This window comes from Cylas formicarius, unplaced genomic scaffold (genome assembly GCF_029955315.1).
Source record: "Cylas formicarius isolate icCylForm1 unplaced genomic scaffold, icCylForm1.1 PGA_scaffold_5__7_contigs__length_24384050, whole genome shotgun sequence".
Classification (NCBI taxonomy): domain Eukaryota; kingdom Metazoa; phylum Arthropoda; class Insecta; order Coleoptera; family Brentidae; genus Cylas; species Cylas formicarius.
In genome coordinates this window covers 3,589,764-3,661,852 of record NW_026844341.1, presented here as the reverse complement: position 1 = coordinate 3,661,852, position 72,089 = coordinate 3,589,764, and the positions used below count along the sequence as shown (strand labels likewise).

At 36.4% G+C, this 72,089-nt stretch overlaps 2 protein-coding genes across 2 annotated transcripts; both read left to right on the top strand.

The window, feature by feature from the left end:
* The first annotated feature begins 32,087 nt into the window (after positions 1-32,087).
* Positions 32,088-34,430, top strand: LOC132702513 (uncharacterized). The gene is made up of 3 exons (XM_060671182.1): positions 32,088-32,229; positions 32,362-32,557; positions 33,725-34,430. The coding sequence occupies exons 1-3, from the start codon at positions 32,185-32,187 to the stop codon at positions 34,360-34,362; spliced, it is 879 nt and encodes a 292-aa protein (XP_060527165.1). The 5' UTR covers positions 32,088-32,184; the 3' UTR covers positions 34,363-34,430.
* A 9,070-nt stretch (positions 34,431-43,500) lies between these two features.
* LOC132702504 (uncharacterized) lies at positions 43,501-47,021 on the top strand. Its single transcript, XM_060671169.1, has 3 exons — positions 43,501-43,659; positions 44,993-45,176; positions 45,230-47,021. Exons 1-3 carry the CDS (start codon positions 43,615-43,617, stop codon positions 45,706-45,708), a joined length of 708 nt encoding a protein of 235 aa, XP_060527152.1. The 5' UTR covers positions 43,501-43,614; the 3' UTR covers positions 45,709-47,021.
* Positions 47,022-72,089: the final 25,068 nt, after the last annotated feature.

Genomic DNA, 72,089 nt, shown 5'->3' with positions numbered 1-72,089 from the left:
ACAATTTTTGTATTCACGTGCTTTAGCTGTTAATATTTCACTGTTCTCGCTGTTTATAACATTGACGATATTTTCAGCGTCATTCTCACTGATAACTTAAAAATATCGAACCATTATTAGCTTTATCTTGATAATATCTTGATAATATTGAATTGACTGTTATTTTTTTTAAGTGAATGGAGTATAAAACAAAACAATTACAAGTTTCTGATATATCAGCCTATTTGATAACTTTTTAACTAGGATTCAATAGAACACATCTCGATTCCAAACAAATATTTCCAATTCATTATTCCAAAAAAAAAAGAAATAGATAACTTGTTAAATATCATAAAGTATGTTGGAATAAACTTTTGAATACACAGAGCTGCAACTTAAATGAGATAATAATATTATCATCATCAATGCCAATCAATGGCATTATTAAGTCTTAATTAAATGACCATATAAGTACATGCACTTTTATTAAAATTTTAATGCTTCTTGCATATTAACTGGTCAAATAAAAGCATAGATCATTAAAAAAACATAAGCTTAATCATTTTTTTATACTTTCAATTTAGTTTCACAACTTGAACCCACAACAATTAAACAAATAAAAATAAAATAAAACGACAAATAACAGGTTAGAGATTTGCGGCAAAAAGCTTTTTTACGTTGTTACAGAATCCAGTATTTTTTAGGGATTTATCCCAGAGATGCTGCCCTGAGCCTGGGTACGTGAGATAAGATTCTTTGCAAGGTTTCTCAAAGTTTGCGAAATTCATGGGAACCGCGTAAAGATGTTTTCTAGCAGATTCCAAAAGACTTTGCCCATTATATTTCGTTTCATACCATAAGTCCTTTTTCGCTTTTGATCTAACTACTGTGATGCCGCTTTCGAGACTTACATGCAACATAAGTAATTGTTAACACGGTTATTAATAGAATTACCAAAATACTAGTTTTGGTAAATTCCTCTTTAGGATTGGTGTTGGGTAAGCTTTGATGCTATTTTTCTTCATAAATTTATCCAGCTAGGTTTCCGATTGGATTATTTTGCTTTCAAGGAATGCGTTGCTGTTAGCTTGGAGTGTTTTGGGTTTCTATTTCTTGCTTTAATTGTTGTAGGGATCGGACTAGTGGCTATTATTGGTAGCAATCAGTTTACTTATTCCTTGCTGTGTTAAAGCAATTCAGAACAAAATTATATTTACACAGCACGTGCTTGCCACTACAGACACAATTTACCTGCTTAACTACCCAGCAAAGGCAATTATCTAGTTATACACACTATTTATACACAGACGTTTTGAAAAAATTTATCTGTCCAATGTATCACATTAACACCGACTGGAATTCCCACTGTTTACCCATTTCGGAGATAAATTTTATGCAATATTAGATTAGGACTCCAACGGTCAAATCTTATCAAATACTTTGTACAAACAATCATTTGTTAACGGTTTTCACAACAACTAAAATAATCCTTTAGGACGTCAGACCATGGAATAGAAATTGACTAAGTAATATTTACAAGAACAATCAGCTGGATAACTTTCTGCAAAGCTGATCAATCTGGAGGGTTGTATTAGACCGAGCCAACAAAGTTATCCTGCTGCATTATAGGATCAACTATTAAGTTTTTTTCAAACCAAGTTGTTAGCAGAAAACCACGACAAAAGATATTACTCAGCACTAGAATTGCTTCCCAGTAAAGCACACTGCGGTAGAACATCAGACTATGGAATAGGCCAAAATATATCGTTCTCAGCGTGAAATGACTAGAACAATATGCTACGTAACTTTCTGCAAAGCTCGTCAGTGTGACATGGTGAGGAGAATACCAGAAGAAGATTATCTCCCTGCATAATAGGATCAATTTTTGAGATTTTCGCTGTTTTAAACCAGATTGTTAACAGCCAACAGATTGTTGTATAGCCATATTTCGAATGCTTCCAGTCTCTTGGTGGTTTCTTCAGTGAGTGTCCAAGTTTCTACGCCATACAGAAGGACCGAGAAGACGTAGCAACGCAATAGTCTGAGTTTCATGTTTAAGGACAGATTGCGACTCTTAAAAAGAGAGTTCATTTTAATAAATACTGAGCGGACCTTCTCGATGCGACATCGTATTTCTTGAGAGTTGTCCCAGTTCTCGTTTATGGTTGTCCCCAAATATATGTACTGCTTTACTCCTTGTATTCTACTTTGGTTAATGTATAAATTGTCTTCTGCGATGCCTCTTTTACTTAGCACCATTTATGGTTATTCTTTCTTAAATACTGTAAAGTGCCTCTCTAAAGATGTATTCTGAGTACACGTTAAATAAGATAGGGGATAGAATACATCCCTGCCTTACCCCTCGCAATATTTTTATTTGTTCTGTGTGCCCGGAGTCAACTCTTAAAACTGCCGTCTGGTTTCAATACAAATTTATAATTTTGTTTAAATCTTTTGGATTCATTCCTATCTTCTTTAGTATGTCGACCATTTTATCATGTTGGACTAGGTCAAATGCTTTCTGGTAGTCTATCAAGCAAGCAAACACATCACAGCTGATGTCCCTGTATCTCTGAAAAACCACTTGACTACTAAACGGCATTCACAAATCCAAACCGATTTGGTGCAATCTGTTCTTCACAAAGTCTATATATTCTTTTGTGTATTATCTTAAGAAATAACTTTAAGAGATGACTCATTAAGCTTATTATTCTAAAATCACCACAAGTTTTCGCACTTGCTTTTTTGGGCAGTGTGATGAATTCTGACTTCAACCAGTCTGCTGGAATTTCCCCTGTTGAATAGATGATATTAAATATTCTAGTCAACCATTTTGTTTTGCTCTCAATCAGTAGGTTTATGAATTAAGTCTGTATTTGTTTCAAAGCAGCTGCCCTTTTTGGCGGCTCTCACCTCCTCAGCCAGAGTTTCCGGCCCTTCACCTTCAGCTGTCTGTTGTTCCTTGCGTGCATCATCCAATAAATTATCCAGATATGTTTTCCAGATCTCCTTTTTCCTCTTGCTTTGTTCAACAGGGTTTTACACTTGTTTTTCTGGCATTTCCCTGTTATTTCTCGGCCTTTCTTGTGAACATTGAAGTCATCATGAATGTTTTGATGGTGTTCTATTTCACAATAATTTTCTTGAAATTCCTTTTATTTTTTCTTTCCTTATTTCTTGCCGAGTGATACATTGCATTCGATTCTACTCGGAGAGATTTCCTTTTTTCAGTCTTTCAAGTTTAATATTTCCGTCGTCATCCAAGATTTTTTCATTATGTTATCTGGTTTCAATATTTCTTTCTTTATTGTTTCTACTGCTCGTTGTAATCTAAACCTATTAAGCAGCATAAAGTCTATTTGTTTTCTGTATATTTTTGCAGGTTCATCCATAGGAGATTTCCACGTATATAATTTTCGGGGTGGTAGGTTAAACCACTTGGTTTAACCTACCACCCCGAAAATTATTGTTCATTACAACGAGTTCATTCGTTACTGCAAAAACTACCAATGTGTCTCCTCTTTTGTTTCTTTCACACAGCCCATATGGTCCCACAACATCCGATGTGCGACCCTCTCTCAATTTTGAGTTATAATCGCCCATAACGATCGTAGTTTCATGATTTATCAGCAGACTCACACCGTGCTAACGTCTCCCATTTGCAGTGCCGGAAAAGAGAACTCTACACTCTTCGGTGTATATATCCCCAATATTCGTCCATCTCATTTCACTTACTCCAAAGATATCTATCCTCAGTCTTCTCAGTTCCTTGATTGTATTGTGGATTTTGCCTTGTTGGCTAATTGTTTTTACATTGCAGGTTGCAATTTTTAGTTCCTATCTGGTATTTATTGTTTTAACGTCTCTACTTGTAACTGTCCGTCCCGGAGATCCGATTGAGGGACTTACTTCGGATATTGATTTAACTGCAAGCATAACCATTTTGATTTTATTAAGACATATCCCATTAGGATCTTTAATGAAGTGGGTATCCCCAGAATTCTTCCTCGTCCTTATGTCGTTGACAGTATTCTACTGTTCCTCCGCCTTTGCAGCCAATTTCCCAACTCTAGGACAAAAGAGTGACCTTCCTTATTTGACTCGTCCACCCGAAAGTGTTGGTCGACAAGGGTTTTGAGGTTATACTGCCTTGACTCGGTGCTAGCTTCGTCATATCTGACTATCCTCACTTGGTTTGGTCTGCAGGTCGATGCACTTGCCCGGGATAATGGCGCTAGGAGCCACAAGTGAGAATTTGGACTCCTGTGAGGACCAGTTAACGCCAACTAACTTCCGGCAAGGCCGTTAGTCACGACCTTTCTTGGTAAAAGGTACTAACTCTACAACACTACCCCCTATAGCCCCGTTGGCTTCTAGAGAGCTGAATTGAAACAAATGAAGTTATCGAAATGTCAGCAAGTTCGATTTATCAACAACCGATGCAGGAGGAGTCCAGAAGGATTGTGAATTGAAACCATTTATGTTATTTATGTGGACATACAAATCCCGGATAAAAGACCCTGTGGATTGCCGTGCAATATACTCTCACTTTATGTCGTTTTATTCGATATATTCAAAATGGAAAATCTTCAAGACTTTACGTGAAGTGGTCCTGAATCTATACCACATACCACCCAACTTCGTCAAACGCTTTCGTCACTCACAAATGGTACGACCCCAACCCCCCTCCACCGATAATATTTTCTACATCATTCAAGGGGGCATTTGATATCGTGAATGTTCTATTGGATTAAGGTTCAGGTTAAATGGGTATGTTATTTGATAATAGCGATAAATATTTGAGTAAAAACACGAGATGCTAAAAATATACCCAGACAGGAATTCTAACAGAATGGGACAAACATTCAGTATAAAAATAATTTTACTTTAAAGAAATAATGATGAAGATGTTAGTAAGTGCGGATGATCTGCAAGTTCTAATCTTTGAGCTTTTAAATTTGTTACGGACATACACAGAGGAGCATCATCAAATGGAACTAGAGAAAAGGCAAGACACCGCTTTCGCGCAGGATTGCCTAATAAATATGCTGCACATGTTTCCACTTCTAAAGCCAGGAGCTTCCGTAATCGGAATTACTTATTTCTAGGCGGTAAAAGTAATATAAAAGTAGTTCGAATACGGGAGAACAAAAGCGTCTTCAACCTTTAAGAACACAATTCCATACGTTACATCGAAAACCGTGTGGCCGAAGTGCGAAAACTTAATAATAGAGTCTACCGAAGTGCATCCCGTGGCATTTTTCATGCCGTAGTTTCCTCAGACAGTTATTAACAAACTTCGGAACAATGGCGGGCGCGAAAAGTTGACAATCTCCGTCAGTCGAGCGGCTCGTTCCTCGACAGCCAGTGGAACGATGGAAACACTAGAAACTTGCCAGCGCTCCGACGTCTAAACTATTTATTGGCGATGTGCAGTCCGTGTTGCGTCACTCAACTGTTTAAGGCAGATAACAACTCCGATTACATCGGATGGAATTCATGTTTCATTAAGTATTAATGCTACCGATGTAGTTCGCTGCATGCGTTATGTCCCCGGCATCTGCTTCGAGCACGGCCGAATTGGTAAATCTTTTACAACTATTATTGACGATCCTCTAGATTTAACTTTTGCAGTTGCAAGTTCTTAGTCAACTGCGAATTGAATCAGATGACGTTAATACGTTCTTCTTGACTTTGGTTGATTACTTGCTCTTTTCTATTAACCATAAGCATTTAATTATTTATCAGTATTACTGTTGTCCCCTTCAAAGTAAACCCCCAACCCTCCAGGTACAATGCACGATACACTTTCGAAGCACTTTCTGATATAGGCTTGAGTTCTTCAAGCATTTTTTTCTTTAATTTTTCAAAGAAACTTCCACAGGCCACTGTAATACTTTTTTCAAAACTTCTGGATTCCTCATCTGTCGATTTTTGTTGGCTTTTTCAGAGCTTGACTGAAACTGGACTCAAGCCAAGCTCTGAAGAAGCCAACAGGATAATTTTTGAAACGTAAGCAATTTCGACTTAAGATAAACCGACGCAGGAGGAATCTAGAAGTTTTGTAAAAAGTATTTTTTTCTTTATTCCTTCAATCGTTCCAAATCTCCCTCTTTTCATGGGTTTATTGAGTTGTGGTTTTGTTTTTGGCCAAAAAGTTAGACACAGGCAAGGATGAGTGAGCGGGTGCAACATCCATGAATTGTTTTCCCACAATTCCTGACGTTTTCTAGGTATTGCTTCTGGCAAACGGAGCATAACTTCAAGATGATACTCTTTATTGACCGTCCGATCTTGTGGTAAGAACTCTTGACGTACTACGCCACGATAATAAAAAGAAAATAGTAAGCAAAACCTTGACAACTGATCGAACTTGACGTGATTTTTTCGGTCCTGGCGATTCTGGGTTCTTCCATTGGGATGACTTTGCTTTGGTTTCAACGTCATAACCATGATTCGTCACCAGTTATGATCTTTTTGGGCATATCAGGATTTCATTTACGTTGTTTAACAGCCTGCGAAGAAATTTTGCTGCTATGCGTTTCATGCCCAAAACTTCAGAAAAAAATTGCATGGCACGAGTCAATAGAGATGCCGACGTCTTCAGTCACTTCTCTAATAGTAATTCGACGATTTTTCGACAGCATTTGTTTCACTTCTTCAACACTTTTATTAATTATTGACGTGCTGGGGCGTCCAGAGCGAAGTTCGTCTGAAACCCAAAATCAATAACTATTTAGATCACCAAATATACCAAGAACAGGCGGTTTTCTTGACTACCATGACAGAGTTCCACTGCGGTCGTTAGACGAAGCTTTGGATCATTCTAATAAGCATCGGCTGTCTCACCCGCAAACACAGTAACAGTTCATTTTTGCCATAGATCCTCTAGATTCTCAAGACAATATCAAACGGAACGAGAAATGCTGCAGGGCTGTATACTGCGGTGTGCTAACTTTTTTAACATTAGCGAGCATGAACGAGACGTAGAACCGTTATGAAATTTCTTAATTTGTAATTATTTTTGATAAATGAATTATTATTCCTATCTTGTGTCCAAAACCTAGGTCTAATTCAATATTTGAATTTGTATAGATTTAAAAGTTTGGCTATCGTTTCTGATGGTCTGATGCAATAGTTCTATGAAGACCAGTTAACAGGAGCATTCAAATTCTTCACAAGATCAACTAATTACTTTGTTCTAGCTTTTACTTCTCCCTTGGAGATACCGCAGCTGCAGTCCATTATAGCTTGTAGGCTTGTTGGAGGTCTTTTAACCTTCCCAGTAGATTAAAATGTAGACATACTAAATCAGGTAAAACATCGTAATCATTAATAAGTTTAGAATCAATCCTTTCAATATATTATGTAATACTAAATAATAAACTAACCAAAACTATGGTAATCCTTGCAGGCCTCTTCCTACCCATTTAGCATGGAACGACTAATCAAGAAATTGACGAACATTCACCGAAAACTGTGCAGGAGCATACATATACATATTGGGCTATATATATTAGTCATTAGCAATGAGAGAAGAATATGGTAGGGATGAAGCCTAAACTAAGAAATATTATTATTAGATTTCAGAATTGTTTTGTGAACAAATATTGGCATCATAAATTGCATTCATTCTATCAAATTTCAATGAACTGTAGTGCGAAGCCACACAGAAATCTCTTGCTCTCTTTTTTTCCGTTGGAAATCCTCTCTTAAGAATATCGTTCTGCATATACCCTTGAATATCAACCGCTTTTTTAATTAATAGAATCATCTTAAATAAGTAATCAAATCAAAATATTGAACCAATCATATTTTGAAGTTTAAATTCTTACTTACTTAATTTCTACCTACTTATTAATATAATAATATAATAATAATATACAGTATAAGGGATATCAAAGGAATTTAATCGTTTTTTTTTTCTGTATTTTAGCGGAACGATCATAACTTTTCACATATTTTTACCATAAATCTTGGGTTTGAAAAAATATATCAAAATACTGTTTTCGCTGACTTTGTAAGCTTGCCATTCCTCTTCACTAGCAGCTAAAATTACACTTACCTTTGCATTTAAAACGAGAAAAGTTTGCGGAGGTCCCGTAGCGCTTATGGGTATTATTATTATTTATACGGAAGAATATAAAGCACGTTCTTTTAAATGAGACCTAGCTCGTTTAATTTCCAAAGACGTCTAAATAAAAACAGATGTAACCTTCTCCCCCACTTTACTTTAGCTGATCGGGCAAAAATGGCTGAAACAAAAAAATCTGGAATTTACTGATGATTCTAGGAACTTGAAAATAATTTAGAGCAATTGATCATGACCTCTTTGGTAACAATTTTTTCCCCAAACCTTATACTCCCTGAGATGTAACAGAAAGTCATTGGACACCCTGTACAATAAAGTGTTGGAAATTAGAAGAAAAACCAACATCGTGGTTGTAATTTTTCCTTCCCTCCTATTTTGCACCTGTTTTTATTAAATAAGTAAATAAGGAAAAAGGCTCGGATCTCCAAGGACAGGCAGTAAAACAACAATATAGTAGATGCGTATACAGTGTGTCAAAGTTGAGGATCATATGGTTGATGAGTTTTGGTCACTGTAATATAAACCCTTTTTTGTGATTTAGACAGTGCGGAATCATATTGTGTAGTACATCACAGTATTTATAATAAAACACGAAACAAAAGATCGTACTTATTTAAATAACACCACAAATAAATAAAAACCATATCGGCAAATGTCGGCTTTTTTGACGTATCTTCGGAAGTGATGGGATTTTTCTAGTTTTCTCAAAAGTACGTTATTTACCTTTCAATTTTGGAACTCTTTTCAACCATCTTCGTATCTCTTATGGTTTCCAATATCCCCATACCTTGGACGCACTGTATAACCATTATTAAACAAAATCGATTCCAAGGCAAATTCTGCGGTAACATAGTGCTTGCGCCAAATAAAAGCCGTATTTGAAAATTTAACGCTAGCGTCGAAACGCTCGGCTTCAAATTCGCACCATATATCGTCTTTCGGGATGCGATAATAATAATAAATTTGTTTTCCGTTGCACGGGTTTCTTGTTGTGCCTTTTTGGTCTTATCTCAGGTTGTTCTTGTTTACGCGCGATCGTTGTTCGAGATTTATGCGCATTTTAAGTGGTATTCGGAGAACATTGTTCGAAATTTGTCAGTCGTTTAGGTGAGCCCCGAGATTTATGCCCCGGGTTTATTTATTCGTGAAAAGTTGCCGAAACATCAAGAGCCGCACAAAGTTATCAAGTTCAAAGTCAACGGTCGATTCGTGTAGCACTAAATGATTTTTTTTTACCCTTGCTCTATAACAAATAAATAATAAATAGCCATTTATTTCCAACAGGTCAAACCTAGTAAAGCTGAGGTTGCTCAAATCGCAGTGATCGGATTCTTTTATGACCTCGTCTAGGAAATAAGTTTTGTCACACGGTTTTTAAAACTCCAACAAGTACTTGCAATACCTCTTTTTTGCTGTTGATCGTTGGCACTACAGTGCTGTGATGACTAGCATTACCATAAATAAAAGACTGCTTCGGGGGTATATTTGCAAGAAGAGATTTTTTAGCCATTTTTCCAAAAGTTCATTTGTCATGTTCTAACGGTAATCTAATGAGTAGTAGTAGTAGTGTTTTTTTGCTGGAAGTAGCAAATCGTTTGGCACCCGGTAAACATGCTATTTAAATTATGAAATGATTATACACAACGTATTGAATTTGTTTAAATTTTTTTAATGCTGTCTCATTTTATAAGTATAGAAGAAAAGTTCCACGAAGCCAAAAAATTTTACTACAATTATTTATTGTTTTTAATTTTCAATGATAAAGGAAGTCGCGAAGAAAGTTGTTATTAAACAATGGTCTAGTTTATTGGAAAATTCATTTTAATAAAAAAATTGTGACGATACGCGCGCAACCTCAATATGGAGCGCGGACAGCAATTTTCAACGTTAAATTAAAATTATTAATAGTGAAAGTACAGTTTCAAGAATTTTTTTTTGTAAATTTCCTCCACTTCAAGCATCTTTTTTTCAAAATCCAAGAAAATTATTAGTTTACCAACTATATGCAAAAAATTAAAAAGTGATTTCATACAATTCTTGCAGTATGTGATTTTTAAAATATTTTTCCTTTTCGTGACTTATTAAAATAGTATTATCAATATTTCATAATAGTATATTATGCAACAAGGGCGGTAAACGGCATTTGACTCATGAGTTTATTTGATATGAGCGGAGCGAGTGTTTAATATACAGACGGGAGTAGAAAAACACACTGTTTGGTGCACTGTAACTTGTCAATTGTCAATTTCAAGTCCAACCAAGGAACGTAGTGCTCGCTTGGCTGAGAACGAGCTTGCAATGCAAACTGTCAACATATTTCAAATAATGTTTCAGCAGTTACTTTGTCACTGTCATGGCCGCCTATTTTAAGTATTGGAATTTAGATTGACTTTTAAATTTTTATCGCAAATATCTGAAATATTCTCTTATTTGATTGACTTTTAATTAAAAAAAGAGTATTTCTCTCGTAGTCGGACCATTTAACCGACAGGAAAAGACTAAGTCTGCTTGAAAGTCTCAATATTTCTGATTATATGCCAAAAAAATGCATTTATAATATATTTTACAATTTTTTAGGATATTTCGTTAGCTGTTAATTACAAGAAAGACATTGTTAAGCAAAAACAATGGTCATTTGCAGTAACTAGGTTTTGATCCTACGCTGCGATGGAGAATCTGACTTGTAGTCAAACAGGAAAAGACTAAGTCTATTTGAAAGTCGAAATATTTCTTATTATGTGCCAAAAAAGTGCATTTATAATATATTTTACACTTTTTTAGAATGACATTTTTAAGAAAAACAATGGTCGCTTGCAGTAAGTAGGTTTTGAACCAACGCTGTGTAGATCTGATTTTTAGTCGGGATAAATCCCTTTACATGACGAAATATTTGTAACGTGTGTGAAAAACAAGATGTATTTCGACACAATTATCACTTGACTACTTGCTTCCGGCGCAGATAAATTTTTAGATTATAATTATATTTACAAATAAATACGTAGACACATAATAATGCAGAAAAGTTATGTCCGAGGTTATATCCCTTATTTTAGCTTTAGCACGTCTGAAAAATTAAAAACGGTAAAGAGTTCTTTAAACTGGGACCAAATGAAAATGCAATTATCGAAATCTTCACGCCAATCAAAGAGTAATTGGCTAATGCCGTATTCGGCCATCAACTTTTGACAATGTGGAGGAAATTTCAAAAGTTCCGCCCGTCCATGACAATTTTGAACCTCTCGAGGCCAATGTCCTAAGCGTTGGACAGGATGTTTTCTTCAACCGTGACTCGTGTTCGCGGTGGTTCGATGTTTTTCTCGTACATTGCTGGGAAATCCGGCGATATTATTCCTTTAATATTAATATTTAAAAAAACACCTCAATTATAGCAGGGGTAAGCAGGGAGAAACAGAGGATAGACTTAAATCGTTCTGACCAAAATATAAATTTTTTATTTCTACATTTTGACTACAAAAATATGACTTGACCGTTAACGATTTATTATAATTTCATTTATTACAAAAATCATCTTCAAAATAAATTAAGACGGGGTCAACAATACTTAGTTTGTGCTTTGTGTGTATGTGCTTGGGCCTTAATTTCAACATGTATGAATTTTAGGTAGTAGAGAAAGATTTGCATATTTAAATAGATATATAACGGCTCCACTTTAAACATCCAATAGGAAGGTTTTCAGTCAATAATTGCAAAACCATTACGAAGATACATTTACTAGGTAATAAAACACAATGTACTAAAAAATGTTTCGATTGAACTTAGATATGGTGCCAAGAATATGGGAGTTATCTTAAACAGCAAAGAACACCTAAAAAAATATTTGAAAAATTATTAATTTCCATGAATGTTTAAAGTAAAGTAAAGAAATAAATAACTGAAACGAAGTTGGTTGGTTGAATCCCTGGTTCTCTGTAAGTTCAATTATTAGTATTTGTCTCTGGTTTGAGGATGTATCACACTTATACAATGACATAAAATGGCTCAAAATGAATGAATGCAGAATCTTAAATAATCCCAATTCGTCAGTTTCCGTAAAAAAACGTTTAATATTTCGTAACACTGTACACAATATTAATATTAGAAATAATACCAAAACTAACTCTGCAGCATCATGACACTGCAATCTTTCAGCTTTCATTTTTATATAACACCATAAATTATTTCAACTTACAACATGACATATTTTGAAAATAAAATATAAAAAATATCTTTTAAATCTCTATTAACGGGCTTAAACTACAAAAAAACTAATATAGTACCTACATATCACTGAGATCAAAAATCAAAATATTATAACCTAACAGTTACTAGAATTTTTATAATTTGTTAAGTACGAGTCTGACAATTCCGCTGGTTTCAATGAGAGTTATTTTTTATAGTTGGTAGCATATCTGTTCTCTAATGTTGAGCTTCTTTTGGTATGCGATCAGTGTATCTGGTATTTCTCCGGTTGCGCGTATAATAATTGGTACTACACTGACTCTTTCTTGGTTCCACATCTCTTTTATTTCATTGGCAAGAGGTAAGTACTTACTAATTTTCTCGTCATGCTTTTTTTGTAGGTTTGTGGCGAGTGGGACGGAGAAGTCAATCAGGTAAGTACGTTTTTTTTTTTTCGGTAAACACCAAGTCTGGTCTATTATATTGCACAGGTAGATCGGTTATTATTTCTCTGTACATTACAGAGAAATAATTAATAATTATTACAGTACATTTTGTAGTTTTCCGTTTCAACTACACTTTCTGGATTGTATTTGTAGTACGGTATTGTCTCCTTCGTTTCTGTGTCGTGTAGTTTCAAGAGTTCTTGGTGTATTACTTTGCCGATATTGTCATGTCGTTTGGTGTATTCGTTTGGGGCAAGCGTTCGACATCCGCTTATTATGTGGTCTATCGATATTTTCCTTCATTATGTATTTTTTATAACTTCTTGTTGCAATGACCTGGCCTTGTATTGCAATTACAAATGCTTCGGTTTCGGGGAACAAGTATCCTTGTTTTAGCCAATTTAGGGACGCGTCTTTGTTGATATGCGGTTGCATCATTGATGCCGGATAGCGGCCATGGAGTTCCTTTGTTTTCTACTTCTCTTCGAGGTTGTCTTCACCTGCTTCATCTCTGGTGTCTTGTGCTAGGTTTAGTGGTGTCAATTTTCTATCAATTTTCCTTAGAGTTTTGTATATTTGGATGTTTGTGTTGTTGTCGTTGAAGTATTTTTTGAGAGCACTGATTTGTTTCTGGTGGTGTGTCGGTATGTGCACGATACCTAGGCCCCTTCTTTCACGTGGGACGTTTACTCTCTCGACTGAGCTGCGCTGGTGATGTTTACGGAATTTAGTGCTCATGGTACGAACGTCGCGATTAAGTTCTTCAAGTTCAGTACCTGTCCATACAATCACGCCACGTCAGGATGGATATGGCGTATGTGTTTATTGCCTTTGTTGTGTTTTTGGCATTTAGTCTCGTTTTAAGAAGTGTCCGTAGTCTTCTCTGAATTTCTTTTTCAGTATTTCTTTGCTGTTTTTCTGATCTATTCCTCTAGATTGTTGATATCCTAAATATTTATATAGTTCTTCGATTTCCATACCGACTATCTGGTCTTCCTCTGCACCCATGTCATATCCTTCATGCCTCTTCCATTTTCCCCTTTCCATCGCATAATTTTTCAATGTTTTCTTTATTATCCGCGTATATTTTAAGATCATCTATATAGAAGAAGTGACTAATTTTAATATTTTTTATTGTTGTACCTTTGTTGGTTTTATTAAGCATGTGCGAAAGAGGGTTTATTGCCATACAGAACCATAATGCGCTGAGTGCATCGCCGTGAAAGGTTCCGCGTTTGATTTCTATGTTGTCTATTGTGAATTTCGTCTTATTATTTACGCTTAATGTTGTTTTCCATTTTTTCATTGTTTGTTTTAGGGTATTTTGAATGTATGGATCGATTTTGTAGATATCCAAAACTTAGCCATTAGCCATGAATATGGGACATTGTCGAAGGCTTTTTTATAATCCACATATTATTATTATTATAATAATTATTATTATTAATATTATTATTATTATTATTACTGTTTTTTTTTATTATTTTTTTTTTCGAGGGATAACGCTGGAAATCTTACATCAGGCAAACACCAGCTCTAACGTGCTGACTGTCCCACATAATGGGAAGACCCCGACGGGGATGCGCACCCGTCGGGAGTGCCGGATTCTTACCGGCTAAACCCAGCAAACCCTTCGTCTTCACCACCTAGCTGGGAACTGTTGTTCACATTACTTCCAGATAGGGGGCGTGTCTGTGCCAGGTGGCGTTCGTATCTGTCGTTCCTGTATATTCCTCCGTGCAGTATCAGTCAACACGTCACGTGTTGTCTCGTTAGTCTCTAGGCAGCCGTCTGCATTCTTTCTTAATAGTATGTCCCTTATGAACTTGTCCACAAGGTCCCAGTTTTCCGTTGCCGACGTCATCAGGTCAATCACGTTGTCTACCGTAATCGGTCCAGTTAACGTCTCGAGTCTTTGTCTTTCTACCGTCCATCGTGAGCAGTCGAAAAACGTATGTTCCGCGTTGTCAGTTTCTCCGTAGTACTTACAGCATGGGTTCGTTACCTTACCCATGCGGCAGAGGTAATGCCGGAAGTATCCATGTCCGGAGAGGAACTGAGTGAGATAAAAATTCATCTCACCCCCGTCCCTCTCCTTCCACCGCCGCACGTCTCTGATTAGTCTCCTCGTCCAAGTGGAGTCCGTGCCGTTAGTCCATCGGGTCTGCCAGTCGTCCATCGTCACGTTGCGTGCTTCTTTGGACGCCCTCGCCCTGCCCAGTTCCATACTACGCTCATAGACACTCTTTCGCTCACGAGCTAAGAGGTCTATGGGAATCACACCGGCGATAACTAACACCGCCGATTCGGGGACTGTTCGGTACGCGCACGCGATGCGAAGAGCCCCCCGTCTTTGCACCGACAGCATGGCCTGTCGGTATTTCTTTACTTCCATCGCGCCTCCCCATATCTCTGGTTGGGTAACTGCATCAGTAGTTGTCGCGTCTTCTAGGCCATTAGCTGATTCCTTTGTATTTTATCAGGATTCCACGGTTCTGTGTGTAGGGGTGGTGGGTAACATCGATATAGATTATATTATAAAACTTGGATCTTAGGTTTAGTACTCGCTTCTGAGAGTCGTTGTTGCAGTCCGGTTTAGATGCGGTTAATTATGCCAATTTGTCTAATAAATCCAAGTATTTTTGTCGTGCACTCAGATCATAACAGCTAATAATAATAATAACAATAATAATAATAATAATGATAATTATTATTATTTTGGCCAAAAGTATCCGGAAGAATTTAAAATTTGTCAAATACATATTTTCTAACAATTGTTACAGCTAATGCTTCGTAACGCCTAGAAAGGTAACATATTTTTCCAATGGAGTGTCTAAAAATACTCTATTTCGCAATTTGCTCCATATTGACAACCGTATGTCATTTCACTACAATAGGTAATACATGTTATTTTTAATTTATTATTCATATTTTATCATACGAAAAATGAATAAAATACCAAAGAAAAGAAAAAAAATAATGAGGAAAGAGGACTATTGATTATTTCTTTAATAGTAATTACAACAAGAAATTTGGAAGCGGATTCAAACGCCCCTACGGCAGGAAGCACAAAAGTGGATATGACAAGTTGCAATCTCAATTCAGTCAAACTAAAATTGATTCTTTACAAAAATCATTAGAAGAACAACAAAACGTATTTAAAAAATGGAAAGGTTGTAAGGAACAAAATTAAGCATTCGTAAAAACGTCATTACTTATTTTGGAATTAATTGCTGAAAATAAACTGATGGTTTGGGCAATAAAAAATGCATTTTGGTTGCTGTTAACGAAATTTCTGAAGAAAAAAATAAAAAATACGAAGATATTAGTTTGTCTGCGCGCACGGTAATTGGACGTATTGAAAATATATTGACTGAAGAAAAGAAAGTTCTTTATAATTTGAATATTTTTCACAAAAGAACTTACTGCATTAAAAAGCTGCCATGGGAATGCAAGAGGTGAAGATATATTTTTGAACCTATTAGATGTTTTCGATAGGTACGATCTCAAATGGAAAAATTAAAAACTGTTGCAACTGACAGTGCAAAGAATATGAAGGCTCAAAATACTTGTTTGATAGGCTTGATTAATAGAAACTTGAAATTGGAATTCAATTCCAATTCCAAATTATCATTAATTTCTTGAAAGTTTTAAAAAGATTTTTCGAGTTGATAGACGAGATTGACATGTTTTTGACAGAAAAAGGCAATAATAAACCAGAACTATAGAATTTTAGATGGATAAGAGGGTGATTTGTATTTTTTCATTTATGCGAACAAACATTTTCAATAATGAATTTTATAAAATCGAAATATCGAAACTAAAATATTAAACTCTACAAAACTTGCTGAGGATCTCATTATCTCAAACACAACCGAACTTAATTGAATTATCGAACAATACTCAAGAACAAAAGACGCTTTGAATTTTAATGAACCAATAACATTAATGATAAACTAATTTCATTAATATTTTATATTTACATATTTATACAAATGTAATTGGAATAGTATTTTCTTTTTCTGTTTCCCTTAAAGAATTGTAAAATTTTCGTTCTCTGCCATTATTATAGCATGTAAATAAAAAACAATTTATTTATTTATTTATTTCAAATGATATCTATACTCGTATATGATATAAAATCGGCATTTAATATATGATAATAATTAAGTATTTTATAGAAGGGAGTAGAATAAACAAATATCTGCTTTTACACAGAATGCCAACCTTTAAACCCATATGAAGATCTTATTAGCTTATAGAAATAGGACAATAAAAGTTGAGTGGAAACATTATTTTGAAACACAAAAAAAAAACAAACGCGTTGACTCTGAGTTTTATCATCGAGTTGATTTACCCATTTCATAAGCACCGTTTTTACAGTAGCAGATTTGCTAGTTGCAGGAAATATTGCTTTTCAGCAATTTCACTTAAACATGACATATATTAGTTTGGAACTGGAATGCTGTCAACGTAATTAAACTTATCCCGCCTTAGGAACAAAATGGATTGTTTGTAGAAACCAAGGCGTATCTTATATTATTATTGAGTGTTTGTTTTCATCTTCGCATACTATACTATACTATTCCCGCAAATGCCCGAAATGACGGATTCGTGGGACAGGAAACTCACGTGGTAAAGTGATGCTTCCCGTGCACCAGATCGATTTGTAATAAGGTATTTTACAGAGTGAAAAAAAGGGATTTTGTTAGGGATTCCCTTATAATCTGAAGCTGCATTTTCGTACAGCTTTTTGTGAATTTTGACTATCCACCAGTAACTTACTGAAAAGTTTTGAAGACAAAAGGATCGATAGGCAGTGCTCTTGCAGTCTCTATGCATACTGAAAATCGGGAAGCTTTTGCTCATCGACTCAATGCGAAGTTTCTGACCTCTCTGAGCTGGCATTAGGACACCTGCATTATTATTTGACATGTGTATCGCCCCAGTCGCCCCAGAATATTAAATTCTATTTTCTGAGACAAATGGTTTGATTCCAATTGTTCTTAACTAATTAATTAATGTTATGAAATTATGTAATCAATATTTTAAGAAACATTTAAAAATGTTAATTAGTTCACAACGTTTGGAATGATTCACGAAGTCTGATTTGTGACTTTGTCCTTCTTAGCCACCTTGGTTTGTCGATTTCAATTCGGCATTGCAACATAGATGGAAGATATCCACTGTAATTTAAGACAAATTACGTTATGCAACTTAATTAAACAAATTGATCAAATCGAATAGCAAGTATTTACTCTGGTCTGGAACAATACAAAATCAAAACACTTGAGATGTCTAAATCGGCGATATAAAAAAAAACTAGTAAAGTGGCTCTTAAAATTACTGAGATGCGTGCATATCTGGGTGAGGGAAAATAGAATGACATGATCGACGGATTTTATGATTAAGAAAAGAACTACCCCTGTAGGAGTATTATAGTTCTCTACTCAGGTCAGAAAATATACAACCAATGGCCATTTTCATGCCCAAATGTTAAACACTTCAGCGTAAAATGTCATAGACAAAAATGGAGTTGGTCAATTTATTCAATTTGTTAACATACTTCCATTTGTAGCACTTAAGCGCTGGATTCGCCACAATTTGGAAAAGACGCACGGCATTTTAAACGACAATTCTTTCAAATTTAATTTTGACACTTTTCTTGCTCTCGGATCAAACTAAACTATATGAAAATATGTACGGGGTTTTCGATGTTGCAAATGGAAACCGGAAAATAATGAGAACAAAAACACAATATAAACATATTTTATTTTTCAGGATTTTTGATTTGAATAAGGAGAAGTAGATTCAGTGATCTTAACCATTGACATCCTCCCAGTAATAGAATATTACTAGAAAAATTGACCCAAAGCAAACGGACTAACATGAGTATAGTGAGTGAGACAGTAGAGACCCCTGCACAGTACTCCGTCAACATCACAGTGATAAAAGGAGAAAAGAGTGGAACGCTTATATCCAATTGATTCGAGAAGGCTAACTAATCGAAACTAACTGTAATATGGCGCTTCAGCCAACTCGGTTGAATCGAAGATCAACAAGGAAAGATCTATCCGCCCTTTCTTGCAATTCTAGCAGATTAACTTCTACCGTAGGTGTGAGGCGTTTTGGGATGCCGGAGGGACATAAGCTCTTATGCAAGAGCCCTCAAGGAATCTACAAAGGCTCTAGAACGGACTTTTTGACCTCAGTTTCGCTGTTTCAGGTGCACTTATCTTTCAATATTCTTTCCAAAAGAGGCAGCTTTAACTTTCGTCACAGTCGGCATTGACCACAACTCAAGCACCGTATCCTTCATTCACATTACTCAATTTCGTAACAAATATGATCAAAAATATTTAATTTTTGTTTTCTAATTTTAATATTGAAAATGCAAGTGTGCATGACTAGTTACATGTGAAGTATGCAGGTGTTTTCTATCAGTAGAGCTATTTGAATTATATTGCGACGAAGTGAGGTCGAAGTAACATAATGAAAAATATAATGTTTCCATTTAAATCCTCTTAAAATGTTTACACAATCTTCGATAAATATACATGATAATATGCGGCGAATAGCTGACAAACTGAGACGCCATTACAAAGAAAAATTGTATTGGGATTTGCTGGTATCCCCATTTACTTCTTGACCGTTACTGGTATAATAAATTTGATAGTTATGTGGAAAAACGGTCATTGTAAATTTGAACTCACTAGTGTGTTATTTGAGACTTAAATTGCATTCATTGTTAATGATCCAGATTTGGACAAAAAAAGAAGCTCAAGACCATAGAAGCAACGAGTATAACTTTATTACTTTTAGAGAGGATGTTAAAAGGAAGGAAAAGGAAAAGCTTACTTTTGGAGATACCTGTGCCATATTTGTCATTTCTTGTTCCTTACATGGCGAATGAAATAGTCTACCATATTGTTTAAGTCTGTATTTACTATTGTCTCCGAAAATACAGTATTTTCTGAAAAAATTAATAAAATATTTGCCTGACATCAGCATAAAAATACACCATTACTTCTTTAATACATGAAATGAAGTTGCTGGGATTTATTCTTCACTAACATTCACTACAGAACGCAGTAGAGTAATAATTAAAAATGAAATCTTTATCTTGACTGACGGTGGAAAGGTGTGATTCCCAACATAAAGTTGAATATTTAAGTGTCAAAATGGTATTAAAAAAGTGTCAAAATATTTTTAACATTTTACTTTTGTTATTTTGGCAATAAATTTGAGAACATGAAAAAGTAATTAATATTATTTTATTAAACAGAATTTATTTTCAAAATTGGCGACGTGTTTCCATTTAGGGTTCCCAAGGGGTTGTGCTGGTAGTCTAGAGATTTAAATGTATTCTCGGATTTTTCATTGGTAGAAAACTTGATTCTATGAAAGAATTTTAGTTTTTGGTCCAATACGACTTGGTATCCTGTTTCATGATTTTCACTGCTTTTAAAAGACTGCGCTTATGTACTCGCCAAGCCACTTCAGCGATTATTTAATCTCTGTCTTCAGTCCAGCCGCAATTCTTGAGTCGTGGAAAATTTCCAGAGTTTGCCCAGTTCTTAAGAAATCAGACAAGAATGTCATCAGTAATTATAGACCCATCTCGATAATATGCAACTTCTTCAAGGTTTTCGAAATCCTTCTGTATAATGTTATTTACTCGGGGACGAGTCAACAGCTGTGTTCGAAACAGCATGGTTTTATAAGGGGTAGATCGACAACTACAAATTTATTTCTCATCACGCAGGATATAGCTAGTGCCATCGATGACCATGCACGGCTGGATGTCATTTATGTAGATTTAACAAAAGCCTTTGACAGACTAGATCACAGCATTCTGTTAAACAAATTATCTAAAATTGGATTTTCCTCCTCTTTACTCACGTTGACTGAATCATACTTAACTAACCGCAGGCAGTACGTTTTCGTGAATGGTTTCAGTTCGAGCGAATATAGTGTAAGTTCGGGTGGGCCACAGGGCTCCGTCCTAGGGCCCTTATTGTTCATTCTATTTATGAATGACATAGGGCTGGACCTTTCCTCCAAATACCTTCTTTATTCGGATGACTTAAAACTGTATGCTGTCATAAACCATTTTCTTGATTGTATTCGACTGCAACATGATCTGAAGATTCTAAATCTGTGGTGTAACATCATGATGCCTCTTAACATTAACAAATGTAGTGTCATGACTTACTCTTTGAATTCGTCCCCAATTCTCTTTGACTACAGCATTGGCTCAACATCTCTTGCTAGACCGGACTTAGTGCGCGACCTACGTGTAATATTCGATAAAAAGTTGTCGTTTGTTGATCACACCCAGTCAATAGTGGCAAGCTCATCTAAAACTTTAGGTTTTTTGGTCAGATGCGGTAGGGATTTTGCTTCACATAACTCGATAAAGCTTTTGTTTACTGCTTTTATTCGCTCGAAGTTAGAATATGCCTCTGCCGTCTGGTCGCCTGGTTATAGCGTTCACTCGCAGAACTTGGAGTCCATTCAAAGGCGATTTCTAAAATATATGTATTATAAAACTCATGGATCTTATCCTGAACAGGGTGTTCCTCAGACTGAGTTGCTGAATTTGTTTTCGATGGACTCTCTGCAGACCAGGCGCGAGTATTTTTCACAAGTTTTGTTTACAAGCTGATTCATAATTCGGTAAATTGTCCTGACTTACTTGAGCAGCTGAATTTCATGGTTCCGCGGTTAGCATCGCTATATCTGCTACCTTTTACGTTCCCACCGCGAGGACTAATGTCTTGAAGTTCTCTCCCTTATATAATATGTGCAACGTATCCAACCGTACCAGCGATTTAGACATTTTTAATTGCAGTTTGAGTAGCATTAGACTAAAATTTTGTTGTACCTAGTCTTCTTGCAATTTTGTTGCCGTTGCAGCTGAGTAATTTCTTTCATTAGAATTTTTCTTATATTCATTTTGTTGCGGATCATCTTTTTTGCAATATTAGTGTATTTGTGTGATGGTGTTTATACTTTGTAAATAATTTTGTAATTCTGATTAAATGTAGTTGGTGTTCTCCTGCTCTGTAATTGGGTTTGATCCTGTTGAGCAGTGTATGTAAATAAATAAATAAGTAAATAAATTAGGCAACTGCAAGGCTTTTTATATCGAAGATTCTGAGAGACTTTTGGACCAGTGTTAAATCTGGTTTTAAAATAATGTTTCTTATAAAATGTTGATGTGTTGTCGTTAATGTTTTGAAGGTAATGCTAATGTGAAAATTATTTGAGAATAGAGCAGATATCAGTTGTTTTAATTCTGGTTCCGGTGATTCCAGTGAGCAGGAGCAGTTGATAACCGATTATCTCTGTGTTGGATGGCGATCTGAAAAACTGAATGCCCCAGTGCTACACCTCATTTTTTATTAATAAAAATATCTAAGAATAAGTGTTAAAACGAATGTTAGAGTGTATAAAGTTTAAATGGTGGGATTCTTGACAATAAGACCAAATAACAAGAGCATATAGCTTTAGTTTTAGATGGAAAAGGGTATAGGGTTTTCTTCTCAGAAGCTTCCACAAATACGACTGGTGATTATGGAGAACCCATAGGTGTAGGATATTTATTATTATTGAATCACATTACACTAGAGCATATCTGATTTTCAAGGAACTCTAAAAAACACATCTCCTTGAAGATTACTGAAAAAAAAAAGATGTACGATAACTAATCGAATTATCTATTTATCTACGCAAACTAATTAGTCTTTGTACTATGACCCCCTCGATCTAAAACTTTCCAAGCTTTACAAATTAAACGAGACAGTTATCGAGAGAAATCGTTTCATTAGTAAAAAAAGCAACTTGGGCGGAAAATTTTATGTTTCTGTATAAGTGTGATTAAGTTGTCGATCTATTCTATTTTTATAAAATATTAGGATAATAGAAAGATAAAGTGGAATTATAAGTGTGATTAAGTTGTCGATCTATTCTATTTTTATAAAATATTAGGATAATAGAAAGATAAAGTGGAATACCTATGCACAGATTATCGAAAATTTGCAGTTAAAACATTGAGGAGGACGAAATGTTTTTCTCCACTCACTGAAACATCTTCCGAGTCAGTTCTATTTAAGGGAAGAGCAAGACAGCGATATCATTTAATATCTAGTCGGAAGTTACTTCTTTAAAATGCTCTTCAAGGAATCACGAATTAAATAAGTGGAACATACAACAAGTCTTTATAAAGGTGACGAAAATCAAAGCTCTTGTTCTCTCCAAAAGTCGATATCTATTCATGGCATAAGCCAGAAAGATTTTTATGAACATAAAACCAGTTTGAAAAGGAGAAGAAGAAAATGTATTTGGACCGTTGAAGATACACAAACACAAATTCAAGACAAAAGGTCCATCGACAGACGCGAAAACGCTCGCTTAAAAGACATCAAAAGACGGTTTTTCCAAGACTGCGTTAGCTATTTGGAGAAGGAACATTATATTTCGCGATTTAAAAATACTACATCACAGAGCAATTTAAGTTTCTTGAAACAGATCTAGCCATAATTATTGTTAATAATGTTTATTAAAATAAATCATATTTTTTTGTCGCAAATGCAGACGTTGCACGCAGTGGTTTTAACATCCAGGGTTCGAAGTTTTCGCTTAATTAGCATTAGTCTTAGCCTGTCGAAAGGTTATTTTCAAAGCTACTTTAACTTTGTAATGAAATTTGCGAGCTATTTTGAAGCTCGCACGGTCGAGCCGAAAGTTTTGCTCCTCATTAAATTAAGGTCGGCTTTTAAGGAGGAATTTCAGAAAATAAACGGAGGCTTCCTTTGTACCAGTGATTATGAGGAGATAATACAAAGGCGACGTCAGCTAACGAGGCGATTTTTCGAACATTTTCCCCGATATTCTACCATTGACAAATCCGACCGAATTAGGGAAAAAGTCGTTTCTTAATTTCGATATATAAAATAAAATAATATGGTTATGAACTATACGGCAAATTTGAAGTACAACCTTCTGAGCGTATTATACGTTGTTGTGAAAGAAGCTCTATGGAGTATAAATCACCGATTAAATAAATAGCTAGCTGCCAGAGGTTCAACAGCTCGACCGCCATTTTTTGTGTATGATGTGTGTATGCGATAGTGGCATAATTATAATAATTACAACCCAAACTCGTTTTACTGGTATACCCGGACTTATAGGCCTATTCAAATATGATACCGCTATGTCTGTTTAAAAAACTGATTGAGGTTCCTATATGTAACAAGGTGAACACGTTGAAAGGAGACTGACTGTTCTTCAATCATCAATGGATTATTTCAGCCACTAGATTGTGCCATCTTAAGTATGCGCTGTTTGCGAGAGATCTACAGCCTGAAATAATATGCTGGATAGATCTCCTAGGGTGTAGGGGTTGCGCTGAGGGGTAGTACCTTTTATCAAGGTGGCATCCAATTATATACTCTAGGGTGGTCGGCAATAACTGGTCCCCCAGGGCACCCAATTCTCACTTATGGCTCCACGTGCCACACCCTGGTAACCGCATCCACCTGCGGGCTAAACTAAGTGAGGATAGCCAGATATGGCGAACAGCGTCGGTTCTCCATGTTAGGAGCGGCTGAAATAAACCTAGGAAGGCAACGGGAAACCACCTAGGATATCTTTCCCAAGTAAAATATAATGGTTTTGGCTGATGAATACAACGGCCCCGAGTACGGGCGCCCCTTAGATGGGGCAGGGGTGCTAAGAATCTCCCGATCAGCGAAAATCAGATCAACAAATCTTAAAAAAATTGGAACATGGAATGTCAGAAGCATGTACGAGGCAGGAAAGATCCACAACACAATAAGGGAAATGGAAAGATTGAATATAGACAAACTTGGCATAAGTGAAATGAGACGGCCTGACTCTGGAAAGATGAATATTGATAATTACACCGTATACTACACAGGACAAAACACCACACAACATAGAAACGGAGTAGGAATTATCCTATCCAGAGACATAGTACAAGCGGTAACGTACCCTGCTCGGATCGGATAATAATGATTCAATTTGCAACAACAACAGTGAATGTCAACATTTTTCAAGTGTATGCGCCTACACAAGAGTCGAATGATGAAGATATCGAAAAGTTCTATGATGACCTAAAACAGGTATTACACACCAAAAAACATCAAGTAACGATAGTAATGGGTGGTCTAAATGCGAAGATCGGAAAGGGTCAACAGGAAGACATCATAGGAGAGCATGGTCTGGGGGTAAGGAATGACAGAGGAGACATGTTCGCCGCCTTCTGTTTACAACATCAAATGGTAGTCACCAACACAATCTACAATCTTTAAGCTGCCTAAAAGACGCCTGTATACTTGGAAGTCACCAGCAGATATACCTGGCAGAGTGATCAGAAACCAGATTGACTACATTTGTATAAGTAAGAGATTTAGAAACTCTACTAAAGCCGTGAAAACATACCTTGGAGCCGACGTATCATCAGATCACAATCTCCTCGTAGCCAAAATAAGAATTCAACTTAAGAAAACCAAGAACAAGACTCAATACAGAAATGCGAACATTGACAGAAATAAATTAAACAACGTGCATGTACGAGAAGAAGTGTCACAACTCCTAGAAGAACAGATGCAAACGATTAGAACTACAGAAGATAATGTTGAGGAAATGTGAAATAAATCGAAAAACATTTTTAAAGAAATTCAGAAGAAGAAGCTTTCAGAAGAAAAATCCAAGAAAACAAAACAAAACTGGATGACAGAAAGAAATACTGCGTCTTATGGATCAGAGGAGACAGTACAAAAACAAGAACGAAACAGAATATAGGAGAATCCACTCAGAAATTAGGAGGAAGATACGACAAGCAAATGAAGCCTGGCATGCTGGAGAGTGTAAAGAAATTGAAGAAATGGAGAAAAAACATGATTTATTTCACATACACAAGAAAATAAAGGAAGTAACTGGATCGAGGCGACTGACACTGAACGGTGTCATTGAGGACCAGGACGGAAACAGTTGCAGAGATGGAAAGAATGCATTCAGGAATTATTTGACGAAAATAGAAATTTCCAAACTGATCCTGAAAACATGTCGCACACTGGATCACCAATAAGTAAAGGGGAAGTCAAAAGAGCTATCAAAATAGTAAGGACAGGAAAGGCGCCGGGCCCAGATGAAATTAGAACGGAAGTAGTTAAACTGCTGGAAGATAAAGGAATAGAAGCAATGACAGAGCTCTTCAACGTTGTATATAACGCTGGAATAATGCCCGAGGATATATATCTATGTAATATTGATTTTGAAAAGGCTCTTGACAAAGTACAACACGATAAACTGCTTCAACTTCTTAAAAGGACTGGGTTAGATACCAGGTACCTCCCAATTATTCAAAATTTGTATTAGAATCAAAAAGCAGTAATAAGAATTGGACCGCATCTCAGCGATGATATGAAGATCAAGAGGGAGGTGCGTCAGGGATGCAAATCATTTCAACCAACGAAGATCTGCAATTTTCGATGAATCAGAACACTCGTGTGCTCAGTGCGGACTTCAACTAAATGTTAATAAAACTAAATATATGATCATTAGTAAACATGTCTCACCTCAGGATGATGGCATATATGTGGAAGGTGCACCTTTGGAACGAGTTGGGAGGTTGACGTACTTGGGCAGCAACATCAACGATAAATGGGACCCATCTAATGAAATTAAAATTAGAATAGAAAAAGCAAGAGCAGCATTCGTAAAAATGAAAAAAGTTCTCTGTAACCATAATTTAACATTGAAACTGCGAATGAAAATAATTAAGTGTTACATACTTCCGGTTCTCCTATATGGGATGGAGTCATGGACACTCACTGACGCGACCATCAAGCGTCTAGAGGCGTTCGAAATGTGGATATACCGTCGTCTACTCAAGATCAGCTGGGTGGATAGACTGAATAACGCAGTAGTACTAGAGCGAATGAACAAACATCCGGAGATAATTTTAACCATCAAGCAGCGTAAGCTAGAATACTTTGGACATGTTATGCGTCACCCTGAAAAGTATGTCATACTCTACCTCATAATAGAAGGAAAAGTGAATAGCAAGAGAGGCCCTGGAAGGAGAAGAACATCATGGTGGCCAGCCTGATACCAAACGATCGTTAAACGGTCACGGCACTATAAGAAGAAGAATAGATCCCCTGTCCCCTATTTTCCCCATTACACGGTGTTTTTCGTAGATGTGAATTGTTAATAATTAATTCTTAAATAATAATGTGAGTGGATATCGAAATTTAGTAGAATATAGCCTGTCAAGTTCATTCAGATCTGCATGATACCATTACAAGGTACCAAAGGTACCAGGTCTTTAGAACGCTCGTTGAGATATATATAGAAGTACCCTCAAATTTTTATATAATATGTGACATAGAATATACAGTATACGAGGTGTGTTGAAAAAGTAAGGGACCTTTAAGTTTTATCAAATAGTATTTAACTATTTATCAAAATTTGTTGTGCCCTTCACGGTAATCCAGCCCCCAGATAGAATACACCTGAGCCAATATTTTTTCCAATCCTTGAAGCACATTTTGGTATAGCCTAGTTCTTCCAGCCATGTTTTCTTTATCTTCTCAGTCGTTCTAAACCTCCATCCTATCTAGAGTTTTGGGAACAGGAAAAATTAACAGGGTGCTATATCGGGTGAATATAGTGGGTGTAGCGAGTTTGCAGTTCTGATTTGGGCCAAAAAGTTAGACAAGCAACGATGACTGAGCAGATGCATTATCGTGATACAAAATCTATGAATTTTTTTCCCACAATTATGGACGTTTTCTTCGCATCGCTTCTCGCAAACGGCGCCTAACTTCAAGGTAGCCGTACGACATTGTGGTATAAATTCTTGGTGTACTACGCCACGATAATCAAAGAAAACAGTAACACAAACACACACAAACGGTAAAGCCTTGACATTTGATCGAACGTGAAGTGCTTTTTTCGGTCTTGTTCTTGAACCGGGACGACTGAGCTGCGGTTTCGAACGCCATAACTATATACCCATTGACGTTGACTCTTGAGCGATGCTTCTTCGACGGTCCTTGTGCTCAAAATGAAGCAGTTTCGAAACAAATTTTACTGCTACACGTTTCATGCCCAATAAAGATGCTCTTCAGCCACTTCTCAATTAGTGATTCCAGTATTGTTTAACAACATTCGTTTCACTTCCTCAACGCTTACATCAGTCCGAGGTTCATGAGAGCGAGGTTCGTCATCGACATCTTCTCGACCATCTAGTATCAGCTTGAACCACTTATAAATATTTTTTTTCAACATTTCAAGTGTTTTGCAGCACTGTATTCCATTTTTTTACACAAAATTTTATGCAAATTCTTTGTTTCATTTTTGTTTGACGGCGGAAAATCGTCGAGCACACAAACCACGCCTAATGTTTCCGTCTTTAAAAAAAAGCAAACGTGCAAACTGGCTGAAACTGTGAACATACAAAACATAACCTAACAAAAAATATATTGAGGATCGAATGTACGCAGCCCGCCAAATTACAAAAGTCACCTTACTTCTTGAACACACCTCGTATATTTTGGGATATTGTATTTATATTTTGACAACTAGTTGCCATAAATATTGATTACGTTTTGAAAGGAATTTGATAGTGGGTTGCACCTCCACGTTATCAGATTCTGTAACTCTACCATGACATGGAAGTTGTGACAATCGATTCATCCTCTTACTTATCACATCCCACACATGTTCGACAGGCGATGTCCGGTAACCTTGCAGGAAACAATAGTTTCGAGTAACTGCAGTCCTGCCCCCAACTGTTATGGTCCTGCAAACTAGACCGCACGCTTCATGCGAAATTGAAAACGACAGATTCCGTTCTTGATTTCATTAAATCGATCTTGAACCCAAGCCAGAAACATATGTCCATTGCCATCCATTGTGAGCTGAAATCGGGTCTTCCATTTTTTCATATCATTTTCTATCCCTATTCTTAAATTCTCACCAATTTAACATGATGCGAAATATTCAACTTGTAGTAATGAAATAATTGAGTAATAATAGTGAACTCGGTTCCTTCTTTTGTAATACTTTTTTTAATTGATTTATTCGAATTGCTATAATTGTTACACAATCTACGTATTGAAACTTTTTGAAATAGTTCAATGTCGACAAGTAAATATTTACCCAAAAAATACGCACTAATTTTGTCATCAAATATATCGCCGCTTTGTTTATTTTGTCGAAAGTGATTAGGTTCATAATAAGATTGTGAATATAATTGAAATTTGGCAAATCTAGCGTATAATCGGAATTTTTAAATCAACGTACACAAGTGGATGCGCAAGACATAGAATTGACATAGAATAGGGTCTCATTTTGGATTTTATTTAATTTCGTTTTGAACAAAACATTTATAGTTTTTGCACCCCCTGCTGTCCTGCGTGGGTTAAATTTGTTTTAAAAAAATGTTTATCGCAATGGAAAATGTGACCGATAATTCTTTATGGCACCAATTGGTATGAACATCCTTATACGTAACCATAAACTCAGATTATTTTACAAGATATTTTTAAAGATTAAAATAACAATAAGCTCGTAATTGACGAATCATATTCTGGAATTCTGATTGACTATTAATTTATAAAAACGTATTTAAGCCTAGAACTCCCACTATAGGACTAGGTTTAGATTATGTTTTCCTAAAGAAAAGTGATACGTATCCGAAATCACTGCCGATATTTGCATATTTTCCTGTGAAAACATCGTATATTTCTAATATTTGCCATTTTTTCACCGACTACACAGTATTCGCCATTATTTGACACCGGTTAATTTTGAAAGATAGAAAAAAAAGTGTAAATACAAAAGTTTGAAGATTTTTGCTTAATTATCTTATGCAAATGTCAGAAAAAAGAAGCGACGATCGCAAGCTGTCACAATGACAGCAACATTATTTTTTTAAAACAGAATTCCCTATATATTATTAGCTTAAATCCTAGGTCTTTTTTTTATTTCAAAAACATGTAGTTTATTGACATTTGATTTAGCCGTTTTGGAGATATTTCATTTTAAAAGTATCATTCGATTTCTGTTTGTTTTACTTTTGACAAGTAGTATACTGAGGAAGAAAAACGCTAAATGATAAAATTATATTATTCAAACAATAACAATATCAATAATTAATGCTAAACAACTCCCAAATAACCTCCATTATTTTCCATACATAAGACAATATTTCCTTTCAATTTTCTATTAATTCACGAGGTGCTAAAATCAGGGTTTTCTCTGTTTAGATTTTGGTTAAATTTTGAATTGGAAGGAACATTGCACATTTGAGATAATTTTTTTAAGTCAGCTATAGAATATTCAGGATTTTCTAAAAAATATAAAATATAAAAATTAAGAAAGTGGAACTCAAAGTCATGATGTCAAGTGCCATAAGAGTATAATAATTTAGCTCGAAATTAAAATAATATATTGAGGTTTCATCAAAAGTTCTTTCTATTGTTCGGGTCTTCCGTGTGACACTAGTTCGGTCCTCAAATTGTTTAATTGCATTTTAAATTGTATTTATTGAGGGAACTCTTCTACCCGGATGTGTTTGTCGATTTTCCCTTTTAAGCTGAGTTATCTGACAGACTTGACCATTTTTAAATAATATGGTTGTTGTCCAGAAATCGAATGATAATTATTTTCCAACGGAAATACCTCAAAAACGACTAAATGAAATGTCAAAAAGAGCTACAATTTAAACTAATAGTATATAGGACATTAAATTTAAAAAAAAAGTTGTTGCTGTGATTTTCTGACATTGCCATAAGATAATAGAGCAAAAATCTTCACACTTTTGTATTTACACTTGTTTTTCGATCTTTCAAAATTTATCCTGTAGGTGGGTGTCAAAATATAATGAATTACCCTGTACAAAAAAACATAAATACTAAAAAAGATTGAAGAACTACCTAAGTTTTAGAATAGAAAGTCCCAAGAATTCTGAGTTTAATAAACATATTGTATGTAAACATTCATTGAAACTGCTGACATGGTGCGCGCATTATATTTTGTACAAAATCGTTACAACTTAATAAAAGTAAACTTGAGTCGTCAAACAAGAAATATTTGTTGGACATAACGGAAATAGTATAAAAGAAAACTGTACAACTGAAACAACATCCAATTGATATTAAAAGCGACCAAGAAAATGATTAACTGCGATTTAAATTCTAAAACTTATTTCGCCGTATGTTGTAAGTCTTTTGAAATTAGTCTGGCAAAATGTTATTTCTTATTATCTGTACAGGCTCCAAATAATGGATAAAGAAAAACATTGCCGAAGTAAGCCGCCCAAAAAGTTACTAATAATTTCAATAGCAAAATGAAGAACGACAACCATTAAGGTTCAATCATCGGACATACTAGCTTTAAGGAATTAGAGTTTGAGGTCGAACCTTTAACCAAATGGCACCATTCATTCACCAACCGGAGTTGTTGACCGGAGGGAGAAACATCGATTTTTTCCAGAAAATTTACGTTTTCGCATATTTCACATAAAAAAGTATTATCGATAAAACTTAGGAGTAACACAAATGAACTTAATAGCCAAGTAATCGAGTACGAACACCTACGAAGTTGATGTCAAAAAAGATAAAATTCGGATACATAATATTTGCCAATCAATATAAAAATAAACTAGTACATAATATTCTCTCTGTAGCAGCAAACGTAATCAAAAGATAATATTATCTTAGTGTCTCTTACGGGCTAGTATATCCGAAAAAAACTAGCAATGAAAATGCGGTTTTGGTTTTGGTTGGAATATCTGGGCAAGTTAGCTCAGAATAACTTCAACACCAGGAATCGAAAAATGTCTTAACTAAGCAAGTTGACGCTCCGAATTTTAATTAACTTAAATGTCAAATGTAAAAACTGGTACATTTGAAAGTCAAAAGCTTAGCCTTTAATTTCAACTTATAGAATGTAGTGATGTTTTAGCATAAGAAAAAGATATAAGTATAATCTTTTTTTTTTCAGAGAAACTTTCACAGGCCACTGTAATACTTTTCATGAAATTTCTGGATTCCTCCTGCGTTGGTCAGTTTCAGCCACGCTCTGAAGAAGCCAGCAGGATGATTGGCGAATCGTCAGCAATTTCCACTCAACAAAAACCGACGCAGGAGGAATCCAGAAGTTTTATAAAAAAGTAAGAATAGTCTTCTTACATTACCTCTTCAGTTTTCCCTTATGCAGATTCTATTATTATTTAATTTTGGGAGTTGTTTCGAAGAATCAAAAATCGGATTCTGTAAAGCTACGTGAATTAATGAAGCTACCGTCTCTTAGTACGAAATCTTATCTAAACCCGCTACTCAATAGAACACTTCAAAGTTTATTTTTAAAATATTGGGAACTATAAATTGTGCAACCGTTTGAATGTTTTATTCAGTTAAGCGGTAACCAATAGGCGGAACCTCAAAAATGAAAGTCTACGTCGCGATTTTCACCTCCCTCTTGGCTTTCCAGGTAAGCTACTGCTAAAGAAAATTAAGCCATAAAAGAATTTTATTACAAATTAAGATGAAGGAGTGCTACTTTGAGTGATTGATTTTTAAACCAAATCCTTTGATGATTATCAACCGCGAAGCATTTTTTTAGGCCACCCAATCGGCTAGTGTGACGCCGTTCGACATCGGAGACGTTGTCAGACCCCTATTCAGCGCGTTCGTGAACGGCCTGAGTGAGTTCGAGCAGAATGCACAAAAGCAAAACCAAGAAATCCTGGCTAACATCACGGCGGCTACCGAGAATATTCTGGAACAGAAAATCAAAATCGCCGACCAAATTTTCGATGGCAAGTACATTTTTATAATAAAATTTTATTGATAGCCTTCGGCTTCAAGTGGAGCAAAATAACCAAGGATCAAAAATAGTCATTTTTTCTAAGAATTTTATTTATTCTTCTATTCCTCCACGCCTTATATTTTATTATAACTAAAAAAAAATCATTATTTTTCATTTTATCATAAAAACTTTAGTTTAATTTGTCATTTGAACTTATGAGAGGCTGAAATCTTGGTTGCAGTTTGAAAATGCCACACTAAATTCACAAGTTTATGCCATATTATATAGTGTTTTTTAAATTTATTATATGGTATTATTATTATTAAGTTTTCAAAGAAACTTCCTTTTTGCTGAGTCGAAATTGCTGACGTTTCGCCAACCATCCTGTTGGCTTCTTCAGAGCTTGACTAAAACTGAGTTTGCGAGTTTCAGTCAAGCTCTGGAGAAGCCAACAGGATGGTTGGCGAAACGTCAATAATTTCTACTCAGCAAAAACCGACGCAGTAGGAATCTAGAAGTGTTGGTTAGTTTTTGACAGATGCCAAAAGTTTTATACCTAACTTATGAGTTGTCGCAGTCGCAAAAACATTACTCAAACTTCATGTAAGATAATTAATAATAGAAATTGATAAAAACAACAAAATAGGAAGTACATAATTATTTTGTCCCATTTTAACGAAATGTTTTAGTAAATATTAAGTTGAACACCACTAATGGAAATTTCTAATTGTTTCTAAATATTTTGTGGTTAATTAGAATTGGTCACTTTTGTGTGTATGTTAAGATTGTTAATTTTAGGCAACTATAGACCAGATTAATCAAAACAATTCATCTTTCGAAAATAGGTATAGGAATAAAAATAAAAATAATAATAAATAACACACATAGTCATTCAATGCCATCCTTGGGGTTCTTTTTCTTACTGGAGGCAATTTTTCACTGATGTTCCTATAATTTGTTTAATTAATGTTCAGTTTTAAGCCAAATTGTTCACTTTTCTGTATTAGTTGCTTAATGAATACGTGATAGAGGAGCAGACTCAAATTTTCAAAAAAATCTGTTTTCGGTCCTCTGTAAACCTCTAATCCATCTAAACCATCGACCGATACCTTTGGCACATTCACAACAACTGCTAAAGATGTTCTGTCAAAATTTCCACTAACTAGCGATCCTACAGGCGTAACAGATGTGCTTAACTCATTCCTGTCCGGAGTGAGCGAAAATGCCAACGACGCAGGCAAGGTAATAATCCAATGCGTGGAGGCGGAAAAGGAAGACGCTCACCAAGTGCTCGTGGACACCGTCACCGACATCACCAGCTGCGAAAACCAAAACCTCAAAACTCTGGCCGATGCCCAAGCCGCGGTGCTCCAACCCCTGGGCGTTTTGGTAGACAAGCTGATACCCATAAACGACGATCTTCAACAATGCATATTCGGAGACCTGTGCCTGCTCTCTTTTTTGCAAAGTTTGTCCGAATTGGGAGACGATGCCAATCAACTCGGCGATGCTCTCAAATCTTTGATCGCCACGGTAGTTGAGTTCGCGCAAGAAGCCGCCGTGTGTGCCCAAAATGAAGACGACACGTTGCAGCAGCGTGTGGAAGACGTTTTCAACAACGCCGCTGCTTGCATTCAAAACAGCTTTTCTTCCAACAACCAGCAACCCACAACCGACCAACCAGCAAGCGAAGCACCAGCAAGCGAAGCACCAGCAAGCGAAACACCAGCAAGCGAAGCACCAGCAAGCGAAGCACCAGCAAGCGAAGCACCAGCAAGCGAAGCGCCACCCAGCCCAACGACCCAACAAAGTTGAAACGGGCAATATTAATAAATAGTTAATTGTCGTTATCGTATACACGATTTTGAAAAAATGTTTTTTCTTCTTCTTCCTCCAAAATACTCAACTATACACGAATCAAGGGTGCAGGGGTTTTCATAGATATTAGCTAAAGCTTGAATTTTGAAGATACTCGTACTCAAAATTCACATTTATAATTTTTTGATCACAAGCATGAAAAAAACTAAAAACCCAAAAATCAGTAAAGAGAGCGCAGAACATATTACTCGGACGCCCAACGAAATTCAACAAGCTGCCGCCGAAGCTACAGCAGTTTACCTATTAGCGAGTCTATGAAAATTTTGATAAGTGAAGGAAAGGAAACTGTAAATTCTTTTTCATATCGCGGATACAGTGACGCCTTATTTCTTGAGTTACAGTGCTGTAAATGATATATCAGGTGTGTTCAAAAAGTAAGGCTATTATTGTAATTGGGCGAGCTACGTATGTTGGTACACATATTCCTAATATATGTTCACAGTTTCAGTAAGTTTGCACGTTTACATTTTTTTGTCAGTCAGAAGGGTTCGGCGTGTTTTGTCTGCTCGGCGATTTTCTGCTGTAAAAAAAATGAAACAAAGATTTTGTATAAATAAAATTTTGTGTAAAATATGGAATACAATTTTCTCTAGGAAGCTAATCACTGCTTTGCATGTGTATTCTTTACAGACTTGGCAAATAGGAATTCTTTCAAGGCACAGATAGCGGCTATTAGGTAACAGTTCCCCTTTGTGATTTTAATAAAAGGGCCTAATTGGTCAATATGTATGTTATCCAGTGGTACTGCTACTTTTTCTATTAGATTCAGGTACCCCTCTTGCTTGCCAGAGGTAGCTTTATTGTAGGCGCATGGCAAACATGCAGAAATGTATCGAAAAACGTATTTTCTCATTCTTGGGAACCAGTAATTGGTACTAATGCTCGCCACATTTTTATCAGTGGCGAAATGGCTTTGGTTGTCGTGGTGATAAATGGTTACCACTCGTCTTGCAGCATTCGGAACGTACCATTTAGCTCCATCGGGTAGTTTTCTATACAGCCTGTGGTTTTAAATTTCATAGTTTTGTGAATTTTTTTGTCATCAGAATCAGTTGGTTTTCTAGACAATACTTCCAATAAATACTTCCCCCGATGGTCCTTTATTTGGGCAGCTAGAATCCAATCATCACGCATTATAACTGAATTGTTAGGTTTAGGGTCCTCGACAGGATTACGACTTAAAGCATCAATATGTGCCATTTTAGTTCCTGGCCAATATTCTACTAACAACTTGAATTCCTGAGTGATCAATAAGATTTCGTTTTGACATTGCTGTTCTCAGTGCGTTACAGTCTGTTATTATTTAAAATTCGATTCGAAGCAAGTAAACTCGAAATCTTTGAAGTGTGTTGTGTGTGTGTTGAATGGTAACGTTCTTCTTCCTTAGTGGTATGACGACTGAAATATTGAGCGGGTTTTACTCTACCATTTTCTTGTTTTTGTAGTAGAATCCCACCAAGTCCGAATTTGGAAGCATCCGTATGGACCTCAGTTTCCGCTTTTGTTTAGTCATATATAGCAAGTACTGATCTTTCTGTTAAGATTTTCTTCAATGTTTCAAATCCATCGGCTTGATATTTTTCCCACTTTAATAAAACATTTTTTTTTGTCAGAGAAGTTAATGGTCGTGCAATTTCGGCAAACGATTTCACGTATTTTCCAAAATAACTGCAGAGGCCAACGAACTGTCGAATGTTGTTGGCGTTTTTGGGCATTGAGAAATTCTTTACTGCTTGGATTTTTATAATACCGGGCCGTGTACCACTTGCACTAATCTCTTGTCCAAGGTAGTCGATATGGGTTTGAAAAAATTGGCACTTTCCAATCGCAACGTAACGCCAGCTTTTCGGAAAGTTTCTAGTACATCTGCAAAAGCGATCAAGCCGGAATTGAAACTTGTAGATGGTAGTAGCACGTCGTCCATATAAGCTAATGCCGCAGAAAACCTCATAGCACCCAAAATTTTATTAATCGTTCTTTCAAACATGTCCGGGGCGTTTACCAAACCAAAAGACATACGAAGATATTCATGCTGCCCATCTGCGCAGTAACGAAAGCCGTTTTCTGCCTCGAGTCCTCTGCCATGGGCATGTGGTGGTACCTACTAGCCATATATAAAGTAGTGAAGAATTAGCAGCACTTAAGCACTTTACCGTCTTTGCGTTTAACGCACGAAAAACTACGCACATTCTTGTTGTTTTTCTTTTTGACCAAAATAATGGGGCTTGGGGGCGGAATAGATTCCTGGATTATGTCGGCAGATAAGAGAAAATTTATCATGTCACGGACCTTTTCTCTTTCTTTAAATGACAGATGATAGGGCCTGTAAGTCACTGGTTTGTTGTCGGTTAAATGAATAGCCATTTCTACCCCCTTTATTATTCCTAATTCACCAATATTCTGAGGGAAACAATCATTTATTTATGCTAACTCGATTATCTGTGTCTTTTGCGATACATGAAACACCCCGTAAGAAGATCTGACCTTCCGCAAAAATCAGCGGACTCTCGGACATATTTAAGATCGTAATTGTGGCCACTCTGATTGATGTTGAGAATCACATATTCCTTGGTAGGTTGGAATGACTGACGTTTGTCGACATCACCGTCGTATTCATTAGTAGTAAAACATGTCACAAATCCTACGTGGTGGGTGGGGATTTCCACCTTCTGTTTGGCTCTGAGCGTGATATTAATAGGCAATTCATCGATTTCGGGAAGGTCCGCAATTTTCGTGGTGAATAGCCGCACATTGCAATTCTTGACCACAGTTATTACTTCTGGATTGCTTAAAACTGAACTGTCGATCAGAATAGACATAGTATGAAGATGATCCGGCACAACATACACAGGTTCACTTTGGCGATACCCGAGACCTTCGATCTTCCTCCGGCAAAACCATTAAAGTATACTTCATCATCTGCTTCTCTGATTGCGACTACTCCCCCTAATCCCCTAAACGAATATCCATTTATATATTTTTTTTGAGTATCGCAGATTAGTGTTTTGTGCTCGTTCGGTTTGAGACGGTTATTTTTGTTTCTGAAACATTTCTCAACTGGATGTCCTAGTTTTTTTACAGAGAGAACATTCTTGTCTTGGTTTAGGACAGTGAGTTTGCATATAACCATTTTCATCACAGTTATAACATTTACCACTTGCTTTTCGTTTAGAGTCTGGTTTTGACTGGTTTTCTCGGTATTCTGATCTGTTCTCATCTGGTTTCTGTGCGAAATTGTGTTTTCTTTTGTGTGTGCACTTTGGTATTTGGTATTGTCCAGAGTCGACAAATACTCCCGATAGAAGTCCGCTGGAGAAACGTACCTCCCAACTTTTGCTCCAGATTGAATGGTTTTATCAGGAATACCGTCTATTAACATAGCGACTGCATTTTTACCGGTTATTTGGCACTGCCTCAACATCTGGTGCTTTGCAAAGTAGTAGTTTCCTCTGGATTTTTAACTCTGAGTATGAGATTTTTAAGATTTGTCGGAAAGTCCTGATGATCAGGGAAAGCCTGGATAAGTAACTGCTTCCATTGATCTCACGAACGTCTATAAGCATCTAAATTACATATCAACTTTTTGCAGTCACTGATCACTCAATAATTATTCTTAGCTTAATTTAACACGTAATTACTAGTCCACCAATAGTCCCCTAAAACTAACACACAGTCTTTTCGAATAGAGCGCAAAAATGCCGCCGCTGCACTGTTAACAATGAAATAATCGTATTCTTCGCGAAGTATGTTTGTTGAAAACTCGGACAGGAAAACGTATCGCTTGGCCTACGAGCACAAACAGACTGACTACCCATTGTAAAAAATCGAACTATTCTTCAAGCAAGCTCATCGGTAATTGCCCGCATCTGTGTAAACAAACTTATCGTTCGTACCCTCAGGCGGTGCCTTGGGTGACATCACCACCTGCGATTGTATGGTCCGTCATAAATATTTCTAGCTGCCTAGTTTATATTTTTACAATTGCAATTACGGAGCTATTTGATCCTCCGAGTAAGTAAGCAATTATGTACCTGATTCTCGAGCTTTGACACTGTTGTCTGCTGTCACTGGACAGTTCAAGTACCTGTACAACATTCTTCTTTTTGTATTTTTGTGACATCTACATAGCTCTTCGATGTTTAAACAACAACAGTCTTTTTTAAGATTAGAGATTATATTTACGGTAGATAAAGCTAGGTCATAGGAATACAGATAAATATTTATTAAAATCTTAAAACTAAGCATTTTTTTAAGGTTCCAGTTTTTTAACATTTAAAGTGGAGACCGAGGAATAACGCAGTGTTCCCCTGTTAGAAGAAGACAAGACAACGCAGAATTTGAAGACCTAGTTGAGAAGGTAGTCGGACCTAATGACAATTTAAAAGACGAACTGAATCAGTAAATTAAAAAACAAATCCATTTGTCTTCGGATGCTAAACAAATTGTTTCGGATGTTTACAATTTTATACGAAATTCAGAAGGGGAAGTAGAGCAGCAATAAAAACAAGATTGCATTCGAAAAATCGTCACTGGGTGGTGCAAGTTCGTAGCGTCCAACGCAAAGCAGCTTTTTATTATAAAAGGAAATAACTTCGCGGTTTTGTGTGGTAATGGGACGCATTGTTTTTTTATCATGCTCCTGCGGACCGCTATGGAACTTTCTCAAAATCGATGTAATTTAATTGTGCATGAACCCTGTATAAAATGTCCTTCACATCTCGTCGAACAACGGTAAATATTAAAATTTGCACAAATAATAGAGTTGTCGAATATTTCAAATATTTCAAATATCTCGCGCCCTGTATAATTGACGAAACCTGAAATTCTCTCACGACACGGTTTACGATACTGTCCAAATAAAATTATCCCATCTATAACGGTTTTTCATTTATCGCCAATAATTTACCCACAAAAACGGAAATTTTTAGGATATTTTATTTTAAAAATGCCTGAATAAATGTTATGTTGTTACAATTATGGAGGAAAACATTTTTCTGGAAGCTAAAATTTAAAAAAAAATCATATATATTTAAAAAATACTTAATATATAATAATACGTAATATTTGATTGCGCCCAATTGCTAGAGTTTAAATGGGGACACGGAATTTTAATTCTCTTCTAAATTTGAAGTTGATATCTGCAAAATTAGGACACTTAACACATTTCTCATTTAGCACGGAATATCGGGAACACCTTGTACAATAGGTGAAAACCCTAAATACAACAGTTTTTGCTGTCTATGCGGGCTATATCGCAATATAAAAGAAAATGAGACCTGAATCATCTGAATCATAGTCTTTCAGTTATAATCAATTTTTAATAATTAGGTGACCCATTTTTCAGTTTTTTTGAATTTGCGGCGCACCCTGTATATTTTTGAAAAATCGTCAAGAATAAAAAGTTTCTGCTGCTTCTTCTGAATCAAGAATTTTTTGGTCACGTAAACAGTTTTTGAAAAATGATATTTTTTGTAGACACTTGCACGCCCGATTTTTTATTTTTTTAGAATACTTCCCGACGACCCCCCAGCCCCCCCATTCCCAACAGGTTCCGTCACGGGGCAAAGCTGCATGCATATGCCAAACTTATCGTGTCCAATCCATGGTCCAAAAAACAGTATAAAATCGCAAAAAAAAGATGGATACCGGCGTCGGATCTGGGCCATTTCTTAAAGGCTTATGTGCTTCGTGGAAGGTTAAAAAGGAGGCAAATTTCAATTTTGTAGCCCCAACGGTTCGAAAGTTATTCAGGAAAAACCAAAAGACGAGAACGGAGAACGCAAAACGGAGAACGGACAAACAGACAAAACACTTTTTTTTTTCGACGGTGATCATTTCTGTACCAACGGCGATCCTGTAGAACCTACCATTACCAAGATCTAAAATTTTTTTTCGTGCGCAGATACTTTCGAAAAATTCGATTGCATCGATTTTCGAAAAATCATTGCTGGGCGGGGCAAGTTTGTCGCAAGTAGCGCCAATCAGCTTTTTATTTTTAAAAGAAGGCGCTTCGCTTATTCTTGTCCTAGAAGGACGCATTGTTTTTCTATCATGCTCCTCCGGACCACTATGGAACTTTCGCATAATCGATGTTATTTTATTGCGAATACACCCTGTATAAAATGTCCTTCACATCTCGTCGAACTTCAAAGTTACAGCAAACATCGGTAAATATTAAAATTTGCACAAAGAAAAGCGTTGTCGAATATTTCAAATATTTCAAATATCTCGCCCTCTGTGTAATTGACGAAACCTGAAACTAAAATCATTGCTAGGCGGTGCAAGTTCGTCGCAAATAGCGGCAATCAGCTTTTTATTTTAAAAAGAAGGCGCTTCGCTTATGAGATGAGATGCATTGTTTTTCTATCATGCTCCTCCGGACCACTATGGAACTTTCGCAAAATCGATGTTATTTTATTATGAATACACCATGTATAAAGTGTCCTTCATATCTCTTGGAACTTCAAAGTTACGCCAAACTTAAGTAAATATTAAAATTTGGACTGGTCGTTGCAATTTAAAATTATATTTTTTCAAATATCTCGGGCCCCCTGTATTATAGACGAAACCTTAAACTCTGTCTCGACACAGTTTACGATACTGTTCATATCAAATTATCACATCTTTAAAATTTTTTCACGTATCGCCAATAATTTACCTACAAAAGCGGAAATTTCTAGGATCTATTAGAATTTTTTGCCCACAAACGAGGTACCCTGTATATAATTGTAATGTTCTTAATGGAGGCTATAGCCCTGGATATCCTTAGTATCCTGATATTCGAATTTTTCCAATGTAAATGGTTTTCAAAAAACTACTTGCTTTCTGAAACCATGCAGTACTTGGTAAATGACGTCATCACGTCTAGATTGAGGAGGAGAAATGATGATTTTAATTTGGATTTTTTCAAATATCTCGGCCGTAGCCCTTGATACGGCCTATAACACTGTTTGAACAGATTAGCTATTGTTTGTACGAATTTTGATTTACGGTTAATAATTTACTCTCTAAAAGGACAATTTTCAGGGTCTAGGTTTTTGTCCAGAACTAAAACACCTTCTATATAATCGAAAAAATGCGTGCAACAAAAGTTATAGCGGTGTTTTTCTGGGTCCCAAAATAATCACAAAAAAACATTTAAAAAAATACTTGGCGTTATTTTATTGCTCCAAATTTAACGTCTAAATGCGGGTCCAGACTTCTACTTCTCTCCCAAGTCTGAAGTCGGTAGCTGCAAATTTGGAGTACTTATTATGTTTTTTAGTATTGCACAGATTTGAAATTGTTGCCAATTTTCAATAATAGGGGGACCCATTTTTCAGTTTTTTGTTTTTGCGGCGCACCCTGTATATTTTTGAAAAATTGTCAAGAATAAATATTTATGGAGTCGTTTCCTCTGCGTCTTTGGTGCAAATATAACCGGAGTATAAAACCTATTGCTGAAATAAGCATCAATACTCCGATTCTTCAATTCGTTCCGGAAAGAATTAGCCAAATTTTATAAATTGTCAAGATGATAACCAAGTGAAGTCCTTGTCAATTACGTAACTGATCATACCACAAAACATGAACAATTTATTAGATCGGGATTTATTAGATCCCGAACAGGGAACCCATTCATTTGCAGAGGAGACCAGCAACCAATCTAACAAATTGATGAGGATGGGCGAAATTCTAGTAGATTAACACATATCAGGAAAAAAACCTATTGCTTTATACTAGTGCCGATTTTAATATAAAAAAATTACTTAAAAATTAGTTTAAAATTATATAAATAAAAATAAGCAATGGTGTTTAAATTTGTTGCTTACTAATGGATCATACTATTTTTGAGGTTTGAATTTATGAGACTGCTAATGTTGGGGGAAGCCTTTAGTTGTGTTAGAAGATAAAATAATAAGATCACTTAATCAGTTTTTTTGCATATTTGAACGAATTAGTGGCCAAATTTTGTTAACACAAAACAATAAGTCCAAGGACACAGTTTTTTTTCTTAATGAACTTATGCAATGCGAGATTGCATGATCTGGCAACTCGACACCATGGCGTGGCTTATCGCCGTCGATATTTCAACCCATTGGTAAGCACAATTTTTCTCAATGTCTGCTTAGGAAAATAATTAAGTTCAGGATGAGGTTCGCATTTTAGCATTACCTAGCTAATAGTGTATGGCTAAAACTGGAGCTGTTATTATATATGCTAGTGATAATTATAATAGGCTCTTACCAGAAGAATTAGTTTAACAGTGACTTGCTTCATTTCACACTTTTTCATTTTCTCTACCGATAATGGCCATTACAAAGTGAATACTTTCTATGGTTTCTTTAGATCCGCAAAGCAGGGTGGAAATTTCCGTGTGCCAGGCAAAGAGCTCTCTGGATAAGTTTATTTTAAACTTTAAGGTCAGTTGATGAGCACCACGAGAGAGATGAGTAACCCTGTCTGGCATTTTTAAGAGAAGGGTGTCGCTTATATTTATCCACAGCCTCAAGACTTCTTTACGGACAAAAAATCTTGAGTTAGGCTCCTACACTGCTACATAGACCTAAAACAATGTTTTAGATCTATGATGGCCACTTAAGTAGCCGAACCTCAAAAATTAGATACATGAATCGAATTAAGAACAGACAACTGAGTTGCTCGAAATGCAAGCTACAGCATATCCCAGCGAAATTATTGTCTGCCTTATTTTAAAAATACAAAAACAAAACTCTCGAGATAAGATCAATATGGCGTAAACAACATCTACGTTTGAAAATATATATATTTCGAATACGCATGAGACATAATTCTGCAGGGGATTTGATAATAGTTTCATATTCATATTGGGCTTTCGCAATTAAAAAACAAATTTTATGGCAATATCTTATCCTTACGTAGTCCAGTTGAGCAAATACTATTGCTATTACGATTGCAATCAGATAAGTGCAAGATCTTATCCTGCTGCGATATATTCATTTTCCAAGTGTTTACATAAAAAGATCGAACGATAATGCAAACCGTGGACTTTAACCAGTACTTGTTTGTTTCGATTAGATAAAACAATATTTTTAACCTCAGAAAATGCTCTGTGGTGAGTGGATCCAAGAAGATAAGTCAGCGCCTTTTTGATTATAAAATAATTGACGGGAATCGACAAAAGTCATTAGTTTATGTGATTTAGAAACATCAGCTCAGTACACCAGCAACATGAAACTATTGGCGGCAGCTCTATCGGTCCTCTTGGTCTTCCAGGTGAGCAAACACTTTTCCAAGGAATAAATTGCAATAAAGAAACAAGATTATTCCTTATTCAGTTTTAGTATAGTGTTTCAAAATTGAGCTTTACTAATTTCAAAATGTCTACTAATTTACTTCAAAACCCTTTACTATAGCTCATTTTTTTGGGTTTTTATGTATTGCTAAAAATGATAAAAAATGTATGCACATATGTTTCGCATTGAATTTTGATTAAAATTGATCTAACATTAATTAGGATTTATCGTAAAACTTTACTACATATTTAATTGAATTCCTGCCAAATCCATAATTATAAAGTTGGCACTTGGAAACAACGCACCGAGGAATTCTGTAAAAAAGCAAAATGGGATACGAAGAATAAAGTATTCGTGAAAATCAACATGATGACGTTCACCGATATAAACAAAAAAAGTTAATTATTTGTAGAAACATAAATGTAAATAAATTAAATAAACAAATTGTCAAGATAGAAATCTCAACGAACGAATATTATATCTTAGTTGAAATATTTAAGCACTAATATAAAGCTAACTACAATTTTCCATAGGACATACTTCCGGCACCTCTATCCCTTTTGCATTCAGAAATTTGGTTGCAGTACCTGGTCACCTCTTTTTCCATCTAATCCATATAAAAGTCCTGCTGTACTCCCAAAAAATGGAATACCTCCATTGCCAACAACAATTCTAATGACCAGTTTTGGCAAATTTGATACTAAAGTGGGCATACGATATCGGCTACCTAAGCACCATTAACTAATTTCAACTTCCGAATTATTGCTTATTGCAATCTTCTGAGCTTAGCTGTATGCTTGTTTTGATGCCGATGTGTCCCCTATTTTATTAACGTCCACAACTTCGTTATGTACATTTTTCCTTTCCAAGTGAGCTGGGAATGATTATTTCCGGAGTGACTTTCATTGTTCTGGATTTTTTTTACTTTTAAGAAGCTGATTCTGTTAGAACGATACTTAGAATTTATTGAACACGCTGGAGGATAAGTATTCCCCAAAATGAATGGAGATTCGACCTTGCAACTTTTAAGGAGAAGAATAGGAGTTTGCTCCTGGTCTGTGCAGAGCCTCCATGTGCTGTCTTTGTCAACCTCCATTATATGGAGGTGTGTTGTTATATGGTAGCATTGAGTGATCATAATAGTACTAAAATTTAGAACATACTTTTGCTCCTGCCATTTTGAAGGTGCCACCATTTCTATAGCCGCGGAACCGACTGATTCTTCCAATTTATCTATTTGTTGGAGTTAAACTATTGAGCCATTGGTCGAAATGTAATTAATTCAATTTGAACATAAAAAAATGATGTTACAGGCCGCACAAGCCGACACTTCCCTTAGTGACGTCGTGAGAGCTGTTCTGCACAATGTCGTCACCGGTCTAGGAGACTTCGTGCAAGAATCCAAAAATTTAAATGAGGCAGCTCTTGGTAACATCACCGGGTTTTCCGAAGTGTTCCTGAAAATAAAACTGGCCATTGCTGATCAGATTTTCGATGGTACTGTTACGCTGGGTGGCACAACGAGACCATTCTAAAGCGCTTTATTGCAGGCGTCACCGAACAGCTGGGAGAACTGCTAACAAAGGTGGAAGCAAACACCACCACCGCTGGTGAAGCGATCATCAACTGCGTGAGGGACCAAAAATCGGCCGCGCAGGAAACTTTAACTAACGTTGTTACCGACATCAACGCCTGCGAAGAGACCAAGTTTGACGACCTAAACAAAGGTCAGAAAGTTATTGTGGACGCTCTCGATGCTTTCCAAGTCGCCCTTAAGAAAGTAGACGACGACTTCGAAAGTTGCTTCTTAGGCGACCTGTGCTTATTGCAGCTTGTCCAAGGTCTTCAAGGATTATCCGATGAAGCTTCTGGCGTAGGAGATGCCATAAAGGCGTTCATCGCCGAAGTGGCAGATTATGGCAACCAAATAGCCGCGTGTTCGTCAACCGAAGAGCCGGTTTTGCGGCAACAAGCCGAAGATATCTTTAACGCTGCAGCGGATTGCATTCAGACTAATATCAACGCTTAGATTTTTGCGAAATAAACATTTGTATTTTACTGCTACTTTCCGGAAATCATGCCCTTTGAATGCTACGGTTCCATTTTGATAACGTAATAACTGAGATAATGTTTGTTGCCATAATATTGAAAATAAATTTATCAGTGTCAGTGTATTAGATAAGTTCAGCTTAAGATCAACACCAAACGCTGTGTGAACTTCAGACCGTTATTTTTCAGTAGGGTAACATTTTATTGTTGACCTAAACGCTACTGCTCTTTACTTTATCATAACTGGAAGCATGGTGCTATTTGATTTATACTGGATCACAGTGATGTATCTGTGTGAAACATTGTGTAATAAAATCAGATAAAGACAGTGAAAGTACAAAGTTCTGGATGGATTGTGTACAATCTTAGTGCAGCCGTTTAGTTGTATTTTAAGGATACCATTTCAGATTAATACGAAAACACAATTATGTTTCTGTCATCTGGCTAATGTCATCATTTTAAAATCTTGCGTCGATTCATGATTATAAATTATTGAAATTTCAAGTCTAAATATGATAGTTTGCATTGATACAAGTGCGACAATCTGGGTATCAGTGGTAAAATTATATCTAGATCACTCTCAATTCGTGAGTGCGAATAATTATCAGTCTAGCGAAATAAATATGTCTTCAGGGGTGCCACAGGGATCGCATCTTCGACCACTCTTTACAACCATTTCCGTCTAACGATGTCTAGACGTCCTTGTAATAAATCACTTTCCTCTGTTTGCTAATAAATTGAATGTTGGTGTTTGTCAAACGATGCACTGGAGAATTTTATATTTCATTCATTAAATTTCTCTACTATGCAATTGTTCGTCCTCATATTGAGTCTTGAGTCTTCGCTAAACCTACTATAACGTACAGGGTGAATCCACATTATATCGTTGCCTTCAAAAGTTATGAGAAAATGGTCAATAAAAAACTAGTAGAGATTATTAGGATACACAATTGATACACGGTGGCCCAAAAAAGCATGACGATTTAAAGACACATTTTTCATTTTAAATTGTGCATCCTAACAATTTTACACTTTACTCTATCGTTGACTCATCCTGTATCGTACTGGCTTTTATCGCGTAATGGCAATTATGGAAGTTACCTCCTGTCGGCAATAACATTCGTGTCCGGTAGGTATTAAAGGGACGGATTCTGAAAGGTTTTGGTAATAATTTTTTTTTGTTTATTTAGGTGTGTATATTCTTACTTACTTAAATTACACTAAGAAAAAACAATGACATAAATATATACAATAAATTCATAGCCAGAAATATCTATAAATAACTTCATTTTTATTCTACATGTCTAAATCAAATTATGTTTCACCATCAGAGTCGTCATTAATTATAATAGGATTTATGTTATTTTGTATAGAAATGTAAGAATACTCAATTTTTATAATGTGCTGTACTAGATTTTTCCAGCTCTCAATTGGTATGTTATTAATTACATTTTTTATAAAATTTATAATTTTTTGTTCCGAGCTTTGATTTCGGTTGGTTCCACAAATGATCTACGAGATGCCATAAAGGCGCAAGACGTAAAACAGTATTCCCAGCCTGTTGAACCAAATTATCACATATATACTGTTTTTTAATTGCATATAATTTAGGAGTGTTTTCGGAGCGCGAGCATTGAAGATGCCAAGTGAGATTTTGGCGAAACGTCTACAGGATTCCAGTCGGAGTTCAACAAACGAATGGATGACATCCCGAAATCTAGTGTCATCACATATTTCCATCCGTGAATATATATGTATATATATATATATATATATATATATATATATATATATATATATATATATATATATATATATATATATATATATATATATATATATATATATATATATATATATATATATATATATATACATTTGTGATTCGTACGCCAAGGCAAGAACGTTATTGTTTTTGGCAATGATGTATGTTGTGGTTCTTTTTTCACAAACAGCGCTAATAATAGACATTTAAAAAAATAATAATAAATTTTTTTTGAGAAAGACCTGGGTTGCCGGTCGAAACGTCAATGACAATTACAGTGTTTTAAAATTATTTGTGAGTTTTGTTCACTGTGGACCAAATCCTAAGAATCATCCTATAAAAAAAAATATACAAGGATCCAAGAAAAGCATATTTTTCAACTATATATATATATATATATATATATATATATATATATATATATATATATATATATATATATATATATATATATATATATATATATATATATATATATATATATATATATATATATATATATATATATATATATATATATATATATATCAAATAATATATAATAATATAAGAAATATTCCCAATAACACTGTTATTGGGAATATTTCTTAAAAGATTATTTTGAAACCAATTCTCAAAAAATCGCTATTGAATCCTCATCATAATCCAAGCTAGAATCTTTAATATTCTTTGCAGACAACGGCAAGCAGTTAGGGACAAGTCCGTCTTCTGACCCAGCGTGGAATCAACCCATCCTTTGTATATAGTGTCATGTATATCGAGCCTTGTTTCATCAAGGTAAATTATGGATCTGTTGACTAATATATATTTTTAAAGTCAGCAAGTTTGATTCATAACCAACCGACGCCAGAAGATTTGTAAATACTGGCATATTTGCGAGGGTAATCTGATAAATTTACGATTTCAAAAAATTGCCATGTCTTTCTTAATATGAAAGATATCTTGACTTGGCAGAAACCTTTTTGGTTAAAGAAATAAAATGCCACAATTAAAATTTGAATTCGAAGCTTTGTTATTCATGTCAGAGTTAACATCTGATATTTTTGAAGAGTAAAGTTAAAGTTTTACAAAGTTTTGTAGGTGACAATAGAACAAAAGTTCTAGAGGTATTTCACAGATTAATATACATCTATTTAATTTTAATAGTGCAAAATTTTGATGAAACCAAGAAATATTTATCAAAAATTAACTAACGAAATTAATGCGCTTATGCGCGAGATTTTAGTTAGGTAATAATTTTAATCCTATCGTTGGTCGTTAGTATTGCTATAGATAATTAATTGTGTTACAAGTGCGGGAAAATTATAATATATTAATAAACGCTGCTCACGATCAAGAGATTTCTTTAGTGGGTTTGCTTGTGTTATATTTGCCGTATTATAAAAATGTAATAATAATAACTGTAGAATAATGTTTATTTGGTAAATATATTATTATTATTATTATTATTATTACTATTATTATTTAGAAATATTTTTATTTTTCTATTCTTCTTAGTCTCATTTCCATACCTATTACTTCCCTCACGTTTAGCAGCTTAGCATTATATATTTTATAAGTTTAGAAAGACCTGGCCGTAGTTTTCAAGCCTATTGAGGTACTGCTGTATTTTAATGCGGTCACCTTACGAAATATTTTTAGATTGTTGGCATGTATGTTGCATTGTTTGAAACGGTTATTATATATACCAAAAACAAGTTATTTCAGATGGCTACCTTGGACGATTCCTGAATTTACGCGAAACTCTTCCTTAATAAATAATGCTTAGTTTCGTCGAAATTTCCCTCAATAAAAATTAAATAGATGTGTATTAATCTATGACATACCCCTAGAGCAACAATGGACCTTTTGTTCTATTGTCACCTACAAAACTTTGTAAAACTTTAACTTCATTCTTCCAAAATATCACATTTTTACTCTGACATGAAAAACAAAGCTTCGAATTCAAATTTTAAATGTGGCATTTTATTTCTTCAACCAAAAACATTTCTGCCACGTCAAAATATCTTTCATATTAAGGAAGATATAGCAATATTTTAAAATCGTTAATTTATCAGATCACTCTCGTAGATGCTACTCGAAATCCAAATATGCCACTATTTACAAATTTTCTGGCGTCGGTTGGATATAAATCAAACTAATTTGAAATTAATATTGTTTATATTTCGATTCGAGGTACTGAGGGTTTATCAAAGATATGACCCAGTTCAGATCAAGTTTATTTTTTAATTTTGCAGTTAATATTAATATTTTTAAAATGGAAATCTAATTAAACTCAAAACCACTATAAGGTTGCGATGTTGAGCGGGGCATTTAATATCGAGCTTAAACTAAAACGGGAAATCAGCCTGGTACGTAGGGTTTAAATAAATAACAGTGCCCAAGTGCTAGGAGCAAAAAAATCCTTTTCATATTATCGTCAAAGGACGAGGCTTATTTTAATATGGAAAACGTTATATTAATATTTTTTAATTTCAAGAAAGCGAAGTAGAATATTCGACTGCGTCGTATAGAGTGGAGCTTGTAAGTTTTCGCAATTTAAAAATTACCACGCTTCGGAGCACTTTACAGTGTCATCCGTAGCTTCTGAATCATTATATTTAAACGAAACGAAACATATACAGGATGAGTTAAAAAACAGGTGCCAATTCCAAGTCACCACTCTCGAATTCTTTACCTTAATTATTAATTAATTATCCCTAATTTGCCTTATTTTGTGGTCCCCCTTCTGCCAATCCACTGCCCGCGAAATACCGGATCTAAATATTCTAGCACTTGCGGAGCACCATCCTGTTGAACCCAAATCTTACCAATTATACATTTAAGTTGCACATTTCCATCAGAGTGTCACAAAACCGTAGTCTGTGGCCGGGATCATCTTCGTTCAGCTCCTTGTATGGATGTAGATTAGCTTTTTGGGCGAGCTGCCCCTATACTAAATCTTACATGCACTGTTTCTATAAATTTTCTCTCAATATTACTCACTGTCCATCTTACGATGGGTATTTTTGGCGTTAAGCAAATAACAAAATTCTTTTTGAGGTCTCGTTGTGTCTCATATTTTCTATTTATTGCAATAAATCCCAGAGAAAAAATTATGATGGACGTGTGCCAGCATTTTTCATGAAATCTCTCATGTTTATTCACTGTTCACGTTGCAATGGGTATTTCCGGATATTTTGCGATAAGCAAATTACAAAATTCTTTTTGAGGTCTCGTTGTGTCTCATATTTTCTATTTATTGCAATAAATCCCAGACAAAAAATTATGATGGACGTGTGCCAGCATTTTTCATGAAATCTCTCATGTTTATTCACTGTTCACGTTGCAATGGGTATTTCCGGATATTTTGCGATAAGCAAATTACAAAATTCTTTTTGAGGTCTCGTTGTGTCTCATATTTTCTATTTATTGCAATAAATCCCAGAGAAAAAATTATGATGGACGTGTGCCAGCCTTTTTCATGAAATCTCTCATGTTTATTCACTGTTCACGTTGCAATGGGTATTTCCGGATATTTTGCGATAAGCAAATTACAAAATTCTTTTTGAGGTCTCGTTGTGTCTCATATTTTCTATTTATTGCAATAAATCCCAGAGAAAAAATTATGATGGACGTGTGCCAGCATTTTTCATGAAATCTCTCATGTTTATTCACTGTTCACGTTGCAATGGGTATTTCCGGATATTTTGCGATAAGCAAATTACAAAATTCTTTTTGAGGTCTCGTTGTGTCTTATATTTTCTATTTATTGCAATAAATCCCAGAGAAAAAATTATGATGGACGTGTGCCAGCATTTTTCATGAAATCTCTCATGTTTATTCACTGTTCACCTTGCAATGGGTATTTTCGGATATTTTGCGATAAGCAAATTACAAAATTCTTTTTGAGGTCTCGTTGTGTCTCCATATCCAATAAAAAACAAAATTTCAATTCATTTAGATACACCTTTTTTGACTGACAGAAATGTAATTATAGGAATTGGTTAACTTAACAGGTTATTATTAGTTCTTCTTTTGCTCATCAAAAAGGGAGAGATAAGCTACATGAATTAGGCGTGAAAGTTGACGCAGAATTCAGTTTTAAAAAATTGTGTTTAAAATGTTTAAAAAACGGAACTTGGTGTATAATATATATTTTCTATTTATTGCTATAAATCTTGCAATGGGTATTTCTGGATATTTTGCGTTAAGCAAATTACAAAATTCTTTTTGAGTTCTCGTTTTGTCTCCATATCCAATAAAACACAAAATTTCAATTCATTTAGATGCGCTTATCTTGATTGACAGAAATGTAATTGTAGCAATTGAAGAACTTTACTGGTTACTATTATTTGTTCTTTTGTTTATGAAGAGTGAGAGATAAGCTACATGAATTAGGCATCAAAGTTGAAGCAGAATTCGGTTTAAAAAAATTGTGTTTGAAATGTTTAAAAAAGAGGACTTGGTATATACTGTATATTTTCTATTTATTTCAATAAATGCCCAAAAAATTTTTTTGAAATCCAGTACCTGATTTTTAAATGAATTCGTTTCATATTTTAGCCGTTTACCGTATATAATAGTTCTTTCTTTATCAACTTCCAATTCAACACTTTCTTGTTTCCTCCAAGATGAAGAAATTCTGCTGGTCTGTCTCGACTTTTCTTGAAAGGATCCGCTTGGCCTGCTGTATAATAATAAGAACTGTATAGGTAGATATAGATATAAAAGAGTTGTGATGGTTTAAAAATTGGTCGGAGTGTACTGTGTGGTGGTGATGTGCCTATTGCCAATTGTCGGGGACGAAGTCGGCGAAGGAGCGCGGAGCGGCCAGTTCCTTTTTAGGAGACGAACTGTGTTGACGTGCTATTCATTGTTTTGTTCGATTTCGATCTGCTGGACCAGAGTCGGTACGACCTGTCCATGCAATTTGTACTTTTGTTTTTCACGTATAGTAATACACTCCGTTAGTATAGTATAGTATGTGTATTGTTTTCGCTGCTTCTGAAACCGGTGTGCTTCGGTAGAAACACATCCATCACAGAGTCCAAGTCATCCGCTATGTATCGTGACTATAAATTGTTCTTCGAGTAACAGTTCGAGAAATCTCTATTGCGACAATTTTGAGCAGCAAGTCCTTACCAAGGCAGCCCGAGTGCAGATGATTATGGAACACTTTTAGGTCTCTATGTTTACAACGGGTTTCCAGAGTCTTCAAATTTAAAGTAGCTATAATTATAATCCCCGACGTTTAATTTGTACCTCAAGAACTTGTACCGAATTCTCTCAATATGCTGAATATGTATAGTTTGTCTCAATCTTCATCCTGTTTCCTTTTGACGGACCTTTCCCAATAAAACTTTAATAAAAATAGTCAATTTATCAGATTACTATCGTAGCTCATAAACTACAGATGCTACTCAAAATCCAAGTATGCCACTATTTACAAATCTTCTGGCGTTGGTTGGTTATAAATCAAACTTCTTCAGAGCCTAACTGACACTACCCTACCTGCAGTAAACTCCTCGTATCTCAAACGGAATTTTGTCTTTGCCTGGTAGAAGACGTCAAGAGATTTTTGGACGAGTAGTAAATCTGTTGTGAACTTTTGATATGCGGTGAGTGATATTTTCAATGGAAGGAAAGAAAACAGTGGAACGTGTGGGGTTCCTTTCGGACTTATTGTCCTTGGAAGATTGTGGTGTGGGCTTAATGTCTATAATATGGAAATTATTAGAGAGTAAACAAGAGAGCGATGATTTTTGAGCCGGGTGGTGATGTGACAATGCGTTAAGGTCTCAGTCTATGTGCGTAGGTTTTCTGTAAGACTATCTAAGAATGGGATATTTAAACTAGTTTCTAATTCAATGATAAAACGTATGTTTGGATTATGGTGTTAAAATGATTAAAAAAATATCGTGGTGATTCTGAACCATGATTCCAAACATCAAAAGTACCATCAACATAGCGTTTCGATAATTTTGGTTTTAAATGGAAGGTGTCCAGGGAAATCTATAAGCATCCAAACAACCTCCGCTGTGACTCAGGTCTTTACCTTTCAACAATGTGGAGGTGCAGAGTAGAATGTTAGCCAGTTTCAGTTAAACTCTGAAAAAGGCAACATGATTAGTGTTAGTGTTAGTGAGTATTAGAGTGGCGTGTGGTAATTTCTTTGGGAAAAAGAAGCGTAATAGTGAGCAAATCGCATCTTTGTGCCTTGTATAATAACGGAATTTCTCACAAAGATACACCAAAAATGGAACAGTCACATTGTTGACGTCGACATCATTAATTATAAAAAACTATATTAGAATGTTAGAAGACACGGTCCCACCGCCGACAATATACGGTCATCAGCAGCTTCGCACGTTTGCCATTTGGAAAAATAGCGGCCTTATCGCGAAAACCATATGCACCGTACGTTAATAAAATATTATTGCGAAACCTCGACGGCTTAAATTCGGCAAATCGAGTTTTATCACAGCGTCGGCGGCCGGGTAGAAGATAATACGATTAAACCGTTTTTAATTTCACGAAACTTTTGAATCTAACGGACATACCAAATGGAAATAGAGGTAAATATGAATAAGGCGAAAATATCATTTTCGTTTAATTTGAGCTTTATGGTATGCTCATTCGTTCCAATTTACCACAAATGGGTTTTAATTACGGACGCCGTTTAACATGAAACAATTTCTTTTATTAGATATCGAAATAACATGAGAACAAATTCGGTCAGTCGCAGGACTTTAACAGGCGGTAATACAACAACTTCGGACATTTCCGGAATATTACCGCACGGGTTTGGGAGCGATCGGATGTGTTTTCGGAGATTTTACCGCACGGTTTGAATTTTGACCGTCATGTCAGTGAATGCATTCGTGCTGTTTTGTACCCAAAAACTAATACACTGAAAAATGGTGTGCAATATATCAGGCAATTTAAATACTACGTGCTATAAGCTACAATTGAAATCTAGCGGACTAGTCGGTAAGTAAAGTGACATTTATAATTTAAGTTTCGCATGAACTTTAGTGATTTTTACAGTTTATATATTAATATCTTGCCAAGACCAATTGTACTGCTTTTTCTTAGTTATACGATCTTAAAAAGTTAATACTCTTTAAAGTTCTATCCGCGGATGATTTTTCTTCCAATTACAGTCTTTTTCTTTAAATAAACTACTTAATTATCAATTGTAAAAGTTAAATAAACCATATAACGTTCTAAAATTGTGTTTATTCCTTTGACATAACCAATAATACATCTCTCTCTCTCTCTCTCTCTCTCTCTCTCTCTCTCTCTCTCTCTCTCTGTCTAACGTACACAGTTAAAAAGAGACCCCAATAGCTGAACCGACCGGAACTATAAACTAATAAGTTCAATGGCAACTAGTAAATGTTTAGTTCGAATGGCACGAAATTTAATAATCTGATAAACTGTTATTATTTTTAATTTTTTAAATTGTGACGTTTTAGCGACCGTCGCAGAAAAAGCATAGTATGCAACACGTTTGGTAAATTCTTTATCTCACTCGTAAGTCCAATGCAATTTACCGCACTTGTTGCATAATATACTATTATATTTGCAAAGCTCTAAACCGTTTGGTGTACTCTGTACTTGAGGCATAGACATCCTTGCTATGTATCAAAATATGTTTTGCCACAACAAAAATTTAGTATCTTCAAACAGTCTATCAAAAATATGAAATGGTCAAAATATAATTTTAATTTGAACGTCTGTGGTTTTCAAAATTGAGGGTACTAGGAATATGAATATGATATATGAACTAAAAATGCTCAACATTTTGACAAAAGCCATACCTGCTTTAAAAATTAAAATCACCTCTCTTTTTTAGTCATATCAGTCTCAAGTCTTGTATCTTTCACACTCTTACATCTATCCACCCACAACTCAAAGGGGAGCTTGAAGCTGCTAGCCCATATAAGCACAATATGCCTCTGATGTGTAGCTATTGCTGCAAAGTAAAATATAAGGACAAATAAATCATACTTATATTTATTAAGATAAATTTTACTAATATTAATATAAATTCAGAAAGCTTTAAATTTATTTTTTTTAATTTAATTTAATTTAATTTAATAACCGTTATTGCTAAACAATACGAATGCATTCACTGACGTGACCATCAAAATTGACAAATGTCAAAATTCAAGCCGTGCGTAAATGTCTGAGGTGGCTTGGATCAGTGGGAAACGAAAGTGGAGTGGAAAAATGGCACTTTCCCCACGCTAGATCGGTGTATAATTAGGTATTTTACAGAAGGCAGTAGAAAAAACATTTTACAATTGAACACCCACCTATATAGATATTACTACTAGATTAAAGTTTTTTAAAAAGCACAATTATAGAAGAATTAGTGTCATTCCTTTAATCCCAAGACTTTTCACCACAATAATAAAAGAAAAAAATAGAACAACGTATGGACGATTTGTACATCATGCCTGGACAATATATTTATCATGAGACAGGTCAAAGAAAAGAAAAACGCCAAAAACACTGAAACACATATGACATTTATCGTCTTACAAAAAGCGTGTGATAGTGTACTCAGGAAACAATTATGGGAATCCAGGAAAGAAAAATCGATGAATAAATCCAAAAGATTATACAATGATACAAAAGCGCAAATAAAAGTAGGCAACGAACTAACGAAACCAATAGTCATAACAAAAGGACTAAAACAAGGATACGGCCCGTCACCCACACTTTTTAACATATATATAAAACAAGTTTTAAAGAGATGGTAAATTTTTGCACAAGAAAATAGATGATAATAGATGATAAGAAAGCTAAAAGAAGAGTAGTAAAATAAATATGGATAATACCGATTTATGTATTGGACAACAAGTCGGACGAAATTTTTAATAGCTACCAAACTTCCAAACATCAACAATACATGGAGACAGTATATGTTTCAAGGATATAGAGACAAAAATAGTATGAGAAAAATAGCCACAAGAGCACTTCATGGACCGATATGGAACGATACTCTTACTAATGAAAACAAAAAAAGAATATTCCAAAGCATAATACAAAATATCACCTTATATAGAGCAGAAGTATAGCCAATGACAACAACTATAGGAAACAATAAAAACGGTCAAATTGGACTTTATGAGAAGACGTCTACAAGTCACAAGAGCGGAGAAAATAAGAACTGCAGAAATTTGGCAGCGAATGGGAGTAAAATGCTCGATTAAAAGGAATTTAGAACATTACAATGTTATGGTCACGTACGAAGAATGCCAGAGTACAGGTGGCCAAAACGAGTACTAGACTAGGAACCTCCATTTAGAAGACGAAGAGGACGGCCGATACTAACATGGTAGATATATATTGGACATGCGGTCAATGAAAGAAATCTGAGAGTAAGAGAACTGTGGAGGATAAAAACTTCGAACCCGTAAAGAAAAATACCGAAGAAGAAGAAGAAGAATAAATACAAAAGCATCTAGTTAAAGTTAGACTTAACTTTCCACATTTCTTTGAAGCCTCGAAGACATTTAGTTAAATAAATGTAAAACACCTATTCCTTTTCTACTTGGTGAATTTGCATTCTGAAGAGCAGTTAAGCTAGAAATATTGTAAGCAACATAGTTCTTATTTTTTATTTATAGATATTTTCCTACGAATTCCTAAGGTTACGTCATATGAAATAAGAGATATTCATGTTGACAAAATAGTAATTTACAAAGACAAGATATGCTGAGAATTTTAAATGATGACGCTCATTATCTGCTTCTTCCATACCACTTTTGACCTTGTTATTAGGCTTTGTTGTATTGAAACTAATGTTACTGACTAACTGCAAACAACAAGAAATTCTTAGAACCTATTATCTATAAAACTGACTCCTTTGACGTTAACATTACAACCTCACTATATAGTCTGCATATGCTACTAATAGTATTAAACAATCACACCAAAAACAATTAATATTAATCATTAATATTGTTATTGTTATTATTATTATGAGCCTTCCACAACAAACACGACAACCGGCTCTCGTTGGTAGCTGAGGGCATCACTCAATATCAAACTAAAGTTAATATACTTTTTCTTCTCCCGTCTGGAAAATACCTAATTGCTCACCGATCTAGTGTGCGGGAAGCGTCACTTTACCAGGTCAGTTTCCTTTCCCACGAATCCTAGCTACTTCGGACATTTCCGGGATTTTACCGCACGGGTTTGGGAGCAATCGGATGTTTTCGGAGATATTTCCCACGATTTGAATTTTGACGTTTGTCAATTCTGACGGTCATGTCAGTGAATGTATTCGTTTTGTTTGCTAACGGTCGCTCCGCTCGTGTTAAATAAACTCGTGAGTCAAATGCCGGTTAACGCACTTGTTGCATGATATACTATTAAAATGTACTGAATAATCCATTGGCCATATTCGAATATTACGAAGCCTTTATTTCCGGAATATTAAAAATGATTATCTTTCATCGATTGCAGGATGGAATTTTCTGCTGACTGGGATGCTGCTGAAGTAGCAAAAATGAACAACCTAAAACTGCGAGATCTACAAGGTATCGGAATATCATCTCGGGCAGTAATTAACCAAGTTTCGCTTGACTATCTCCCAACAACGGCTCTGTAATTTTACGCACAACGTGAGTTAATATGTTGTATCGCACTATACAATATTTGTCGGATGCAAATTCACGTATACTGTACGATGGTGTTTTAATCTGTCCGCCGGAATATACCTCGTCAGCCTTATCGTTCAACGAGCTGTTATGACAGGGCCGTCTTTGGAGTTTTTCTGAACCATGGCGTAAATCACAATCTAAATGTACACACTGCTCACATCTTCATTTTCTTTCAGTCCCTCACACCTTCTTAAGATATGTTCGATATGCATTCTACGCTTTCCCTTTTCTTCTAACCAGTACTTACTCTCTGTCTCTTGATTTTTTACATCTAAACTTCTCCATCAAGTTTCTTTCATTTATACTTGGATGATACTTTTTGTTATCTTTTTTTTTTTGCTGAGTTTTGCTGAACCATGGCGTAAATCACAATCTAAATGTACACACTGCTCACATCTTCTAACTTCTTACGTATCGTCTGCCTTGTAGTACTTATCTTTCATGGCTTTCTCTCTTACTTTCCTTCAACTTTCGGTTTCTGGCCTGCTGCTCTTTCCAGCTGATTCTGTCTTCGAATTTAACCGCTCTCTCACTCTCTCTCATTTGTTTCGTCTGTTCTGTTGCTTCTTCACTACTCCTTTTATAATCTTCGTTTCTAACGTCAAGTAGTACAAATTTATAGAATGCAGAGAACCACTTGTTATTTAAGAAAATATATCCTAACAAAATTTTGCCTACCTATGAGTTTGGATCCAAATAGCAAACTAATGAAGGAATCCGAGGGATTACGTACAATACAGTGACCAATTCAGTGTTTTCCACTGTCATTTCACAAAACTTTTCAATATTATATAACAGTATGGATCTGCCATAATAAACAATGGGAAAAATCTGACTTTTTTGTATTTCGCATTGGAAATATTCCAGTAAGCAATGCAGAACATTCTTATTATTAATGTTTCTTTGAAAGCAAGTGCTAGTGTGCAAGCATGTGACTTGTCTACTTGTCTTAATGGTAAGTTTGTTTTTGGGGGTCTTTAATATAATTGTTGAATTTTTATATATAATATAAAATTAATTATGTAATAAGTAAAATTCATTTTGCTGCATCTTACGGGTCCGTACATGGCGAACGGGAAATTTTTCACTCTCTGTGTTAATTCCAAGACCCGCAAACCGGCAATTGAAAATGTTGTTTTAAAAATAAACTCAAGAACTTAAGAGAACCTCTCTTTCCACTTCTGCGACGGTTAATGTTACTGTTATACAATAAATTATCGTATTCCAGACCTGTGTCTATTTAGTGTTCCCTATACAAGTTTAGATTAAATGCCGGATCAACGTAAACAGGGCTGAACGAAATATTGCAGGCGGAGAGAATTCCGCAACGATATCGTCGAGAAATAAGCTTAAATGGGAATCGTAACAGGTTTAGGATGACGGGGATTTGACACAGTTGTGCCAAGGATCGGACGGATTAACAGCTCAAACCGAACTTGTCATTAGCCATGCTCCTTTGAATTATCTAAGGAGAAGGAGGTCAACTAGAAGAGAAAGCCGATGCTCCAAACTGCCTCTACAAGGAAAAACTGAATGGTCCCAATTTCGAGAAGAGAAACCTCAAAATTTAAATTTGCGTCACATATCAGATGAAGCTCTACCTCTTCTTCGACGTAATAATGGAGCTACTAGACCATTTCACAGCCATCTTCACAAAATTGCAACCACAACTTGTTCGTTTTCTTGTTTCGCGCAACCAGTGTTAAAGGATTGGAATAGTCATTGTGTAATTTCGACTATTGCACTTGACTCCCAGCCAGAGATAAAAAACAGAAGATACAGAGCTCTTAAAATACAGAGATCATATGTTAAAACATCTTCCTTCATATTTATGTGCTGAAAAACACAGAATGTAAATTTCACCACAAAGTTAGTCAATTATAAAATTTTCGGTTCATCGATATTTAAAATCCGTCACGCATTGCATTAGTTAAATTCCTTGTGACATACTTAATCCGGACAACAAAATCAGGTAAGTACTTAAAACGTTTAAGCGCGAAGCATTGTTTTTATTTAGCGCTCCCTGAATTAACCCAATCGTTGCGACGAGTCCGGATAAAGTTTTTCGTTTTCTCCTTTCCTGCTCTCTTGGAGCAAGGTTCAGTTTGGTTGCTTTATAGAGGATACTGGGGCTGCCTTTTGTATTTCGGGATTTTCTAAAACTAGTACTGCTATCTGGCGACTAACGGGGAAGTTGGTCATTTTGAGGTTAGGTTTACGCAGTTAAATTTTGGCGAAAGAGTGTTGTTTGTATTTTTTGTGATAAATTAAAAAGATTGTGACTGTTAAAACATTTTTTACAACTTTAGACCTGGACAAACCCAACAACAATGCATCGATGAACTTAATTCGACTTTTGGAGTTAAAGCACTATCTACGACTACTGTTTATCGCTGGTTTTCGGACTTCAGTCGTGGCCGTAGTTTTCTTATGGATGAATTTCGTGAAGGTCGTCCAAAATGGGTGGTTGTCCAAGGAGACATTGATGCAGTGCGGAAACTGATTTTGCAGGATCGTCATGTGACTTACCATGAGATTGAAATATTTTTGGGCACTAGTGGGACCAGCATACATACAATTTTGCATGAAGATTGGACCGCTAAAACAATTTGTTCGTTTTTGTATTCCACACAATTTGACATCAGCTCAAAGAAAAGCTCGTGTTGATTGGTCGAAGGAAATGCTAAAAAAACACGATCGCGGCACTTCCAAACACGTCTATGATATCGTGACAGGTGATGAATCATGGATCTATGCACATGAACTTGAAAGTAAGCAGCAGTCGACTGTGTGGGTCTTTCAGAATAAGACACAGCCCAGAAAAGTTATTCGTGTACGAAACGCATGGTAGCCTCTTTTTTCTGGACAACTAGCCACATTGCAACTGTTTCTCTGGTAAAAGGAAAAACAGTCAATTCTGAATAGCCCACAATCATTTGTTGTCTTGGAATAAATTAGAAAAAGAAACCGGCTAAGACAAATCACTCTCCACGACTTCAATGCTAACTCTCACCGATCAGTGCAAACAAAGAATTTTTTGAGCATTAAAAACGTTGAGTTGATGAGTCATCCACCATATGGTCCTGATTTAGCACCTAATGACTTCTTTTTATATCCATACATAATAAATTACTTGGGCAACGATTTTTGACACCAGAAGGAGCGACTGATGTGTTTAAAAAGCATGTTTTTTGGAGGTGCCCGAATCGATGTGGGAAAAGTGCTAAGATGATTGGTTTTGTCGAATGCAAAAATGTATTGATCAACATTCTGAATATTTTGGGAAACACTAAAGTCATATTTGTTGGTAGGTTATTACAAATCCCGAATAATAAAAGGTGGCCATCGTATAGCTGCAGAGAATTTTATGCATGGTGGCGAGATTAATATCTGATTTAATATCTATTTTAATAAAAACAAAAACCTGCTTTAAGATTAGCACACAGATGTTTATTGCATTGACAATTGTTTCGGTACACTGTACCTTCTTCAGAAAGAATCTCTAAACTAACTATCACAGGGTTGACAGACTATCAATACAGTAGGTATAATCTTTATCTAAGGGTTTAAGAGGGGAGAATTATTTAAGTCGGTTTGATCGTTTAGTAGCAAACTTGTATATTTCAGTTTATTAATTTCTATTGTTTCTAATAACTTAAGTTTTTTGGTTTTGCCTTGACTATGTAATATTTTAACATCGTTATTGAAGGAATGTCCTGTTTCTATTAAATGAATACTATAATTAGAATCATTTTTAGAATTCAAGAATGAACTTTTGTGTTCTTGAATCCGTTTCTTGAAACTTCTGCCTCTCTGACCTATGTATATTTTTGGACAAGATCCACATGTTAATTTGTATACTTCCGACTTACATAACTTATGTATTTTCGTTTTATTATTTTTAATTACAGATCCTAATATCCTATTACATTTAAAAGCAATATTCCGATTTAGCCTTCCAAGTTTTTAGCTATCATTTCACTTGGTTGTCCAAAATAAGTTAATGTGTTAAAATTTTTGTTTGTTTTAGTAGAGTATTGTTTAGGAAAGACTAGATTCATGGTCTTCCCCCCAGGGTGGTCATCTCGTCGTGATGGGAGGGCCCAGTAGCCGTGAAGTGAGTAGCGGCGAAGCTAAGACCCCAACGGACCATGCATGAATTCGGACAAGAGTAGGTTATTTACGGTACAGGGGGTCGGATCCCCAGTACCGGTCGATAGCGTGGGTGTTGGAGCAGGCCTTGATCGACCGTCACCCATCGACTGCGGAGCGTCACTTGTAGGAGACCAGGCAAGTTCGTGCAATACAACTACTGGAATAAAAAGGGGAGGAGAGGTAAAAAGCCCGAGAAACGTGTACATATACGATCTGACGCAAGAGGAGAGCAGACTCATTGGAGGCCTGATTTGACCCGAGCTCCAAAGAACCACGTCATGTGGCGGCGAAATCGAAGGTAGAAAAAGAAAAAATGAACAAGGACACACGCGCGAACAAGAGGAGAAAAAAATCAGATGTCCGATTGTTTACGAGCTGACGGAGGCACTGAAGACAGTGAACCGCCTAGTTAAAGACTTGGACAGCATATTAAAACTGCACCCGAACACAAAGAGATAGCAACTAGACTGGAAAGGCAGAGAACCGTCCTTAGTAGAGACTCCATTAAAGGCTGGATTTATGATAGGAAGTATAAACCTCCAGAATGCATGACTTACGACGTAAACAGCCAAACCTCCATCTGCACCATCGAAAAAGAGGTACAGACCTTTGACGTAGATGTATATACCACCATGTGTACTGCGGAAAAGGAAGCACAGACCGATCTTGCAACATCGGAAATCCTAGTAGGGGGAAAAGGGTTCCAAAAATTACGGCCAAAGGGAGTCAACCCCGAACATCAAAATAAAGATACTCAAACAGGGCGTGAACGAGAGTACGTAACAGCCTCGAAATTGGAGGCTGCAGAAGCCTACAAGGACTACAAGGATATAGCGAACCTCGAATGATGTATGATGATGATGATGATATATACCAGCACACTGAGATCAAGATAGGAAACCCCCTGAACACCAAGGCGTCAGTGGTGAAGGTGGTCTTGGTGGAATCTTCGGACTATAATATGGAAAAGAACATTCAATTGCAATTCAGAAACCGATACCAGGAACTAGCTGACGCCGAAGGTGACTTCATCACTATGGAGCAAACGATAAAGCTAAAGACGGACAAAGGAGAGCCAACAACGGGACAGAAAATCATAAAAACCCGGATAGCGGGTGTACAGATCACACGTCTGTCCTTGTATGTATATAATTTTTTTAATTATTTTATTTTTTGGTAATTTGCAAAGAAAGAAAGTTTTCTTATGTTTAGTCGAGTTTTTGGGACAAATAATTTTGTGCGTACTCAAATAAAAATTTAAGTTGCTGGAACATTTTTTACCGCGGTATGGCCGTTAAAGTTTTTTTTTTGCGTCAAGCCGATCGGGAGTGCATTATCATTCCGTGTGCGGCAGCAGCGAGATCTGTTGCGCGTTTTCCGCGAAGGGAACTTTAATTCTTAAGATTCTTGTTGTGCGTTTATGTTGTCCGTGGCGTAACACCCGGTCAGTTCTGCGAATTGAGTAGCAGAACTTACACCAAAGAAGAAGCAGACCTGCTGAGGAGACGGAGGCGTGCGCTTACGGTGAGACCTCAAACTTCTTTAGCGGCCCGTCTGGCGATCGGTATTATTTCTAAATTCTTAAAGCCTACAGTCCACTTTAAAGCTCTTCCGAGCTCGCCGCCCATTTTCTTTTCATATCGGTGGTAAGCAACCTCTAGTTTTACTCCGCGAAAAGAAATTATTTGGTCCTAACGATCCGGATTCGGCAGTTTTTAGCCTTAGCTACTCAACGGAAAACATTTCTCTCTTACAGAAATTAAAATAAATTCATTATTTCAATCCGCATTATTTTGATTTCGATTATTACCACGGAGAGGGCACAATTTTAATCAAGATACTTGAAATTGGGATTAAACACAAGATCTAATTAATTCTTGAGCTAAACAAAAAAAAAATCGATGACCTTCGCTTTCCTTTTTATGTACCTTTCGTCAATACAATACGCAGTTGTTCATTTAGATAATTTAATTTTTAGTCAGGTGAATAGAGCAGGGCACATAATTCAATATTAGTGTGTGAAGAGTTTGACCAGTTTTTGTTAGGTTTGAACCGTTTATTTTTTACTCACTGAAAAAAAAGGGTGATTATAAAAAGAATAAAGTACTCCGGCCGACTGAAATTCATAAATTGAACGAAATATACGATGTTGCTCTGAAAGTTAATGCCGAAGATGAAGGTTTTATCCCATTCTTGAAGCTATGTATAAAGAACTTGAGGCAACTCGAACTAATTTTTATAAAATTCATAATAAAATTATATCAATCATATGTGAAAAGGAAAATGCGGATGAACTATTCAGGATTGAGGATGATTTTCGGAAAAAAATCGATATTCAATATTATAGAATTCAAGCTATTTATACGCAACGTTTAATGAAGCCGACGACGTAATCTGTTGCTATACCGGGTGAACAATTGCCCATCTCTGTATATTTAAATTTACCCAAGCCTGAGTTACCGAGTTTCGGAGTTTTCTCGATCAATTTGATGCGCGTGTTCATACGGTGCCCCACTTAAAAGCGATTGACAAATTTAACCTATTAGTTTCTTGCTTGAAAGGTGTCGCTCGGGACGCTGTCGACCATTTGGATATCACAGCAGATAATTACAGAATTGCTTACGATTTACTAAAAGAAAGGTTCAATAATGTGAGAGTTATTGCTTCAAATTTATGGAATAACCTCGTAAGCTCACCCAAACTTACCTCAGACAATTCAAAAGAGTTACGCTCTTTATTAGATACGTTTTCAAAAAATGTCGCAGCTTTGGAAAAGCTAGGGTTACCCACGGAACACTGGGACTTGTTCAAATGATGCTGAAAAGACTCACGGTTTCTCTAGTTACACGATCTGAATTTCATCACAACGACAGTACTATTCCAAGTTATGATAAATTAAAGCAATTTTTAAGTAAAAATTATCTGGCGTTGGACAATATTAATTTTCAAACTAAAACAAAGCAAATTTTTCTCAAAAAGGCAACTTTGCCCAAATCTACAGCAATGCTGGCTCAAACTGAAAATCCACCAAAATGTCCTGTTTGTAAAAATTCTCATTTTATTTATAAATGCAGCGAGTTTTTGGAAAAATCTCCCGCAGAGCGCTACAATCTGGTTAAGAGGGGAAAAATGTGCGTAAATTGTTTGGGCTCTCACCGTTTTAGTACCTGTACATCTACGTGGAGTTGTCATATGTGCCTCAAAAAACACCACACATTACTCCACTTCCAGTCAGCCCCCGCTAACAATGATTCGCTTAAGCTCTTTGACCACATAAATCCATCGACCGTAACTGCAGGTTTTTCTTCAGCCAATTCGAGCGTTTTACTTTCCACTGTCGAAATACCCGACGGTCGCGGAACCTACCAGCCGATACGATGCTTACTCGATTCAGGAAGTATGTCGTCATTCATAACTCAAAAAACAGTTAGCCGGTTAGGTTTACGACCGTCTCCCCTAGAGGTTCGTATAAACGAGTTAGGCGCCATGCATTCGCAAGCTGATTTAGGTGGAGTAACTATATCTTTTAGATGTATAAAACTCATCCTGTTTTAACCAGTGACGCTTTAATTCTGAAAAAAAATTTGCGAAGACCAGCCTGCTTTGGATATTAAACATGGTCACTGGTCCCATTTAACTAATTTACACTTGGCCGATGACCAATTTTCCCGCAGGGGACCTATAGACCTCCTTCTGGGTGCCGACGTCTTTTCTAAAATTCTGTTGGACGGACGCATCCCTGGATCTAAAGACCAGCCCGACGCAATTAATATATTCTTCGGCTATGTCCTTATGGGGAAAATAAATCATTTCAAAGCGCCTGCACTCGCTACGTTGCTTTGCCATCTTGAGGACACGGTTTCCCTTGATCAACAATTGGACAAATTCTGAAAATTAGAGACAGTTCCTGATGCACCTCGTCTATCTCCCGATGACATTAAGGTGGAACAAACATTTGTCAGCACTCACCGGCGAGACCAGCCATCAGGTCGGTTCATCGTCGACTTACCTTTTAAGGAAGAAGTCCATATCTTCCCAAATATCCGATCTCTGGCTTTACAGAGGTTTTATTCCCTTGAGACTTCAGAAGCAGCCTGAGATTTACTCGCAATATCGCGATTTCATGAACGAATTTATTGCGCTTAACCACATGGAATCTATTCCAGACGATTCGTTCAGTTCCCCTCACTGTTATTATCTATCTCACCATTGTGTTTTAAGGCCGGAAAGTTTAACCAGTAAACTAAGGGTGGTTTTTAACGGTTCCGCACACCTTCCAAACCAGCCTTTCCTCAATGATAAACTATTCACCGATCCAAAACTCCAGAGTGATATATCTACAATATTATTAAATTTTCGTTTATTCAGTTGTGCTCTGACCGCCGACATTTCCAAAATGTATCGTCAAATTTTGGTTAATCCGCTTCATACGGACTACCAACGAGTTCTTTGGCGCAACACGCCTAACGAGCCTGTAAAGGACTTTCGAATAAACCGAGTCGTGTACGGTCTTTCTTGTTCGCATTACCTCGCAATACGATATCTGCGCCAATTGGCGGTCGAGGAAGCGCATAAATTTCCCCTAGCTGCCAAAGCCCTTAAAAGGAACACCTACGTAGACGATATTGTCGTCTCTTGTTGTTCGATCCAAACCGCTTTGGCTTTGCGCGACGAACTCATCGCATTATTAAACATGGGCGGTTTCGAGTTAAAGAAATGGTCCAGTAACAGTCCCGCCGTCTTGGAGGGAATTCTGACATCCGATCTGGCGATTAACCCCCTTGAATTTGTGAGCAAACTGTCTTCCCCGACTCTAAGGGTTTTAGGATTAGAATGGGATGCTCCATCCGATACCTTCCGATTTAAAGTGAAGGCTTTTGATTCCGGTTTCACAAAGCGACACCTTTTGTCCAACTTAGCACGGATATTCGACCCCTTAGGCTTTCTATCTCCCATCACTCTCCTCATTAAGCATATCATTCAAAAAATTTGGACTCAAAAAATCGGTTGGGACGACAGATTCTCTAACGATGCGGTTCGTTGGTGGGAGAAGTACCTATCCGAAATTTCTGTCCTTGGAAATCTAAATATTGCGAGACGCCTTTTACCTAATGAGATGTCCAAATTGGAAATTCACTGCTTCGGCGACGCTAGCGAAATAGGTTACTGAGCTGTGTTATAGTATCAATTCCGCGTCTGGAATTATGTGCAGCCGTGTTAGCGGCTCGCTTGGTGTCATTTGTGGCCACGGCTATTAAGTCATCCGATATCGAAGTTACGGATATTTTCTGTTACTCTGATTCCACGGTCACTCCGGGTTGGTTGAGATCCTCTCCGCACCGTTGGAAGACTTTCGTCAGTAACAGGGTGTCTTTTGTTCAGGAAAGAGTTAATCCTTCCAGTTGGGATTATGTCTACAGAGAACCCCGCTGACCTTGGATCCCGTGGTCGAGTTAGTGAACAGTTCTCTATGGTGGGCGGGGCCATCTTTTTTGCATTGCAATCCCATTATTTTAGAACGTGACCCCACCGACGTCCACGACCACGAATTAGAGGCTCGCACCTTAAACTTCCATACCACCCAAACTTCCACAAATTTTCTAGGCACCATGCTCGAGGACTCTTCATCCTTAAAAAAATGTGTTCGGTCGCTGAGTTATTTAGTACGTGACGTGCATTACTTGCGTAAACCGGTTTTCTGACATCCTCCGAGACTTACAATTCTCTGTTAATTTTCGTAAGACGCTCGCAAGACCTATTTTTTCGTCACGAACTCCGTCTTCTTAAGGATGGTAAACCTCTTGCTAAAAATTTCAGGAAACTATCTCCATTTCTTGACGATGCTGGAACTTTGAGAGTGGGTGGACGATTAAGCCAAGCAACCATTTCCTACAAACGTAAATTTCCTGCGTTACTTCCTAGCCAGTGTCGATTAACTGAGACGATTATCGAGTCGACTCATGTACAGTTTTTAGACGCCGGCATCCAAACTGTCCAAGATGTAATTTCCCAGCGTTTCTGGATTCTTTCTCCAAAACGAGCAATCCGCAGGGTTTTGTCCAAATGCGTCAAATGCTTTCGAATAAACCCCACGTCGCCTGTTCCTTTAATGGGAAACTTACCCCTATCGCGCATTTCCGAACTTAAGCCCTTCAGCACCGTCGGCGTCGATTTCGCAGGACCTTTCCCAATTGTAATGTCCAGGATTCGAAAGGCGCCGATCCTTAAAGCATACCTAGCACTCTTTATTTGTTTCTCCACCAAGGCTGTTCACCTGGAGCTAGTGTCAGATCTGTCCACGAACGCGTTCTTAGCTGCCTTTAAACGATTTGTCAGCCGCCGCGGAAGATGCGATAACATTCATAGCGACAACGGCACAAACTTTTCTAGGGCAAGTAAAGAATTAGACGGCTAAGGGTCACATAGCCCGTACGATTGGGGAACAGGTATTAATTTTTGAGGAACTCTACACTTTATTCACCCAAGTCAAAGCGATAATGAATTCGCGTCCGTTATGCCCTCTAAGTGAGGCTCCGAACTACTTGAATGTTTTAACACCCTCACAATAGAGCCTTTGAACGCCCCTCCCGAGGACCTCGTGCAACACGTCCCGAACAATCGCCTTTCTCGTTGGCAGCTTCTCTCCAAATTTCACCAACAGATCTGGACTCGATGGTATAAAGAATATCTCCATACGCTCCAACCAAGAGCAAAATGGAACAGTCTCTCTCCAAATGTAAAACCGGGCGCTTTAGTGATTATAAAACAGAGCAACTCACCTCCTTTACAATGGCCTATTGCTCGTTTAAGCGAACTCCATCCTGGACCTGATAGTGTCGTCCGAGTGGCTACCGTCCGGACAAGCACTTTCGTTTTCAAACGCCCTGTGATTAAGTTGTGTCCCTTGCCTATCAGCCCATGACAATACTGCGTATTGTGGTGGGCGGTGATGGACAGATCACACGTCTGTCCTTGTATATGTATAATTTTTTTAATTATTTAATTTTTTGGTAATTTGCAAAGAGAGAAAGTTTTCTTATGTTTAGTCGGGTTTTTGGGACAAATAATTTTGTGCGTACTCAAATAAAAATTTAAGTTACTGGAACATTTTTTACCGCGGTATGGCCGTTAAAGTTTTTTTTGCGTCAAGCCGATCGGGAGTGCATTATCATTCCGTGTCCGGCAGCAGCGAGATCTGTTGCGCGTTTTCCGCGAAGGGAACTTTAATTCTTAAGATTCTTGTTGTGCGTTTATGTTGTCCGTGGCGTAACACCCGGTCAGTTCTGCGAATTGAGTAGCAGAACTTACACCAAAGAGGAAGCAGGCCTGCTGAGGAGACGGAGGCGTGCGCTTAAGGTGAGACCTCAAACTTCTTTAGCGGCCCGTTTGGCGATCGGTATTATTTCTAAATTCTTAAAGCCTACAGTCCACTTTAAAGCTCTTCCGAGCTCGCCGCCCATTTTCTTTTCATATCGGTGGTAAGCAACCTCTAGTTTTACTCCGCGAAAAGAAATTAGCGGGTATAACAGAGAGGCTATGGGATGCGCTTGTCAAAATTAAGAAGGAAACCCAAAACGACGAATGGGTGGCCCTGCACCACCTTAGCAACCTTCACTCAGACAACATGAGAAAGATGATAGGGACGGTGTTCAGAGGATCATCGACAAATGTTGTAATTTACGCGACCAAAGCGTATCATAACGCAAGGGAAACGGCAGCGAAACAGGGTCAGGAGCACAAAAATAACAACAAAAGGGAACGCCAAACATATGCGGTACTAGTAGAGCAGGAACACAAAGACTACAGAGAAACACTAACTGAGATAAAAACTAAATTAAAGGGTACAGAGGCTATCGAAAAGATCAAATACGCGAGGAAAACGAAGGATGTTAAACTGCTTATTGTGCTGGAAAAAGACGATGTAGCACTCGCGGAAACTCAAAATAAAATACGGGAGCTATAAAAGAAAATAAAAGTAAACACACTGGGAACTGATAAACCGCAGTCGTTCGAGGCGATCCACCTAAAAGGGCTGGACGCCACGACTACTGAGGAGGAGGTTATACAACCCTTAGAACTCAAAACCGGAAAACTAGAAGCAGGGAACTATCGATTAAGCAAACTGAGACCGGGCGCTGAGGACACCCAAGCCGCAACACTTATGCTTCCAAGAAAAGAAGCAGAAGAATTGCTGAGAAATTACAGTGAGCTACGTGTAGGTATAGTGAGGTGTAAGCTGGAGCTACGAATTAATGTGGAAAGGTGCTATAAATGCTGGTCCTACAAACATGGACCCTATGAATGTAAAGGGCCGGACAGGAGCAAAGCATGTTATAAGTGTGGGACGACGGGGCACAGCAGTAAGGAATGCAATTTGGAGGAAGCATGCCCTCTTTGTCAAGTGAACGGGCACAGGGCTTGAGCCGACAGCTGCAATGCCTTCCGCAGGGCTCTCTCCGTCAATAAAAGGCGCATGGAAAGCGTTTTGGCAAAAAGGGACGGAGGCCCCACCCCAAATATCTAAAGTGAAAGTCCTACAAATAAATGCCGACAGATCTGCCAGGGCTCACGACATGGCGTTCCTGACCGCTACCGAAAAACAGGTGGACTTAATAGTAGCCAGTGAGCCAAATAAAAAGATTCTCAACAACAAAGGATGGATTGCAGACGAAAGGAAGGATGTCGCTATGTATTTCATAAATAGAAAGTGCAAGGTAGGCAAGACGAGAAGCTATAAGGGAATAGTTGTTGTTCAGGAGAAAGACTAAAAATTAATTCCAAGCTTTGACGCAACCCGACAACACTGCACTAGGACAAGGATGAAAAAGACAGGTCCCGACGGGATTCACGCGTGGAACGGGTGTGGGTCGAGACGCTCCGCGAATGCCTCCTAATTCCAATTAATTTTGATATGCAATACAAATGTTTGTTTGTTTCTTTCTGTTTGGCTTGTAGAGTACCGTATGTTTATTAAAGTAGTGAAAAACAAAGTTAAGTGGTTATTACTCCGCTGAACCTATCGGGAATCCAAAAGATTCCTAAGTGGTCCTTCGAACTCTGAAAACAGCGTTAGCCCGACCATATTTTTGGTCCCATCGAGCCGGATAAACCGTTCAAGTGCTAGGAGAGACAATTTAGTGCAAGTCAAGGTAACAGCAACCAAGAAGCAAGCAGCAGCAATTTCAGTGTGGCATAACCGGTAGCAACAAAGCAAGAAATCAAATCAAGTGAGTCCGTTCCATTTTTCAATTCTATCCTAGTTGTTTTTATTTCTCCCAAAGTCTAGCTATTTCTATTCTAAAGTCGATTCAATTTCGAGCAAGCATGATGACCGAATTAACAGTGTTAAACAAGAAACGGGGGCAAATAAAGTCAAGCTTAACAAAAGCTGCAAATTATTACAATTCTCTAGATCTAGAAAACATTGACAAAAAGACCTATTTTGAATCAAAAGCTCGATTAGACAGAATTCTTCCTCTATTAGACAATTTCAATGACATTCAAGCAGAGATCGAGTTACATTCCGATAAGACTGATTTAGATGACGATGAACGGGATAATTTCGAAACAATTTACTACGATTTAATAGCAAAATTTGAGTTAGTATTACAAAATTTCTCTGAAACAAATCTATCCAAACGCGACAGTGACAGGAAATCTGTGCTTTCCAATGCAAGTTCTAGTAATACTTCAAGTGACGATCAAAATACAATTCAAGTTCAATTACCACCGCTTAAATTAATTACTTTCAATGGCCAATACGAACAGTGGGTGGAGTTC

Excerpts from the sequence above, each read along its gene's own strand:
- LOC132702513 (XM_060671182.1), top strand. The coding sequence starts at position 32,185 with ATGAAAGTCTACGTCGCGATTTTCACCTCCCTCTTGGCTTTCCAG. Across the intron at positions 32,230-32,361 it reads CCTCCCTCTTGGCTTTCCAG|GCCACCCAATCGGCTAGTGT; the intron begins GTAAGCTACTGC and ends GCATTTTTTTAG. Across the intron at positions 32,558-33,724 it reads CGCCGACCAAATTTTCGATG|GCGTAACAGATGTGCTTAAC; the intron begins GCAAGTACATTT and ends GCGATCCTACAG.
- LOC132702504 (XM_060671169.1), top strand. The coding sequence starts at position 43,615 with ATGAAACTATTGGCGGCAGCTCTATCGGTCCTCTTGGTCTTCCAG. Across the intron at positions 43,660-44,992 it reads CGGTCCTCTTGGTCTTCCAG|GCCGCACAAGCCGACACTTC; the intron begins GTGAGCAAACAC and ends ATGATGTTACAG. Across the intron at positions 45,177-45,229 it reads TGCTGATCAGATTTTCGATG|GCGTCACCGAACAGCTGGGA; the intron begins GTACTGTTACGC and ends GCTTTATTGCAG.